Raw genomic sequence first — 71855 nt, 5'->3', positions numbered from 1 at the left:
AGGCTCAGAGGAGACCTTATTGCACTCTACCACTTCCTGAAGGGAGGTTGTGGTGAGGAGGGGGTGGGCCTCTTCTCCCTGATAAATAATGACAGGACGAGAGGGAATGGCCACAAGTTGCGCCGGGGAAGATTTAGATTAGACCTGAGGAAACATTTTTTTTCTGAAAGAGTGGTCAGGCACTGGAATGGCCTGCCTAGGGAGGTGGTTGAGGCACCATCCCTAGCACTGTTCAAGAAGTGTTTAGATGAGGTGCTAAGGGATTTGATTTCGTAGTAGTTGGGTAGGGATAGTGATAGGAGGATGGTTGCACTAGATGACCTTGTAGGTCCTTTCCAACCTTATGAACCTATGAATGTACTAAAAAATAGCACTCTGCACTTCCCTGTTGGTTACTGAGGTACAGCTGATATGTTTTGCACTCAGGATAAGAACCATATCTATTTTTTCTTACTATCAGATTGAGTAATGTTGGTTCTTGAACTTGAGAGAACTGTCTTAAGTGCTTTTGATTACAATAGATGTGTTATTTTGTTCCACTTGTGTTCCTTGTTTTAACAAAAGCATTCCCTTTTCTCTGTTTAAATCCTTTCACTGTTTGCGTTAATGTTTCTAGTGTTATTTTAATGCACAGGAGGTTATTGTTTGGCTTTCTGCCAGCTGTTTCAGTTCTGATACTGTGAATATTTCTGCTGATTAAGTGATAAAGTTTTACCAACGTTTAAGCTGGAAAACAGTGCACTTTACATTGTTGTGTCACTTTTACACACCTTGGGTCTAAAAGTACTGTGAGTGTGTAGCCATGCCAAGAAAGCTTTAATGTGATCTCTTTGACATGTTTGATTTGGTATCCATGTGTCACGCTCCAATATAAAGGAGGGCGACGAAGGTTCTTAGATTATGTATATACCCAGCGTGAGATTAAGAAACAACGGTTCAGATGTTTGTCCGACCAGTTCATTACCAATATTGACTTGGGAGATGGGGAAGGCGGACGCTGTTAGGGTGATGGGGAAGGGAAGGCGAGCGATAGGAAAGATAGGAAGGAAGCAAGGGTTTGTACAACGCAGGGAAAGTCACCAGCCAGGATCCCAGGGGCGGTCTGGTTGCAAGCGGCTCCGACGGTCCGAGGCAGAAGAGCAGGGGTGGCAGAAGCGGGGAGAACAGCAGCAGCGACGGGCAGCCCTGAGCAGCAAGCAGTTGTCCTGGAGAAGCGGCACCGGGTCAGCACAGGAGAAGCAGCGTGGGGAAAGTCCAGGAACAGCATCAGTCAGCACCGGAGAAGCAGCGAACAGTGATCAGCTCGTGAGGGTTCAGATGGTAGAACACCTCGAAGGAGCGGTGAGGTCCAGGAGAAAGCAGCATGTCTCAGGCAGAAGGCCCAGGTTGGAGTTCAGCAGCAGGGATCAGCTCATGAGGTTTCCGGTGGAAGAACACCAACCAACAGCAATCTCATGGTGGTCGATCCCTCTTTTATGCTCCATTTCTCTTGCCTATGTGGCAAATCCCGTGCTAGCATGCCAGGTAAGCATCTTCAGTAATGGCTATCTCCCCACGGAGATGAGTACCACACAAAAGAGTGTTCAGCTGCCATTGAGCTGCAGCTTATCTCTCTTTCGTTGCCCCAGGACACGCCCATCTGCTTGTCCCTTAGACAAAGGATTTCACAACCCTTGCCCAGGACTTGCTTGGACATGTTCGGACATGTTCATCAGCAAACTTTGAGGCAATGGTATAAAATATTAGTCTCTTGCACCATGTTGGACTTTGTATTAGAATTCGATTCAACTGTAGGCATTCACAGCTGCTAGATCAACTGATGAACCTGAAGGAGTTAATGCTGGGAAGATAGAAAAGCAGTATTTCGACCTTGAGTTCTGTCGGTACTTAACACTGCTGTATGACAGGACGACTTTTTGTTGCTGCCAACAGCTGGCAATGCAGAAACTGCAACTCAGGTGGAAGGTAATGCCAAGAGACTTTGTGTCTCTAAGACTAGCAGTTTTGCTGGGTTCAGGAAGTTATGTGTTACTGAAGATCTGCAGCACTCATTCCTTGTCTACCAAATTTGCTAGAATATTGTACAACAAAAAAAGTCAATGTTACAGAGATGTTAGAATGGTTATACTGAGGCAAATGGAAACTGTAAAAAATATTTGTACCCACTAATTCAGCAACTTGAGTTAACAGCAGTGAGGAGAAGCAGTGAATGTTGCTGCAACTCCTTTTTATTGTGAAATCAATTTTGTGGCACTAATACACTGTATTTAATTTCAGATTTTCTGTTGCAAGTTGGCATTTAATAAACTTTGATACCTATATGTCTTTGTTTTATTCTGCTGACCTTCTTGACTTCTTGCTTCCCACTGCATTCCTTCATTCCTTGCCACTGTGACTTGCAGACTCTGGGCAGATTGTGCCAGGGCCTCACTACCTTGTGAGTAAAGAATTTCTTCCAGATGAACTAAATTCCCCCTTATGTACTTTAAAGCCATTCTCCCTTGTCCTACCACTATCAAACTGTAAAAAGTTGGTCCCCCTCCTGTTTACAAGCTCTTCTCCACTACTGACAGGCTGCACTGAGGTCTGCCCGGAGCTCTACCTGTGGTGAGTGCTGAACAAGCAGAGAGCCTGTGGGTAGGAACGAAGGGGCAGACCACAAGATAGGTGACACTGCTGTGTGTGCGCACTCTACAGACCTGAGGAGGAGGAGGAAGCTGATGAGGCCTTCCACAAACAGCTGGAAGTAGTCCCGCAATGCGCAGTCCTGGTTTTATGGGGGACTTCAATCATTCTGATATTTGTTGAATAAGCAACACAGCCAGGCACACGTGGTCCAGGAGGTTCCTGCAACACATTCAAGATAGGTTTCTGACCCAGGTGGTGGAGGAGACAATGAGGAGAGGTGTGCTATTTCACCTTGTTCTTACTAACAAGGAAGGGCTGCTTGGGGATGTGAAGGTTGGAGGCAGTTTGAGATGCAGTGATCTTGAGTTGGTGGAGTTCCAGATCTTGTGCGGAAGAAGAAAAGTAGGACTGCTACTCTGGCCTTCACAAGAACCAGCTTTGACCTCTTCAAAGACTTACTTGAAGGCATCTCATGGGCTAAGAGTGTTAGAAGGTAGGGGGGCCCATGAGAGCTGGGCCACTTCTGAGCTCAAGGTCGGTGCACCCCTAAGAGTAAGAAATCTGGGAAAGTTGGCAGGAGGCCTGTGAGGCTGAGCAAGGACCTCGTAGATGATTAAAAAGGAAAGGAGAAGGTCCATGAAATGTGGAAAATGGCCTGTCCGCTTTGGAAGAATACAGGAATGTTGTCAAGGTCTGTGACGATGCAACAGAGAATGCTAAAACCCTCTGGAACTTGCAAGGGAGGGAGAGGATAACAAGAAAGGTTTTTTTAGGTATGTCAACAGTAAAAGAAAGAATCAGGAAAATGTGGGTCCCCTACTAAATGAGATGGGCATTCTGGTAACAGGGATGCTGAGAAGGTGGAGATACTGAATGCCTTCTTTGCTTCCAAGTGTAGTGTCTTGCAACTGGAGAGGAATAACCACATGCACCAGTACAGGCTGGGGGATGACCTGCTGGAAAGGAGCTCTGCAGAGAAGGAAAAGGAGGCTCTGGAAGACAACAGGCTGGCCATGAGCCAGCAGTGTGCCCTGGTAGACAAGAAGGCCAGTGGCACCTTGGGATGCCCCCTCTCCTCTGCTCTGCTGTGGCCACGTTTAGAATTCTGTGTCCAGTTCTGGGCTTCCCAGTTCAAAAAAGACAGGGATCTCCTAGGAGTCCAGCGGAGGGCCATGAAGATGATAAAGGGCCTGGAGCATCTCCAGTGTGAGAAAAGGCTGAGTAACCGAAGTCTGTTCAGCCTTGGGAAAAGAGGACTGAGGAGGAATCAGATTAATGTTTATAAATATCTAAAGGGAGATGGAAGGCAAACGGATGAGGCCAGGCTCACCCTTTTGTGTGCAGTGAGGAGATTGTAGACAAAGAGCAATGGTCTAAAACTTGAACACAGAAAGCTCCGTAAAAACATGTGGAAGATCTTTGTGGTAAGGGTGACAAGAGTCCTGGAACAGGTTGCCCAGAGAGGTTGTAGAATCTCCTTCTATGGAAGCATTCAAGACCCTAAGTACACCTACCCATGTGATCCATTGTAGGGTACCTGCTTTAGCAATGGGCTTGGACTCAGGGATCTCTTGAGGTCCCTTCCAAATCCTGTAGTGCTGCGATTGGCTCTTGCACCTTTTCTGTACTTTATGCCCAGATTATCTTCACTGAACAAGTCTTTCTTGGTACTGCAGAAGAGTCATCTTAGAACTTCCTGGCTTCCTCAGTTACTAAGGGTCAGGAGGCCCATGGCAGAACGCAACAGAGACTTTTATAAATGTTGGAAGTTGGAGCATAAAATTCAAATGACTTGACCAATGTTGTGAACTATGTGGGATGTTAAACAGTCTCTGGACAAAACAGGAAGCTGTCCCCTGTAGCCACACGACAAACAACACTTAAATCATAACAGTAGTGGACTCCTTCAACCATTTTATTTCATTTCACATGGAAGACTGTTTCCACTCTCATCCTAACAATTTGAATCGAAAGAATCATATAGCTGCCTTTTCAAAGCCCTTGAGCAATTCCAGCTCCTGAGCTTAATCATGGAATCATAGAATCACCAAGGTTGGAAAAGACCTACAAGATCATCTAGTCCAACCGTCCACCTATCACCGATAGTTCTCACTAAACCATGTTCCTCAACACAGTGTCTACATGTTCTTTAAATACCTCCAGGGTAGGTGACTCCACCACCTCACCGAGTGCCCATTCCAGTGCCTGACCATTCTTTCAGAGAAGTATTTCCTGACATCCAGTCTGAATTTCCCCTGGAGCAACTTGAGGCCATTCCCTCTCATCCTATCACTAATTACAAGAGTGAAGTGAAAAGTGAAGAGTGCATGTGTACCTGACATGCATGCAGGATGAGGAGGAACAAGCTGTAGAAGAAACATGGTGAGAAGCAAGAAGGCAGTTTCTATGTATTTGATGAGTCCATGCTTTGCACTTGCGGTTTAATCATGGGAATCATTCGCTGTGCTTCTGGCACTAATGAGCTGATTGTTAGCAGCAAGGCAGGACCCGCTCCTATTGACTGTTCATATCTTCGTGTGCCCGTGTATTTGAAATCCAGTTCCAAACTAAATGAGGTTCCATCGTGCGACATTTCCTCCGTAGCATCACACGTTTTCAATCAGCATCAGCTCCTCAGCCATAATCACTTCCTCCTTGGCTTCTGCTCAGCGCCGCAGTGTGCCTGGCTGCAGAACAGTGCTCCCATGGGCTGTGTGTCAGAGCAGCAGGATAGATAAAATGGTGTTTGTGTTGCAGTGGGTTAGAAGAGATTTTAATTACAAGAAACAGAAATGGGAACTACATGTAGGTGCGCGTTTTTGCTGGTCTTTCGCCCTCATATTGCTTTTAAAGCAATTCTGGGCACCTGTTGCTGAGGACATTACGTCATCCACACGTTGCATCAGTGCAGAAGCTCACCATAACCCTGCAGAATCTCTGGTTGGTTTGTTAGCAGAAACGTTGCAGTGTTTATCTGCATGCACGTTTCTATCCGCATCATAAGCTGAGCTGAAGTTTGAAATTATACAGAACTTCTGTTTTTGTTTTTCCCACCTGTACAATTTCCATTGCAGTTTCCACGTCATGCACTGCAATCATCACTACTGGCAAAATGTACACTGATGTCAGAAAAAGATAAACCAAGAGTAGAAAACAAAATGACAATGAGGAGGAGGTGGGGGAAGTAACAAACAGGGTTTATGTCAAAGTGCAAGCGGCGGGCGAGGAGTTCAGTGTGGAGTGACACTTCTTGGCAGCCATTCAGGAGCAGCATTACTGATGTCAGAGTAACAGCAGCCACACGTTGTTCAGCACAAGTCCCCGAGTTCCTGGAACGTGCTGCGAGCTCCAGGAAGGAAGATATCACCGCCTGGATAAGGTCAGGCTTGCAGTGCAGGCAAGTGGCTGTGGGCAGAAGTCTGAATGCTATTGTTTTCACCTTTGCTCACTACCTTCGTCAACGGAGCTTTGATTTTCTTCAGGGAAGATGCTACTACTGGAAGGAATATCACCATTTATAGGTTCATAGGTTCATAAGGTTGGAAAGGACCTACAAGATCATCTAGTGCAACCATCCTCCTATCACTATCCCTACCCAACTACTACGAAATCAAATCCCTTAGCACCTCATCTAAACGCTTCTTGAACAGCGCTAGGGACGGTGCCTCAACCACCTCCCTAGGCAGGCCATTCCAGTGCCTGACCACTCTTTCAGAAAAAAAATGTTTCCTCAGGTCTAATCTAAATCTTCCCTGGCGCAACTTGTGGCCATTCCCTCTCGTCCTGTCATTATTTATCAGGGAGAAGAGGCCCACCCCCTCCTCACCACAACCTCCCTTCAGGAAGTGGTAGAGTGCAATAAGGTCTCCTCTGAGCCTCCTCTTCTCCAGACTAAACAATCCCAGCTCCCTCAGCCGCTCCTCATAAGACTTGTGCTCCAGACCCCTCACCAGTTTTGTTGCCCTTCTCTGAACACGCTCCAGGGCCTCAATGTCCTTCTTGTAGTGAGGGGCCCAAAACTGAACACAGTACTCGAGGTGCGGCCGTACCAGAGCTGAGTACCGGGGGATGATCACCTCCCTGCTCCTGCTGGCTACACTATTTCTAATACAGGCCAGGATGCTGTTGGCCTTTAATTTTTGTCATTACTTTAAAAATTACTGAAAAAAAAATTGTATCTCATGCAGGTACGGGATTTTCAAGGCAAACACCTGACTTACTACTGCCTCCTGACACATGGAGTTAAACTAAACCAGGTGTAAGTTCCCCGTACCTCAGCTCTTGGTCCGTACAGATACCGCCTTCTGACACATACAGCTCTCATGGATGCATTGCCTGTGAATACCCAGTACACAAAGTGTGCCTTTAAGCAAGGGACAGCTGAGGCTGATGGATGTGACAGCAACTGAAACTGAGGAACCCTCTTCCACTCAAAATAAGCTCATGCATTTTTATTTTCCCATGGTTGTATGCACACAACTGGAAAGCAGGAATGAAAACGATGCAAACAGGTTGCACACACTGCTGTCTGACACGGAGGCAGAGCTACTGCTGTGTGGCTCCTCGGCTCACGCTTCCTTTGGTTGGCACTGTGGCTCCTTAAACCCACAGCCTGAACGATGCACAACAGGCAAATGTTTCCAGGAATAGGCATTACTCATATCTGGAGTTTCCCAGTCTCTTCTGAAAGGCTTTTCCCGTGCTGAGAAGCACCTTCACGGTCACTGCCATTTAATTCCTAAAGGAACACGACACACACCAACTGTCAGCTGTGCAATTGCCTAAGCCCTCTTTCTGCAAGGCACTGAAAATGCCCACCGGGTATTTAGGATCATTTCCACGTGAACATGCAAAGTAAAGCTCTCAGTGGAGCACAGCTTCACCCAGCAGAGGCTTTTCACACCTACAGAACTGGTATGTTCACTGGGAAAGCAGCACGCTGATGGAATTGTACCAGGTACATCACACAACCCGTCCTATCTCCAGATCTAGCTCAGTGTGTCTGATATACGTCTTAGTTACTTTATTTACAGAATGCACAAAGTCCAAGGCCTAAGGATAACGGGCCATAGTTGATAGCAAGGAGCTGGACAGAAAGCCTCCCTCAGCAGTGAGGCCTCAAAACAGAATCCATGCTCTTTGAACCCAGGAATCTGCCAATACACCATGGAATGTTTGAAGAATGTTGCAGGTACGTGGACATGGAGGCACCACACACGGATTGCAGGTAGGGAAGGTGCTCCTTGACCACAAAGACAGCTACTGTTTTGCTCCATACACACCAAATGAATTCAACACACCTTTTTATAAGCCAGCTCAGTCACTTCATGGGAGACATCCTTTCCCAGATTTGTCCTTTAACTCCAAGATGTCTTTTAAATAAACAAAAGGCGGAAGTGACCAACGTCAGGCAACGCAGGAAACCTAACGGATTATGACAATTACCTCCAATTCAGTGTTACTTCCTTTTATCCTCAGCATCACCTTTCTCTGCCCTGCTCATTTTTGTAAAATCAGTTTGCTAATCTGCAAGGACACACTGATTTTTACTCAAGTACTTGGTATTTATCATTCTGATTTCAGCTCTTGGCAGGAAAAGCCAGCTTTCAAGAACACCGTGAACTGACACCTTTGTATTTCGGTAGGGCTCTCCACGTACCCTGAGGAACCACGTGACACCCTAAGACTCACTGAGAGCACCTTCAAGCCTGAGAAGGGAATTGTTCTTCTTTGCTGAGGACTTTTCCCTCCAGCAAGAAAGAGACTTCTGGGAAACATCTCTTGTAACCAGTCATCAACTGGATTTATATCCAATAGCAGTGACCATTTGGGACTAACCATCCAGCCAGTTTTCTATCCAGCACTATTTTAGCTCTGTACTTTATGGCTGAGATTTTATAATAGAGTTGTACCATTTAATAGTGTCTCTTATGAAGCCTGCTCACAAACTCACCATGTGAAACTATTAACTTATTTCCGTAAACAAATTACCTTAATCTCAAATTTTACATCCTCTGGTCTCTTGGTATGTGGATGGCATAGACAATGGAAGCTTTTGTCATACTTAAGTCATTTTAATTGGAAACCTTCCTGAGTCATGAAACTACAACGTTCTTCTCATGTTTGCATTGGCCCCGGTAGCTGATATGAGCCATAAACTTAGAAGAGCTAACTCTAGGGGAACAAACTAAATCTGTCAGATTTAGCAGGCACATGTGATTATACAATAATTTAAAACCTTATTTATTATTTTTCTCCTCTAAATCCTAGGTCTTATGGTATGGTAGCAACAGGAACACGCTAAAAAGACTAAAAAACTTTCCAAAATAATATGCATTTATTATATTTAATATAATAAAAATATTTATTTTTTGGAATTTCAATTATGTTTGTTTTCTATATAGTGTTAGAAGTATTAAACTCATTTAAAATAATCGGAAGCTTGATAGTGCATAGATTTTCTTTAACAAGAACAGTTCCAGGATCAAAGTACATACAGAGTACATTATCCTTTAATAAATAAATGCCTGAGCAGTCAGAACTCTCATTTGCTCATAAGGATGTATAGGGCAAGAAAAAAATCTCGGCTTTCTAAATTCACCATTCATTGTTAATTCAAGAACAATAGCTTACTAGCCCCCCAAAACATATTTTCTTTTCTACTCTCTATTGATTAGTTTCTGCTACCTTTTGCTAAATACGTCAGGATTTACCGTATAGAGTAGTCAATAGTTTTTCAACTTCATTCTTTGCCTAGAAGAATGGGGAAGACCAAAATATCGGATGAGAACTGTAATTTGGGCAAGAGAATGCAAATTTAAAGAAACATTATCAAACTTCGTAGGAACACTTAATTAAAAAGATGTAAAGCTTACATGTGAATTCCAGGTTTTGCTGTTTCCTCTAGGACACAGAATACAAGTTAAAAAAATAAAAAGGAAACAGAAACGTGTACCTCAGGAAAGTATTAGCCAAATTTGAAACTATAAGCAGTCATATAAAGTGAGTAACCATGCAAGAGAACCTATTTGTATGAAAGCAAGTTGAATTCATGAAGTAAATAAGTATGTAAGTAAACAATTAAATAATTAGCAAGCACTTGATGCCTCCAAATCTTTGGTTTCCAGGAAAAAAAAAAAAGATAGATAGATAGATGATAGGTAGATAGATAGGTGCCAAGATGTCATTAATAGTTATCCAGCTGGGCTGGTTTTTAAAGAATAAAATTTAAACCTCCTTCATAATGCAAAACTCACAAAGACTATTTCAACAGTCTCTAAAGTTATGATCAAACAACCACCACGAGAAAACACATACCTTCTGGAAAAGTATTTCCTGCCTGCTACAGCTACAAGGATGTGAGTTTTCTTCCAGACTGGCTTTCCAATTGGTAGCTTTCAGTAACTTCCCTAGTCAGTCAATCTTTTTTGTCTACTTGAATGGACTACATCATTTATTTCCTTAACTAACAAGGGCAATCTGTAAACCTGACCTTTGCTGCCTTACCAACCAAGCAAACAGTCTCTCCCCAAAAGGGCCTGATTAGCTCATTACAGCAGGGTAAAACCAGCCTTGTCTTCAACTGCCCCCAGTTTTTCTGAAATGACATAATAAATAGGAAACTGCATATTAGCAAGTTAAACATCTCTATTTTTATTCAGTCTTTCCCTGGGTTCCATCTACAGTAAATGACAAGAGATGAATTTTGCAAGATGTCTCAGAACATTTATGATAGACACTTGCCCTGAAACTTTTCCTGAAAGGATCCAGCCTTATTTGCCGACTATGGAGGCATCTAGGCAAAACTCCCTTAGCTGGTAAACGTTAGCTTACCAGGCTCTGCCTATGGAGCTAAGAGCAAATTCCTTCTGTACTGGTCTTATACTGGGGGTGGGTCTGTAGGCTGAAAAGCTGACTGCTATATTGAGAAATCCGAAGACTTTACAAATACCACATTAAGTATTTAAATAAAATTTAGTATAGAACAAACATTGTTCTTTTCAAAGTCCAAATCTCACTGTACACGGAAAACTTCACTACTGTCATTGCATCTATAATGTAGAAAAATATGATAAAGCGTGATTAAAAACTTTAATTAGTTATAAACAAAAGGACTAAAACAAATGGTCACATCCAGAGGATTGTGGTCCATAGTTATATGTCCAGGTGGAATACAGTACCGAGGGCTGTCTTTCAGGGGTCTGTCTTGGGACTGGTCTTCAAGATCTTTACCAATGACATCGACAGTGGGATTGAGTGTTCCCTCAACAAGTGGTGGCACCAAGCAGAGTGGTGTAGTTGACACAACAGAAGGAAGGGATGAAATCCAGAGGGACCTGGATGCATTTGAAAAGTGGGCCCACAAGAACCTAATGACATTCAGCAAGGTCAAGTGCTTAGTTCTGCATTCGGGATGGGGCAATCTGAGGTATGTGTATGCAGACAGGGAGAAGAAATCATTGGGAACAGCCCTGTAGAGAAGGACTTGAGGATGTTGATAGACAAAAAAGCTGGCCATGAGCAAGAATTGTGTGCTTGCAGCCCAAAAGTCCAACTTACGCTGCTTCAAAAGAGGAGTGACCAACAGGGAGAGGAAAGAGATCATTCTCTACACTGCTCTCATGAGGCCCCAGGTGGAACACGGCATCAAGCCTTGGGCCCAAAACACTGGAAATACCAGAGCAGTTGGACTGGGTCTAGAGGAGGGACATAAAATTGATCAGAGGTCTGGAACATCTCTCCTCTGAAGAAAGGCTGAGGGAGCTGGGCTTGTTCAGCCTGGAGAAGAAAAATTTTATACCTCATTGTATCCTTCAAGTACTTGAAGGGAGCTTACAAGCCAGAGAATGAATGACATTTTATGTGTTCCGGTAGAGATTGAACAAGGGGGAATGGTTGTAAACTAAAAGAGGGTAGATATAGGTTAGATGTTAGGTGGAAATTCTTTGCTCAGAGGGTGGTGAGGTACTGGAACAGGCTGCCCGGAGAAGCTGAGGATGCCCCACCCCTGGAGGTATTACAGGTCAGGTTGATGGGACCCTGGGAAACTTGATCTGGTGGGTGGCAACCCTACCTATAGTAGGGGTGTTGCATCTTAAAACCAAGCAGCAAAACCAGGACAGAAACATCCACTCAGCTCCTGACGCGACTGAGTCTGCGCATGCGCATACACTCCTGCTATCTGAGGGCGCGCGCCCACTGGCATCGCATAGCTCCGCCTCCCGCCTCTATTTCATGCTCACAGCGTTGCCATGGGGATCAAGGGTCGCCCGGACGACCAACCGCTCATTTGGCTGCGGGTTGATGTTCATGCACCAGGGTTTCGCGTTGTGCTCTGGGATCCTCATCCCGGTAGCCTCCTGAGACGACATGAAGAAGATATTCAACTTCAGAAAGAAGAAGAAACGGGAGTCGCCGCTGTCCTACAGCGCCGCTTCTCCCTGCCCTGCCGGTGCGTACGAGCGCCGGCCGAAGGAGCTGAGCAAGCTGCACCGAGCGGCCGCTGCAGGAGTGCTGGTCCAGGTGCGGCAGGCGCTGAAGAAGTACAGCATCGATGGACGCAACAAGGAGCAGCGGTGAAAGCGGCGGGACGGGATGGGACAAGCGCGGCTGTAGCAAGGAGCTTTTGGGTGATCTGCCTTGGAGGAACTGATCTTGTGGAGGAGGCTCATCAGCCTGCCCGTGATGGGATCTGTTAAGGCGGGAGGGAACGGCCTCAGATTGTGCCAGGGGAGGTTCAGGTTGGATGCTGAAGTCAACTTTTTGTTCAGAAGAGCGGTTGTGCACTGGCACGTGCTGACCAGGGGGGCGGTGAAGTCACCGTCCCTAAGAAATGTGTAGGAGTGATACTAAGGGACACGGTTTAATGCGCAGCGTTGGTGATAGGTGGACAGGTGGACTGGATATCTTGGAGGCCTTTTCCAACCTTTAATGATTGTGTGAAAAAGAAAAACACTCCCTATAAATTCTTGACGAGTTGCAGGATTTTACGTGACCTTGGAGGGAGAAAGATGCTGACTGCTTTCTAGCTCATCTGCTGCTCTGCTGGAGCAGGTGTCCCATGCAGGAGGAACTGTGCCTTCTGTTTGTGCTGCCTTGCCCTGTGTTTTTAGGGGGGAAAATGCATCTGTTCAGCCTTCATAAAAGAAGCTTCAGGGGGGATCTGAGCCATGTCTATAAGTATCTAAGGAATGGGAGGCAAAGGGATGAGGCTGTACTCTTCTCTGCAGTGTGTGTGGCCATTACCCCTATTCCTATCACCAAACTGAAGCATAGGAAGTTCTGCGCAAATGTGTGTGGGATATTCTTCACAGTGCAGTGCTGGAGCACTGGCACAGGCTGCACAGAGAGGCGGTGGAGTCTCCTTCTCTGGAGACGTTCAAAACCCACCTGGACACCCACGTGTGCAACCTAGGCTAGGGAGCTGCTTTAGCAGGGGGTTGGACTCAAAGAAGTCTCTTCCAGCCCCTACAGTTCTGTGATTCGGTGAAACTCCTGCAGGTACTGTTCGGATGACTGCAGCTTTGGATACAAGCACACTGAGTAGTTGTCGTCAGACCCTTAGCAGTTTGAAAAAGCCCCTTTCTTTCTGTCTTTAACCTGAAGAAAAGAAGTTTAATTTTCTCATGCGTATTGGAAACACAGCTTTCCCTCTCAGAAGGGGACTTCCTCTGTGATATCCCATTTATATCATAGCTGTAAGCACCAGGAAGGTCAGGTATTATTTGTTTTAGTCAGGATACCAGTGTTCTGCCATCTGCTCTGCCAGACGTTGTCAGATGTAGAACACTTTTGCACCAAACTGGTTGCAGTAATAACCAAGCTAGTGCATGAATATTTTTCCTATAAAACCCATCTCCTGCATCTATGATATGAGTCTGGTGTGTGAATGATCCTGGGAGAACCTAGAATTTTACATGCCACCACAGCTCTCAGATTCCCAAGCTTTAGTTTCCCTTACTGTACCACAAGCACCTTTCTGTCAAAGGCAGAAGCCAGTGCCTTGACACAGGAATCTTTGTGAAAGTTCAGTTTTCCAGTGGAGGAAATGTTGTCTCATTCAGCAGATGCTATGGAAGGTTGTTCCTAGCCCTCCTCAGGCTTTGGGTGTACAACTTCTGTTACTCGTAATGGAACGAGCTTGGGATTTTTAATTTTATTGTGTTTAACATTTTGGGAGGTGATTGGGATGGAGAAATTAAATTTGCCCTATTTGTGTACCACAGACTGAAATGATTTATTGAGCTATCAGTTTCAATTTACACATTTAATTTTCAGGACAGCACTGCATCTTGCTTGTGCAAATGGACATGCGGATGTCGTTACGTTTCTAGTAGAAAACAACTGTGAGCTCAATCTTCCTGACACAGATAACAGATCACCGCTGATGAAGGTAGGTAGAACATGTTATGCTCCGTATGCAAGTAGGAATTATTGATTGTGTTTTAAAAGATGGATGTCCTACCAGATTCTTTATGTAAGTCTGTTTAGAAACATGCAAGCTGTAATTGGCGTGGGATAGCTCATCTTGGAAAATGATTTTATATTCCAGGATTGAGAAGTTGTAGTAGTCGTGACACGGTGAAATATGACTGCTGGAAATTTTACCTTTTTTTGTGTGTTGTTTCCAGGCAGTACAATGCCAGCAAGAAAAATGTGCGACAGTCCTGCTGGAGCACGGTGCTGATCCAAACCTGGCCGATGCTAGCGGCAACACTGCCCTTCACATGGCTGCTGTAGCTCCTAACACATCTCTAGCAAGGATGTTAATTGAGCACAGTGCCCATATTGATGCTAAAAATAAGGTACATTTTGAGATTCGGTAGGGAAGATCTTTCAAAAAGTTGCATCAGGATTTTTATTGAAGCTTCTTCGTTTGTTTCTTTTGATTTTTAACTTGAGTTATTTCTGTCCTCTCAGGAGGGATGTACTCCCCTTATTCTCGCTGTCTCTGAACATCATGAAGAGATGGTAGAGCTCCTCCTTAAAAAAGGAGCTGATGTTCACGCTCGAGATAAAGGTGAAAGGTGAGGAGGTGATCTAAACTCTGTGGGTCACCTAAATTGTCTTCAAGTTGGACTGATGAGAAGTATGGGATTGAGTGTTGAAGCAGAAAGGCACACAGAGAAGAAGTTCCCTGAGTGACTGGTGAAAGCAGGTCTGAAAGCTGGTGTCATGCATTACTGCATGTTTTCTGCATTGAGAACTGCAAGAAAAGTTGCAGTAGCCACTGTGGCAGGAAAGTGCTGTCGTGCCAGCAGCATTGCATTTATGCCCTAGAGGGTTTTTCAGATTGTCACATAGCTTGTACTCAAGCGTTGTCAATGTAGAAGCTCTTCTGTTCATAAAGTGATTTTATTTTTCTTTGAAGGTGAGCAAATGGGGATTAAAATAATTACAATGTCTGAGTAAAGTTATATACTTTGTCTTTTTGATGCTTCAGAACCCCTCTTATGTCTGCTGCGGCTGGTGGGGAGCTTAAGTTGATAAAACTTCTTCTTTGCTATGGTGCTGATCTTTCCCATAAAGACACTAATGGATGGACAGCTGAGGATTATGCTATTATTCACGGACATTCTAGGTAAGCCTTAAATTTATTGCTAAGTTTTCAGTTATCGGTGTTGGATTTGGACCTATGTAATAACAGGACCAAGGTTTAATTGTGTGTTGAGTCCCCTCTTGAAGATGTATTCAGTGACATCTTCTGACATGTACTGTTCATGTGTCTGGTGTTGATTTGAAAGTTGAAGAGGGCTTCTGCTCAAAATTCTCTAGAAGATTTCATGTGTTTGTTGCTAAGCTCATATCTGCCTAGTATTCACTCTTTATTAAAGTGTCTGTAGCCCGCAGTTATTGAGATGGAACTTGAAAAACTGAAATGTTTTGAGAAGAGTTTACAAACAGAACCATTGCTATTACCGTCTTCACTTCCCCTGCTCAGTAACCATCTACCTTCTGTTTCAGAAAAGATCTAGCTGTTATTTCTTTTGTTAAATTACTGAGCAGTTTTACTTACTTTTATGCGTGAGCGTTTAACCCATGGCGTTCGTTCCTAAGAGTGTGGTTGTATTTGTAAAAACTGGACTGCAAAAATGTGCCAAGCAGAAGTAAATAACTTCATAGATATGGATGTGCATGTAAAGAATGGTCATGTCTGGAATACTTTAGCATGTTGCAGTCAGGCAATAGTAGACTGTGTTACCCTGACTGAATATATCAATCATTTTGGCTATGGATGTGTCTAGAGTGGATAGTAGGAGGCTCTTACTATTCCATTAAGTGTTGTGTGCAGGCATGGGATTATTTTTCTCAAATGCATTTCCTCTCTTTCTATAGTCTTAGTAAACAACTGGCAGACGGGGAGAACACAGGGGAAGCTTCTGCACGTGATAGCCAAGACATCGCAGTACCTATGACTCCTGACAAGTCTAGTGCTACTGGCTTTACCTTGGGTGCACCTGCTATGGACCGAGGTAGGATTTTTAACTGTGGTAGAGCTAATGAGAAAATCATGATGGTTTCTTCCTTAGGTTGGTTTGTATCTTTTTAGTTTACTGCGCTTAGTATTGATTTTGGTGGAAGCATCAGTTCGACTGTTGCAAGAAGTTTTATGAATGTGCTTGCTTGCGGCTACTTTGAAATGCATCTCAACAGATTGTGAGGACAGTTGTGATTTGTGTTCATTACATCTATCCACTCATACAGTTGTCACCTTCAGCCCATCAAATTGCTCCTTTATTTGAGTTTTCCTTTTGGCAAGGAGAAGGGAAGACGGGGAACAAACTAGGTTAGAGTGACCTTGTTTATTCAGGTGTGCAGTTTTACTTAGAGATGCTCTTTCAGATCCTTGCTCAGAAGATCAGATTGCAACAGCTGTAGTTTTGTCCTGAATTGTTTTATCTTTTGTAGCAGTGAAGCAGCAGATGACTTGCAAGAAGATGCATGTTTTGTTGAGTTCCACAGGATTTCTGTCACTTTGTTTTAATTGTGATAGTTTCACCCGTACTAAGCTCCTTGTAGAAAGTCACATAACTTCTCACCTTCAATTACAGTTGTTTTTGTGCTGTGGAGACATTAACAAAAATTGTCTTGGACAGGCAAGTTCATCAGCAACAATGGTACAGTGTTTGTGTATACTGCATCTTTTTGGGCATGGTTTGGTTTATGATAAAAGTGATGCTTTTCTTCAGCTCCAATCGGTTTTATTTAAGGAAGACCACAGGACTTTGTGATCCAGAAATACTATAGCCTTGCCTCGTTGCTTTGTAATTAAAGGAAGGGAACTCCTTTAAAATCCAGGCAGCGTTTATATGCTCATATAAGTTCATAAAGTTGGAAAGGACCTATAAGATCATCTAGTGCAACCATCCTCCTATCACTATCTCTACCCAACTACTAAATTAAATCCTTTAGCACCTCATCTAAACGCTTCTTGTACAGCGCTAGGGATGGTGCCTCAACCACCTCCCTAGGCTGGCCATTCCAGTGCCTGACCACTCTTTCAGAAAAAAAATATTTCCTCAGGTCTAATCTAAATCTTCCCTGGCGCAACTTGTGTCCATTCCCTCTCGTCCTGTCGTTATTTATCAGGGAGAAGAGGCCCACCCCCTCCTCACCACAACCTCCCTTCAGGAAGTGGTAGAGTGCAATAAGGTCTCCTCTGAGCCTCCTCTTCTCCAGACTGAACAATCCCAGCTCCCTCAGCCGCTCCTCATAAGACTTGTGCTCCAGACCCCTCACCAGTTTTGTTGCCCTTCTCTGAACACGCTCCAGGGCCTCAATGTCCTTCTTGTAGTGAGGGGCCCAAAACTGAACACAGTACTCGAGGTGCGGCCGTACCAGAGCTGAGTACAGGGGGATGATCACCTCCCTGCTCCTGCTGGCTACACTATTTCTAATACAGGCCAGGATGCTGTTGGCCTTCTTGGCCACCTGGGCACACTGCCGGCTCATGTTGAGCCGAGCATCAACCAACACCCCCAGGTCCTTTTCCTCTCTACATTCTTCAAGCCATTCTGCCCCAAGCCTATAGCATTGCATGGGGTTATTGTGGCCAAAGTGCAGGACCCGGCACTTGGCCTTATTGAACCTCATCCCATTGAGCTCAGCCCAGCTGTTCAGCCTATCCAAATCCCTCTGAAGGTCCTCCCTACCCTCAGGCAGTTTGACACATCCTCCCAACTTTGTGTCATCTGCAAACTTACTGAGGGTACACTCAATTCCCTCGTCTAGGTCATCAATAAAGATATTAAACAAGATGTGCCCCAAAACTGACCCTTGGGGGACACCACTCGTAAAAGGACGCCAGCTGGACTTAACTCCATTAACCACTACCCTCTGGGCACGGCCCTCCAGCCAGTTCTCCACCCAGAGAAGAGTGAACCTGTCCACACCACGGGCTGCCAGTTTCCTTAGGAGAATACTGTGGGAGACCGTGTCAAAGGCCTTGCTGAAGTCCAGGTAGACTACATCAACAGCCTTTCTCTCATCTACCTGTCTGGTCATCCAGTCATAGAAGGAGATGACGTTGGACAAGCACGACCTGCCCCTGGTGAACCTGTGCTGGCTGGGTCTGATCCCTTTATTGCCATGCACGTGTTGTGTGATTTCCCTCAAGATCATCTGTTCCATAACTTTCCCTGGTACCGAGGTCAGGCTGACAGGCCTGTAGTTCCCTGGGTCTTCCTTACGGCCTTTCTTGTAGATGGGAGTCACATCGGCAAGCCTCCAATCTTGTGGGACCTCTCCAGATAACCAGGAATGCTGATAGATTGCAGAAAGTGGCTCGGCAATCACCTCTGCTAGCTCCCTCAGCACCCTTGGGTGGATCCCATCTGGCCCCATGGACTTGTGGCAGTTCAGATGGAGGAGTAGATCTCTGACCATCTCTGCTTGGATCACAGGGGGTGCATTATGCACCCCGTCCCGGACTTTCAGGTCAGGGCAAGTACCATGTGGACAACTGTCCTGTCTATTAAAGACAGATGTGAAGAAGGCATTGAGAACCTCAGCCTTTTCCTTATCATCTGTGGTTATATTGCCTGCCTTGTTGAGTAAAGGAGGGAAATTTTCCTTAGTTTTTCTCCTGCTGTTAATATATTTGTAAAAGGGTTTCCTGTTCTCCTTTACAGCAGTAGCCAGCCTAATTTCAAGCTGGGCTTTAGCATTTCTAATTTTCTGCCTGCAGATCTTGGCCAGTTCTCTGTAGTCACCCCAAGTATCCTGACCCATCTTCCAGAGGACATAGACTCTCTTTTTCTCTCGGAGTCTCAACAAAAGATCCTGGTTCATCCATACTGGTCTTTTTCTCCTCCGGCTTGACTTACGGGACTCCGGGACAGCCTGCTCCTGTGCCTTTAAGATTTCCATCTTGAGGAGCATCCAGGCTTCCTGGACCCCTTTACCCCTCAGGAGCAAGTCCCAAGGGACCCTTGCAACAAGTGTCCTGAACAAGTCAAAGTCTGCCCTCCGGAAGTCCAAGGTAATAGTTTTGCTAGTCACCCTCTTGACGTCACCCAGAATAGCAAACTCCACCATTTCATGGTCACTCTGGCCAAGACAATCTCCAACCTTCACATCCCCTACTAGTCCTTCCCTGTTAGTGAAAAGTAGGTCAAGCAAGGCATCTCCCCTGGTAGGCTCTTGCACCAGCTGTGTCAGGAAGCAATCATCCACACATTCTAGAAATCTCAAGGACTGCTTCCTCTGCGCAGTATTGTATTTCCAGCATATATCAGGGAAGTTGAAGTCCCCCATGAGAACGAGTGCTGGCCATCGTGCAACATCTACGAGTTGTTTATAGAATACCTCGTCTATTTCTTCATCCTGACTAGGTGGTCTATATCAGACCCCCACCACGATGTCACTCCTAGAGACTATCCCCCTGATCCTTATCCATAGACACTCTACTTTGTCATTTCCAACCACTAGCTCTTCAACATCAAAACACTCTCTGATATAGAGAGCTATGCCACCACCCTTTCTTCCCTGTCTATCCCTTCTGAAGAGCTTGTAGCCATCAATCCCAGTATTCCAGTCATGGGAGAGGTCCCACCATGTTTCTGTAATAGCCACAAGGTCATAGTTAGCCTGCCTCACAATGGCTTCAAGCTCTTCTTGTTTATTGCCCATGCTGCGTGCATTGGTATAGATGCACTTCAGCTGAGATATCTGCCTCGCCCCTTTTTCCAGCACAGCCTCCTTAGGCTCTTTACTGGTGAGCCCTGTTTTATCCCCTTCCCCCGTCACAGCTAGTTTAAAGCTCTCTCAATGAGTCCAGCTAGCTCCTGTGCTAGGATTCGTTTCCCCCTTTGGGATAGGTGCGTCCCATCAACAGATAACAGGCCAGGAGCCGAGTAAACTGCCCCATGGTCAAAAAACCCAAAGTGTCTATCTCTACACCAACCTCTCAGCCAGTTATTCATCACCTGTGTTTTCCTAGCCCATTCTGTGTCCTTCACCGCCCCAGAAGGTATGGAAGCAAACACCACTTGTGCTCCCACCCCTTGAACTAATCGCCCTAATCCCCTGAAATCTCTTTTCATAGTTCACAGACTTCTCTGAGATATTTCATTGCAGTCTGCCTGAACTACGAGTAATGGGTAGTAGTCGGTGGGGCGTATCAAGTCCGGGAGTCTTCTAGTAATGTCCCTGATCCGAGCCCCAGGGAGACAGCACACTTCCCTGCGGTTTGGGTCCGGTCTGCAAATGGGGCCCTCAGTTCTCTTTAGAAGGGAGCCACCCACTACGATCACCTTCCTTTCTTTCTTAGTAGCAGCAGTCTCAATGCACGGAGGTGACTGCCTTGCCATTGGTGACCTCCTGCGGGAATCTTCCTGCACTTCACCCCTTATCACCTCTTCAACTTCCAATGCTGCAAATCTATTGCTTAGGGGTATCTGGGGACACTGGGGAGGCAGAGGGGAAGATCGCCCACGGTACCGAGCAGGGACTCCCTGCCAGCCCTCCCTATCCCTCAGATATCCCCCTTCTGCCCTACGGGGACAGATCAGGGAGTCCACCACCAACTGTGGGGGATCTCCCTGGTACCTTTCTCTCTGGCACACTAGGGAGTTACTCCACTAGTCAATCTCCCGCTCACAGCCCCTGATGGCCCTCAGTCTCTCAACCTCCTCCTTCAATTCAACCACCATGTTAAGCAGATCTTCCACCTGCTCACACCTTGCACAGGAGAACTGCTTAGCACCCTCATCTAGTAGTAGCAGGCTCTGGCACTCCTTGCAACCAGAGACCTGCGTAGCCACACTTCTAGGCAGACCTTCTGTCTGGGTCGCCACAGCCTTCTTAAGGCAAGCCCTCTGTCTTGTAGAGACCATGGCACAAAAAAATAATAAACAAAGAAATGAAAAAAAATTGAAAGTAAATAAATAAATAATAGTTTATAATAATATATATATATATATATGAATTGTAATGTGATAATTCGCTGCCCTCCCTGAGCCCTTCAGGGATATACCCCTTCAGCCCTAATCAGCTGAGGGGTGTGGGTGAGGGCGCTGAAACGCTGGCAACGCCTATGCCTCATTAACACCTACCTCGTTAACACCTGTGCCTAGTTAACGCTTCATTAACCTCTCGCGAGAACAGCCGTTTGGACTGCCTGCTCTCACTCGGTTCCCGAGAGACTGGAACCTCCCGAAAACCCACCCTGTACCTCAATCAGCCACTGCAGCTCCGGCTGTGCCGACTTCAAAGCAGCTGATCACGAGGACTGAGCGGTACTTCCGGGTTCTGATCGTTTTAAATCCCCCGCCGTTTCCCTGGCAACGCCTACGCCACGTCAGCCTCTCGCGAGAGAGAGCTGCCGGGGTCTGCCGGGACTAGCTGCTCTCACTCGGTTCCCGAGAGACTGGAACCTCCCGAAAACCCACCCTGTACCTCAATCAGCCACTGCAGCTCCGGCTGTGCCGACTTCAAAGCAGTTGATCACGAGGACAAATTGCCCCAAAGGAATCTTAGAAAACCACTGTTTTAGTATAAAGGAAATGTTTACCTTGCCATTTACATTTCAGGCCCCCCTAACATAGGAGATTTTATTTATTCCTTATTTTTAAGGGCTTTGTGTCAGAATTATGTCAAACGCAATTCATTATCTATTACACTTGCTCAAAATTTATTACTATTATTATTGTAAGGTGTTGGGAAGTATAAACAAAGAATACACGGCATATTTTTCTTCCCAGACTCTTCACAGATATAATAGATTTTAGACCCAAGTGATGTTGTCTTTGACTTAGGAGCAGTTGCTTTGAAATCGACATTGGTTGGAAAAGTTTCTCGTAGGTTGGTTTTGCAGATTTGTTTGCTCGCTTTTCGGTGGGGCTTGATACAGTTGGTTTAATCATCAAAATCCTGTTTTCACCCCAGACCCACTCAGTTGCTACCTTCTGTGCATGTAGATAGTTTCTCTTTTTCTCCACAGTAAGGGCTGACAGGCCTGGATCACTTTACAATATGAAGGATTCTTATTCTGAGTAGAAGGTAGACTAAATATTAGGATGGAATTGTTTACTGTGAGGGTGGTGAGACGCTGGTCCAGGTTGCCCAGTGAGGCTGTGGATGCCTTGACCCTTGAATGCCCCAGAGGCATTCAAGGCCAGGCTGGATGGCGCTTTGAGCAGCCTGGTCTAGAGGGAGGTGCCTGTGCCTAAAGCAGGGGGGTTGGAACTCAGTTTAAATCTTAACGGTCTTTTCCAACAGACTCTTAGAGGTGACCCAGCAGGTGAACTGGAGGGCACAGAGGGAAACTTCAGTAGCATAGTAGGAACAATATTGGAATTAATTTTGCTGTCTCTGGCTTGCATCCACACTCTGCATCATGCGATTCCTTTTAATATGCCACAGTTACAGTCCTCAAAGTGTTCGTTAGAGGAGAAGCTGGGATTCCAAGGCAGAGACCAGAGAAATGCCCACTTTGGAATTATTTTCTTTTTTTTTTTGCTTTTCTCTGTTATTTTTCTGCCATTTAAAATGTTGACCTTATTCTTTCTGCTACATTTGTACTTTCTAGTTAGAAGACTGTGAAGAATGTTGAACAGGTCAGCATCTTTGAGAAGTTCGCTCATGATTATTTGAATATCAGAACATGAACCTTTTTATTAATCACAGGCAAATTGATTTCCAGAACTAACGTATTGAATGACCGACCTCTTGGATTTTAAGTAGGAGTTTATTTTTAAGAAAAATAATAATGGTGAAGTTCTTATTTTGAGTTATGTCTTCAGTGACTGTTTTTAGCCACTGTAGCACGTACTAGTGTGCCGTTCCTTCACTGTTTCCCCAAGTTGTTAGAGAATTAGTCTCGGCATTGTAAAGCTCTTAGAAAAGTACATCAGCACTCCTGTGTGATTTATATCTCCTGAGGTCAGATAAAACTTTTCCTATATTCCCCCGTTGAGGAAACAGAGGAAAACAGAAAGGATGAGAAACCATCTTGAGATCTTTTCAACCCAAGCCCATTCTGTGATCCTTTTTATCTGTTTCATAAATGTATGTTTCTGATAATAGCTGTTTTTCCACATTATTGCATGTATTGTGATAAAATCAATATAAACAGGACGACCTTCTGCTCCAGAGAAAAGTGACAGCTTTGTTGTGAAAGAATTTGATGAAGGGATACGGTTCCATTACTTCTCTTTTGAAACACGGATGTATATATGCACACAAATGCACATCATAGTCACAGTGCTTTCTCCCAGTGCTGTAGCTTTGTCTGTGTGCTTTTTGTGTTTTCCAGTCTTCTAAGATTTTAAATTTATTCTGATGTCACTGTTTCGTCTGTGCTTTCCATGCCTTTCCCTTAGTGGATATAGGAATGCAACAATCTCCTAAGCAGACATCAAGAAAAGGAGAATGAAGGAAAGGTATTATGCACAGCAGTATTTTAAATATGAAACATGTCTTGTGATGCACAAACACATCGTAGGTTTATTATCTTGCAGATCCATATCTTGGTGGTTTAAGATCTATAAGTTAGAGTGAATTTGGGGCAGATTTATTTGTTTGCATGTTTTGCATGAGTTCATTATTACTGAATTCAGCGTTTGCTTTTGTCGCTTGTGATAGCGTTTTGTTTTTTGGGTTGTATGTTTGTTTGCTTGGTAGTCTGTTCTTCTGTTGCTCAGAAATGGGGACGGGATTCAAATAAAGTGGAAACAGGCAATCCCTAGGGACTAGATCTCATTTCTGTGTCAATGCATCATGGCTGTGACTTTGGTCTAGCTGAAAGCTATCTCATGAAATTCTTGTCCTGCCTTGAAAAGGATAGTGTGACCTGGTTTTGATCATTGGTTCTATGTATTATATGTTGAAAGCAAAAGTTCAGATAAGTTAATGAGCTGTTTTGATTAATTCTAGCGATACTTAATGAAGTTGTAACTGAAGTCACCTGTCCAGTGTTTAACTGTTCTACACAGCAGCAATTTTCTGTTGTGTGTGTAAAGTTAGCAGATAGAGTCTTAGTACTGAGTTAGTTAGTTATATGTACTGCAGTATTCTGTTAGCGTTTAAGAATGTTCTGTGTTTGTCTGTAGAGGAAAACATCAAAAATCAGACTGTACGCATTTAACCCATTTAACGTTAGAACATTAACATTGGAAGTTTCAGCCTCTTGGTGAATCTCTCTACATGAGATTTCACTGATTGTGTATACTGTATTGCATCTTCAGAAAGCTGTGTTCAGATCAGGGAATATTCTCAGCTAATCTCTGTGTTTAGGAAATACAGAATTTGTACTCTCATTTGCCCTTCATTTTGTTAATGATCGTTAACAATTAGTTCAAGAACTTTGGGAATGCTGACTTCTATGTGGAGGTCAGATACGTTTGTTTTTCCTTGTTTGCTGGGAATCAAAGTCCTTCTATTTTGTCTTGGTTGTTAAGAGGACAAAAGTTGTTTTCCTACCGTGCAGTTTTCATCAGTACATCAATGACCCGAAGGATATATCTACTTAAAGGCACTTTCATAAAGTTTGCAAATGATCTGATATTAGGGAGATGGTTGGATATGCTTCAGCACAGAGCTGGCATGCAGAGGGACTTTGGCCAATTGGTGAAGTGGATTTGGCAGACACTGTAAGAAATCCATCAAAGGCAAATACCAAGACCCTCATGGTGAGGAACAATCCCTTCCTACAAAACATGGTGGGACTGTGTGACAGGGTGGCAGAAAGGACAGAGACCTGGCAGAGGGCGAGCTGAGCATGAGCCAGCAGGGTGCTGTGGCAGCTAAGAGCTGCAGCCTGGGCTGTTTTAAGAGCAGGAAAGCCAGGAGACGAGAAACGTGATTGTCTGCCCCTATTTGGCACTCACTAGACTGTGCCTTGATCCTTGGTTGTAGTTCTGAGTTCCTGCTACAGGAGAGGTTGATGGTTCAGCAGTGAGCTAATTGTCTAGGGAGCCATCATTTTTGTGAAGGAGTATTTGCCCCGTGAGAGGGGGCTGAGAAAATGGGCTTACTCAGCCTGAAGAAGAGGGAGCTTTGAAAGGTCCTAACAGTGGCTTCTAATGCGGATCAAAAGACACAGCCAGGTGCTTCCCTGTGATACCTGGCAGGAGGTGGAAGTGCAAGAGCCACGTGGAAATGGAAGCAAGAAAGTTTCTAACTGGAAATGAAAAGTGTTGCCATGATAAGGATGGCAAAAGAGAGAGGTTGGACCGTTTCTCTTCTTGGAGGTGCTCAAGACTACACTGAATAAAGCCCTAACCAACTTTTCCTGACCTGAAAGCTGAGCTGGCTTTAAGTAGTTGGCTGATAGACTTCTGGAGATCCCTTCTGACGCGACTTACCGTATGATCTTAGGTGTGAATTACTACCTCCACTGGACTGATGAAAACTTGCAGTGTAGTATAGCATGCCTGGGTAATGCTCCTTTTGTCTCTTGTATATCCTTTGATGATTCACTGTGGAGAACTGCTGGTGATTCTTCTATCTAAGGACAGCCTTTAGCTCTCAAGTATGCTTTTTGATTTTCTTTACATTTTTCAGAATAATCCATAGCTTGGAAGAGCAGCAAATAAAATGCAAATATCTCTCATCTGTTTTTATCATTTTATTTTTACAATATAGTTTGAAAAAGCACTGTTTTGTAGATGCTTTCCTTCGTGGTGTTTTTATTGAATTGGCCACTCCAGCTTCCATACTATTATGAACCGTTTTTCCGTGTTCAGTGTAGGTACTGATTAATTTTTACTATGCAAAATCTAATTTCCACTTTTCCATTTATATTTGAACAGCAATAGATGACATTTCCGGAGGAGGTTCAATAAGGTGAGACTTCTAAAAATACCAAACACTTACTTGAGAAATGATTTGAGAGAACCAGTATTTATTTTGCTTTGTTTTCTAAGAAGTTCTGAAAAAGAGGACGATAATGACCGTCGGCATACTTCTGACGAAGAAGAACTGGATTTTACCCCCAAGGTACAGTGCCTTTGTAGGAAAATGGCTATGTCAAGTAAGTTATTTTAAGGCAGTTCTCTATTAGATTGCAGTAAACTGCTTTTCCAGACAATTCATTTTTTTCTCCTTAAAAGGAGTCTCTGGTCTGTCAACCTTTCTTCAGCTCTGAGTTTTTCCAAAAAGAGATGTACCTTTGGCAGAACATGCAGTAGATTTATGGTCTGGGGCAAAAACGCAGTAGATACCAAGATAAAAAAACAGATTTTTGTAGCTGTTCATTGAGTCAGATTTGCAGACTTTAGGGGTTGGTAAGTTAATAACCTATTTTGTTCTCTTTCAAACTTTGCTATGGTTTCCCCTAGTTTACATGGTAGAATGCTAACTGATAATCAAAAAGAATATTTATTTATCAAAATCTAGTCAAACTGTTCATCACCTGGTTCTCTTTTCTTTCTCACTAGGTTCCTTGAGTGCTTAATGCTTGAGCTGCTCAAATAAGGATTTTTTTCTTTTTTCCTTTCTCTGTGGGATGACATTCCGTGCTTGTACATAATCTCACGCTGCATTATTTTCTTTGGTTTTGGATACTTTGATTTTACTCTTTTTATAAGCTACATCTGCTCACTCCTACTGTTCTTATTGATGTTCTGAAGGATTGACGTTTTTTTCAGTGATGTCTGGAGTATGTAGTCAGTTGCACTGGGATTCTGCAATGATTAGGATTTGGTAGTTCAACACACTCTGCAATGCTGGAGATGGAAGCATGTGTACTTTAAACATCATTCCATTTGCTTACATTGATTTAAATTGAAGTGATGCATATTTCAAGCGTTGTTTTGAAATTTACAGATCTGTCACTGACTGTCAGTTTTTTTTTTTTAAAAAAAACATTTTTCTTGGGATTGTTATGCATCTACAGATAGTTTTGAAGTAAAATAGTCACTAACTTGTATACATGAAGAATGTTTGTGTAATTAAAATTGAAGGATCTAGAAAGCATATAAGTACTTTCAAAAGGAGTCAGCCCTTTATTTACTGTTCAAGATTTGATGTAGGTAAAAGATTTGTTTACAAACAAACAAGCTAATAAAAATAGATCAAATAATTATTTTAAAATGTATTTTCATTTGTAGAAGCCACAGAAGCCAAACTTGGCAGTGTGCATTATTTTCTTTGTTTTTGAATACTTTGATTTTACACTTTATATAAACTACATCTGCTCACTCCTACTGTTCTTATTAATGTTCTTATTAACAAAACTTAAGTACTGAAAGAAGGTAGTAGACGTGCAAAAAGAGTGGAGCCTGGAAGCAGAATGGCTGGTACAAGCGTTGGCTGACTGAGATGCTCCTCTCCATTGTGAAAGATTTTTGCAGAGTTAAGATGTGGAGAGAGAAAAGGGCCTGTATAACCAGTGTGAGAAGATCAATGGTCTTGGCCTCTTGGGACACCAAGGCTGCAGGCCTAATTCTGAAGGGAACACAAACCAAGGAGCATGTTGCAGGGACTGTGACACGTGATATGAGCAGTCAGCACCATTGAGGAATAGAGTGTGAAGTCAGAGCTACGAGGAGACTGCAGAGAGGATGCAGTTGGTGGGTTTGAGGCGTGGTACAGCTTTGGTAGACGTTATGCTTTTTGATTTTTGGGCTGAGGGCAGGAACCAACAGGCTTTCCTAGTAAATATTTTTCTTGGAAGCTTGGAATGGAATTTAATAATTCTGACTCCGGGGAGCACAAATGATTGTAATGTAGCCAGTTCTCCTTGTGGTGGGTAGTAAAAAGCTTGTTAATCACTCACACTGTGTTAACACAGCTCGCAGGGTGTTGTAGAGTGCCAGATAGTAGAAAGTGATGGAGAATGGGGAATTTAAGGCAGTTGTGTTCTACATTGTTGTTGATAGTTTTGTTGGTTTCTGTTTGGTCGGGTTTTTTTGTTGTTGTTGTTTTGTTTTCTTAAGTAGTGTACTAAAACATAAAGTCCTTTTAGCCTGCCTTCTCTCTATAACTGGTAAAAGCAATGCTCGTGATCAGAGAAATCTAAAGGAAGAAAAACCATTGTTTCTAAACTACATCCTTCTATTTCCTTCTTAAAATAAATAAATAAATAAGGTGGTGTTTTTATTTTTGTGGCATGATCAGATAAGTCTGCAACATCATCACTTGGCTTAACCGTAATTTCCTTTTTCTTGGTAATTTGTCTGTCTCTATCTGCTTATTTAAGGTTAAATGTATTTTAGAAACTACCAACTTGGTAGAAAGGACAGCACATGAAAAGCAGACTGACAGAGCAGAAATTTCTCCTCAGGAAGCCCTAGCAAAAAACAAGGAATCCCACAGTGCTGACAAGCTAAAATCGTGGGAAGAAAGATATGAAAGAATGTGGGTTGAAAATGAGAAAAGGGAATTGAAAGCAAATTTTAAAAAGGTTACAGCAGAGCTGAAGCAGCTGTTTGGTGAAATTGATGAATCTGAAAAAACTACGTCCCTTGCGGCAGAAGTGGCAGAAGATGACTTCAAGGAAGAACTGGAGAATTTTTGTGTTTCATCTTGGGTGACAGAATCAAGTAATAAGTTAGAAAGTAAAGGTGAATTTGGAGATACGAAACTTAACGCAGACCTAGAAGAACCCAAATTGGAAATTGTCATTTCAAATTGTGCCGTCCTTCCTGATCACAGTAATTTAAATGCAAACATGGACAATATCTGGAGTGCAGACGAAGAAGACTGTGCTAAGTGCACAGATAATACAGAAGTACCTCTAGCAAAAGGAGAGGAAATGGAAGAGAATGAGAATGGGATTAGTAGGAATGTAGAGGTAAGTCCTGAATATTCCCTGAGACATTGTCTAGAAACAAATATTTTGGATGGCATTTCTAATATTCCTCCTAAAATAAGACGGATTTCCACAAATGATGAAAGTACACTTGGTTTGATAAGAGAGAGGAAATTTGACAAGGATTTCCAGAGACTGCCTTAGTGAAATCAAGGAAATGGGAGGAATGGAAATAAAAAACTAGAGACTAGAGTGGTACTTTTCTCAAAACCTTCTAATTACGTTGTGGGGAAAACAAAATGTAGTGTTTCAGTTTAACAATAGGTGGCAGTCAGTTCCAGTGTAAGTAGTGATCACCTCACTGCTGTAAAAAGAAATGCATACAAGTACACCAATTTTGATTCTCAGTCAAGGAATGAAAATAGCTTCTGAACAGGGTCTTGACTAATCTCTTCGTTTGCTGTGATTTGTGCATGGTGTGCCTTCATTGCCTTTCACTAAAACTCCTGATTGCTGTGAAACTTTCTGCTTGTGAGTTTGGGGTTTCTTTTTCCTCGTCATTAAGGAAGTGCTCCGTCATACATCCGCTCTTTATTTTGTGTTTCTACAAGTAATGGTGTGTAGTCCATCTAATTCCTTATCCATCAGTCATGACTTATTGTTTCTGTCCTAAGGGCTGTGTTTTTTTGTGATACTTTAAATCATGAGTGAAATCAGAGTATTTTCAATGACTTCATACATTTTGTGGAGCAATTTTTTGTTTTTTGTTTTATTTTTTCATTATTTCAGAAGTCAGCCTTGGATTCTTTGGTCTTACATACAGTTTTTATCACCTTTAGGAACAAAAAAATACATGAAGCTTAACTTTCTCTTCGTAGGTTGAGAAGGAAGAAAGGAAGCAGAAACATTTCAAAATGCAAACAATGGAGAAACAAGATCTTGATAAATTCAGTACACCAGCAGGCGATATTACCAGTCAACCAGTGAAAGAAAAGCTTGTTCTAAGGAAGAATGAAGAAAAAACTGAGAGTGAAAAAATGATAGAAGAAGAAATGCACACAGAGAATTCTTCATCTGAAGAGAGATTAAAATTAATAGAAATGCCGCTAAAAAGGTAAACTAATAAAATAATCTGTAATTTTTATTTGTAATATTTAGGGGTTTTAGCTTCAGGGTTTTTCTGGTCTTGTGTTTGAAGCACTTTCCTCAGTGAAAGCTATGCCGAGTTGTCCCATGATTCTCAAGCTTTTAAAAATATGTTTTTCTAAGAACTGAGTGCACATTGGACGTTCAATTTTATTTCACTGGAGGAGATAGAGATCTTGTGAATTTCTTCCTTAAAACGGACACTAATGGGGTCTTCAGAATCTTAGCTGGAGATTGAGAAGAAGCTATTTTCCTAATAAATAGCCACTCAGAACAGAAAAGCAGAAACTTAATTTATTTTCTCCCTTTTCTAGGAGATGCTAGTGTTCCTCGTGTACTTGTTTTCATTAAACTCAGATCCCCTTTGTCAGGAAAAAGGGAAAGATAATATTACCAAACAGGTCTAAAAAGTTTGAAGAAGACACAGATGCTTTTGCATAACTCTAGGCAGGATTTTTTTATCTGTGTCTTCTTGAGGAAAATCTGTGCTCTATGTGCATCCCCTGATTGGGACAGAGAAGCGTTACAGCTTGAATGTTTTCCAAGATCTTGGGAATCAAGTCTGTGTTTTATCGCAGACATCTTTAGTCTTGTTTTTGTTGTGTTGTTTTTTTTCCTAGAGTGTTTCTTTTTTTATGTAATGTACGCAATTGGTGATTTTTTTTTCTTTCTGTTCAATGCTGTAAATCTGTTCTGAATGCAAAAAGGAAGAAGAAAAAGAAGAAGAAAAGGCAGTCTTCAAAGAAGAAGGCTAAGCAGAAGATTCAAGGATTAATGGATGATAGCACTGTCAGTGAAACATCTCAAGATGAAGAAAGGTACTAAATATAAGGAATATTATAAATAATTTAATAATTACAAAAATTGGCCTGAAAACGAAAGGTAAGATTTATAAACTGAATGCATAGGGATTGTTCTATGCCAAAGAAGACCTGGGGGTACAGGTGGTTGGCGAGCTGGATGTCAGCCATGTGGAGAAAACAAGGTACAGTGGGTACAGGCTGCCCTGGGAGAAGTATCATCTTGGTATAAAAGATGTTTTTGAAGGAGAACAGTCAATTCCTGGAACAGTCTTCCCAGTGACATGATAGAATTTCCTGTGATTGGAGATCTTCAGGGCACAGTTGGACTGGGTGCAAGATAGTCTCCTTTAGGCTCCCTTTCCCCACGTGGACCTAATGACCCTTTAAGGTCCCTTTCAACCTGAACTGTTCTATAATTCCTAATACCATGCAGAAAACATAGCCATTCAGTACACATAAAGAGGTGTTTTTGTTGTTTCTTTTTTTTTTTTTTTGCCTTCGACTACATGTAAAAAAGTTTTGTTATTAAACTGTAGTTTAATTTTCTTCTGAAACTAAGTTTTCAGAGCAATTTCAGTTATTGTTTGTAATGCAGTATAAGCATTCCAGTACTGAAGTGTCTTTCTGTTTTCCAGACGTGCAACAAGAACAGGGAGCAAGAAGAAAAAGGTACTGTAAAATTACGTTTTTATCAGCTTTTAATCACTTAAAGGGTAATAGCTTTTACATCAAGTTCAAGATGCAAACGATTTCTGCTAGTATGCAACTTTGTACTGTTTTAGCCAAATCTCTGAGTGAGAAGATGAATTGTTCTTGCATTTATAATGATCTGCAATAATATAGTGTTGTATACTTACCACACTGTATTGTCTGTAGGTCAGCACACAGATGGCTGTTACTGATGACCTTGATTTAACACAGTCCTCTGACACAACTACATGGGATGCTGAGTGGACAACTTCAAACTGCAAAAAAGCTATGTTGCTGTTAGAACAGCTTAGTGCGGTTTATGCAGGTAAACTTGTAAATCACTTTGTTTTCTGTTACAAGTTCCTCTCTTTTTTCCTGCTTGTACCTCTTAGTAAGTCATGACAAATTGCTCCCCAAAATATCTTTGCCAAAAAAAAAATATACATAATCAAATATGCTTGCATGTATACACATAGCTTGATATAAATATAAGCAGCACTAATTTTCTTAATCTTTTCTAATAATTCAAAATGCACATATGGATTACCTGCCCTCTCACTTCTATTCTTCAGCAGGACAGGAGGTGAAAATAGAATTTAAAAAGTTCAAGAACTGACACAAAGGCAGGGCCATCACTAATTGCTGTCATGGGCAAAACAGGCTCCACTTGGGGAAAATTGATTTCATTGTTTGCCAATTAAATTTGGTAGTGGGAAAGATAAAAAGAAATAAATGAAACACCTTCCACCCACCACTTTCACACACTTAATTTTGCTCCTTCAGCCTCTTCATGCTTTTCCCCTGCTCTAGCATAAGTCCCTCTACAGGCTGTAGTGCGGGCTGCAGGAAAACACCTGCTCCATTATGGTCCTCTCCACAGGTTGATTAGGAATCTGCTTCCACACCTGGAGTGCATCCTCCTTCCTCTCTCTCCTTCATCTTACCTTTACGTTACCACTGCTATTATTTACGCTTTTTTTTTTCCTCCTTCTCTGTCTATGTGGTATTTTTTGCCCTTTCCAATACATGCTTTCTGGGAGGTACCATGAGCTTGGCTGATAGGCTAAACTGTGTCCTGCAGTGGGTCTGTTGGACTCGTCTGTATTTGGCACGGTCTTCTCTGTCTGTCTTACAGAGACTTGCTGAAAACCTTGCCACCTAGCCCCAGTACAGCAATGAATTAAATAGATTGTACGTGCAATCTCGTGTATTTTTTTCCTCCATATAGGTTCTGCTGTGCCGCTGAAAATTCAAAACATACTCCTTGAATATGAACAGATGATAGGTCGTGAAAAAAACCACCATACAGCTGTCCAGAGCAAAGCCTGGAAATTGGAAAATGAAAAAGAGGAGTTGCAATTAATAGCAGAAGAGACTAAAGATTTGAAATCCATGTTGGCTCACCAAGAAGTTGAATTCAAAAGTGACATCCAAAGCCTTAAGTATGCAATCTTGTATTTGATCATGTGTGTTATCCTGATCACGTTTTAGAAGATGCTGACGGTCTAGCCACCAACAACGTGCCATGTCCCCTAGTGCTACATCCATGTATCTCTGAAGTACCTCTATGGATAGGGAAGTACAAGTATTTTTAAGAGTCGCGCTTCACAGATTTTGTCTTTGTACCTTCCGTTTTTATATAAAATTAGGAACTGTGGCAACTCCACAGACTGCCAATTGAAGCAGTTTAGTGGGTGTGTTTGACTGAAGGTCAAATTTGAGATCATTCCCTTGTCCTCATCTGCTAGATGCAGATGGTTTATAATTACTGTTTACACTATTTCAGGGGAGTGGCCAGCAGGCATTATACAAAATACATCAAGAACAAATTCCAAGCCCTGCACATGGGATGGAGGGATCCCTTGTGAGGATAGCCAGGGAAATGCTCGGGTTTGTGAACTGCTTTGCTGAGAAGGCCCTGGGGGCTTTGGCAGATTTAAGTGCCACAAAAGCCAGAATGATCTCACAGCCCTGTAGGCCGAGAGTATCCTGGCTTCTGTTAAGAGGAGCAGAGCGTCAAGAAGCTGAGGGGAGTGATAGCTCTTGTTGGTCTTTTTTGCTGCACCGAGTCCAACTTTTGGACTCTCCATACATGAGATCATAATCAGCATGTGTGAGTGCAGCGGAGGCATTCTAGGCCGATCACAGAGCATGGAGCACTTCTCTCTGTGAGAAGAAGTCGAGGAGGTGTGTCAGAAGTCTCCCAGTGTCTGGAAGGGGATTATGAGTAAGACAGAGCAGTTCCTAATTTGGCCTGGATTTGATTCTGAATGTTTTTCAAAATTCCCAAACATCTATAAATTGCAAGGAATTAATTTTTTTTCTATATGAAATCTCAAAACTACTAGCTATACATTTGTAAAAGCTGTACTTTTTGAGAAATTAAAGCAATAATTATAAGCCATTTAAATTCTAATGTTACAGCCAATCTTTTGAGCTATTTATTAGTGGTCACTACTAATGAAGCAGATTCATTTTCCAGACTTAGTAAAGCGGATTTTTTGGGGCACCTCTTTATGTTCATAGTTGCTTTCTTATTTGTTGACAAAGATATTGGAAAAATATCTGAGATCTGAGATCTGAGAAAATATATGGGATCTGAGCCATGTCTATAAGTATCTAAGGAATGGGAGGCAAAGGGATGTGGCTGTACTCTTCTCTGCAGTGTGTGTGGCCATTACCCCTATTCCTATCACCAAACTGAAGCATAGGAAGTTCTGCGCAAATGTGTGTGGGATATTCTTCGCAGTGCAATGCCGGAGCACTGGCACAGGCTGCACAGAGAGGCGGTGGAGTCTCCTTCTCTGGAGACGTTCAAAACCCACCTGGACACCCACGTGTGCAACCTAGGCTAGGGAGCTGCTTTGGCAGGGGGTTGAACTCAAAGAGGTCTCTTCCAGCCCCTACAGTTCTGTGATTCGGTGAAACTCCTGCAGGTACTCTTCGGATGACTGCAGCTTTGGATACAAGCACACTGAGTAGTTATCGTCAGACCCTTAGCAGTTTGAAAAAGCCCCTTTCTTTCTGTCTTTAACCTGAAGAAAAGAAGTTTAATTTTCTCATGCGTATTGGAAACACAGCTTTCCCTCTCAGAAGGGGACTTCCTCTGTGATATCCCATTTATATCATAGCTGTAAGCACCAGGAAGGTCAGGTATTATTTGTTTTAGTCAGGATAAAGGATACCAGTGTTCTGCCATCTGCTCTGCCAGACGTTGTCAGATGTAGAACACTTCTGCACCAAACTGGTTGCAGTAATAACCAAGCTAGTGCATGAATATTTTTCCTATAAAACCCATCTCCTGCATCTATGATATGAGTCTGGTGTGTGAATGATCCTGGGAGAACCTAGAATTTTACATGCCACCACAGCTCTCAGATTCCCAAGCTTTAGTTTCCCTTACTGTACCACAAGCACCTTTCTGTCAAAGGCAGAAGCCAGTGCCTTGACACAGGAATCTTTGTGAAAGTTCAGTTTCCCAGTGGAGAAAATGTTGTCTCATTCAGCAGATGCTATGGAAGGTTGTTCCTAGCCCTCCTCAGGCTTTGGGTGTACAACTTCTGTTACTCGTAATGGAACGAGCTTGGGATTTTTAATTTTATTGTGTTTAACATTTTGGGAGGTGATTGGGATGGAGAAATTAAATTTGCCCTATTTGTGTACCACAGACTGAAATGATTTATTTAGCTATCAGTTTCAATTTACACATTTAATTTTCAGGACAGCACTGCATCTTGCTTGTGCAAATGGACATGCGGATGTCGTTACGTTTCTAGTAGAAAACAACTGTGAGCTCAATCTTCCTGACACAGATAACAGATCACCGCTGATTGATGTAGGTAGAACATGTTATGCTCCGTATGCAAGTAGGAATTATTGATTGTGTTTTAAAAGATGGATGTCCTACCAGATTCTTTATGTAAGTCTGTTTAGAAACATGCAAGCTGTAATTGGTGTGGGATAGCTCATCTTGGAAAGTGATTTTATATTCCAGGATTGAGAAGTTGTAGTAGTCGTGACACGGTGAAATATGACTGCTGGAAATTTTACCTTTTTTTGTGTGTTGTTTCCAGGCAGTACAATGCCAGCAAGAAAAATGTGCGACAGTCCTGCTGGAGCACGGTGCTGATCCAAACCTGGCCGATGCTAGCGGCAACACTGCCCTTCACATGGCTGCTGTAGCTCCTAACACATCTCTAGCAAGGATGTTAATTGAGCACAGTGCCCATATTGATGCTAAAAATAAGGTACATTTTGAGATTCGGTAGGGAAGATCTTTCAAAAAGTTGCATCAGTATTTTTATTGAAGCTTCTTCGTTTGTTTCTTTTGATTTTTAACTTGAGTTATTTCTGTCCTCTCAGGAGGGATGTACTCCCCTTATTCTCGCTGTCTCTGAACATCATGAAGAGATGGTAGCGATCCTCCTTAAAAAAGGAGCTGATGTTCATGCTCGAGATGAAGGTGAAAGGTGAGGAGGTGATCTAAACTCTGTGGGTCACCTAAATTGTCTTCAAGTTGGACTGATGAGAAGTATGGGATTGAGTGTTGAAGCAGAAAGGCACACAGAGAAGAAGTTCCCTGAGTGACTGGTGAAAGCAGGTCTGAAAGCTGGTGTCATGCATTACTGCATGTTTTCTGCATTGAGAACTGCAAGAAAAGTTGCAGTAGCCACTGTGGCAGGAAAGTGCTGTCGTGCCAGCAGCATTGCATTTATGCCCTAGAGGGTTTTTCAGATTGTCACATAGCTTGTACTCAAGCGTTGTCAATGTAGAAGCTCTTCTGTTCATAAAGTGATTTTATTTTTCTTTGAAGGTGAGCAAATGGGGATTAAAATAATTACAATGTCTGAGTAAAGTTATATACTTTGTCTTTTTGATGCTTCAGAACCCCTCTTATGACTGCTGCGGCTGGTGGGGAGCTTAAGTTGATAAAACTTCTTCTTTGCTATGGTGCTGATCTTTCCCATAAAGACACTAATGGATGGACAGCTGAGGATTATGCTATTATTCACGGACATTCTAGGTAAGCCTTAAATTTATTGCTAAGTTTTCAGTTATCGGTGTTGGATTTGGACCTATTTAATAACAGGACCAAGGTTTAATTGTGTGTTGAGACCCCTCTTGAAGATGTATTCAGTGACATCTTCTGACATGTACTGTTCATGTGTCTGGTGTTGATTTGAAAGTTGAAGAGGGCTTCTGCTCAAAATTCTCTAGAAGATTTCATGTGTTTGTTGCTAAGCTCATATCTGCCTAGTATTCACTCTTTATTAAAGTGTCTGTAGCCCGCAGTTATTGAGATGGAACTTGAAAAACTGAAATGTTTTGAGAAGAGTTTACAAACAGAACCATTGCTATCACTGTCTCCACTTCCCCTGCCCAGTAACCATCTACCTTCTGTTTCAGAAAAGATCTAGCTGTTATTTCTTTTGTTAAATTACTGAGCAGTTTTACTTACTCTTATGCGTGAGCGTTTAACCCATGGCGTTCGTTCCTAAGAGTGTGGTTGTATTTGTAAAAACTGGACTGCAAAAATGTGCCAAGCAGAAGTAAATAACTTCATAGATATGGATGTGCATGTAAAGAATGGTCATGTCTGGAATACTTTAGCATGTTGCAGTCAGGCAATAGTAGACTGTGTTACCCTGACTGAATATATCAATAATTTTGGTTATGGATGTGTCTAGAGTGGATAGTAGGAGGCTCTTACTATTCCATTAAGTGTTGTGTGCAGGCATGGGATTATTTTTCTCAAATGCATTTCCTCTCTTTCTATAGTCTTAGTAAACAACTGGCAGACGGGGAGAACACAGGGGAAGCTTCTGCACGTGATAGCCAAGACATCGCAGTACCTATGACTCCTGACAAGTCTAGTGCTACTGGCTTTACCTTGGGTGCACCTGCTATGGACCGAGGTAGGATTTTTAACTGTGGTAGAGCTAATGAGAAAATCATGATGGTTTCTTCCTTAGGTTGGTTTGTATCTTTTTAGTTTACTGCGCTTAGTATTGATTTTGGTGGAAGCATCAGTTCGACTGTTGCAAGAAGTTTTATGAATGTGCTTGCTTGCGGCTACTTTGAAATGCATCTCAACAGATTGTGAGGACAGTTGTGATTTGTGTTCATTACATCTATCCACTCATACAGTTGTCACCTTCAGCCCATCAAATTGCTCCTTTATTTGAGTTTTCCTTTTGGCAAGGAGAAGGGAAGACGGGGAACAAACTAGGTTAGAGTGACCTTGTTTATTCAGGTGTGCAGTTTTACTTAGAGATGCTCTTTCAGATCCTTGCTCAGAAGATCAGATTGCAACAGCTGTAGTTTTGTCCTGAATTGTTTTATCTTTTGTAGCAGTGAAGCAGCAGATGACTTGCAAGAAGATGCATGTTTTGTTGAGTTCCACAGGATTTCTGTCACTTTGTTTTAATTGTGATAGTTTCACCCGTACTAAGCTCCTTGTAGAAAGTCACATAACTTCTCACCTTCAATTACAGTTGTTTTTGTGCTGTGGAGACATTAACAAAAATTGTCTTGGACAGGCAAGTTCATCAGCAACAATGGCACAGTGTTTGTGTATACTGCATCTTTTTGGACATGGTTTGGTTTATGATAAAAGTGATGCTTTTCTTCAGCTCCAATCGGTTTTATTTAAGGAAGACCACAGGACTTTGTGATCCAGAAATACTGTAGCCTTGCCTCGTTGCTTTGTAATTAAAGGAAGGGAACTCCTTTAAAATCCAGGCAGCGTTTATATGCTCATATTGCCCCAAAGGAATCTTAGAAAACCACTGTTTTAGTATAAAGGAAATGTTTACCTTGCCATTTACATTTCAGGCCCCCCTAACATAGGAGATTTTATTTATTCCTTATTTTTAAGGGCTTTGTGTCAGAATTATGTCAAACGCAATTCATTATCTATTACACTTGCTCATCATTTATTATTGTTATTGTAAGGCGTTGGGAAGTATAAACAAAGAATACACGGCATATTTTTTCTTCCCAGACTCTTCACAGATATAATAGATTTTAGACCCAAGTGATGTTGTCTTTGACTTAGGAGCAGTTGCTTTGAAATCGACATTGGTTGGAAAAGTTTCTCGTAGGTTGGTTTTGCAGATTTGTTTGCTTGCTCTTCGGTGGGGCTTGATACAGTTGGTTTAATCATCAAAATCCTGTTTTCATCCCAAACCCACTCAGTTGCTACCTTCTGTGCATGTAGATAGTTTCTCTTTTTCTCCACAGTAAGGGCTGACAGGCCTGGATCACTTTAAAATATGAAGGATTCTTATTCTGAGAAGAAGGTAGACTAAATATTAGGATGGAATTGTTTACTGTGAGGGTGGTGAGACGCTGGTCCAGGTTGCCCAGTGAGGCTGTGGATGCCTTGAACCTTGAATGCCCCAGAGGCATTCAAGGCCAGGCTGGATGGAGCAGCCTGGTCTAGAGGGAGGTGCCTGTGCCTAAAGCAGGGGGGTTGGAACTCAGTTTAAATCTTAACGGTCTTTTCCAACAGACTCTTAGAGGTGACCCAGCAGGTGAACTGGAGGGCACAGAGGGAAACTTCAGTAGCATAGTAGGAACAATATTGGAATTAATTTTGCAGTCTCTGGCTTGCATCCACACTCTGCATCATGCGATTCCTTTTAATATGCCACAGTAACAGTCCTCAAAGTGTTCGTTAGAGGAGAAGCTGGGATTCCAAGGCAGAGACCAGAGAAATGCCCACTTTGGAATTATTTTCTTTTCTTTTGCTTTTCTCTGTTATTTTTCTGCCATTTAAAACGTTGACCTTATTCTTTCTGCTACATTTGTACTTTCTAGTTAGACGACTGTGAAGAATGTTGAACAGGTCAGCATCTTTAAGAAGTTCGCTCATGATTATTTGAATATCAGAACATGAACCTTTTTATTAATCACAGGCAAATTGATTTCCAGAACTAACGTATTGAATGACCGACCTCTTGGATTTTAAGTAGGAGTTTATTTTTAAGAAAAATAATAATGGTGAAGTTCTTATTTTGAGTTACGTCTTCAGTGACTGTTTTTAGCCACTGTAGCACGTACTAGTGTGCCGTTCCTTCACTGTTTCCCCAAGTTGTTAGAGAATTAGTCTCGGCATTGTAAAGCTCTTAGAAAAGTACATCAGCACTCCTGTGTGATTTATATCTCCTGAGGTCAGATAAAACTTTTCCTATATTCCCCCGCTGAGGAAACAGAGGAAAACAGAAAGGATGAGAAACCATCTTGAGATCTTTTCAACCCAAGCCCATTCTGTGATCCTTTTTATCTGTTTCATAAATGTATGTTTCTGATAATAGCTGTTTTTCCACATTATTGCATGTATTGTGATAAAATCAATATAAACAGGACGACCTTCTGCTCCAGAGAAAAGTGACAGCTTTGTTGTGAAAGAATTTGATGAAGGGATACGGTTCCATTACTTCTCTTTTGAAACACGGATGTATATATGCACACAAATGCACATCATAGTCACAGTGCTTTCTCCCAGTGCTGTAGCTTTGTCTGTGTGCTTTTTGTGTTTTCCAGTCTTCTAAGATTTTAAATTTATTCTGATGTCATTGTTTCGTCTGTGCTTTCCATGCCTTTCCCTTAGTGGATATAGGAATGCAACCATCTCCTAAGCAGACATCAAGAAAAGGAGAATGAAGGAAAGGTATTATGCACAGCAGTATTTTAAATATGAAACATGTCTTGTGATGCACAAACACATCGTAGGTTTATTATCTTGCAGATCCATATCTTGGTGGTTTAAGATCTATAAGTTAGAGTGAATTTGGGGCAGATTTATTTGTTTGCATGTTTTGCATGAGTTCATTATTACTGAATTCAGCAATTGCTTTTGTCGCTTGTGATAGCGTTTTGTTTTTTAGGTTGTATGTTTGTTTGCTTGGTAGTCTGTTCTTCTGTTGCTCAGAAATGGGGACGGGATTCAAATAAAGTGGAAACAGGCAATCCCTAGGGACTAGATCTCATTTCTGTGTCAATGCATCATGGCTGTGACTTTGGTCTAGCTGAAAGCTATCTCGTGAAATTCTTGTCCTGCCTTGAAAAGGATAGTGCGACCTGGTTTTGATCATTGGTTCTATGTATTATATGTTGAAAGCAAAAGTTCAGATAAGTTAATGAGCTGTTTTGATTAATTCTAGCGATACTTAATGAAGTTGTAACTGAAGTCACCTGTCCAGTGTTTAACTGTTCTACACAGCAGCAATTTTCTGTTGTGTGTGTAAAGTTAGCAGATAGAGTCTTAGTACTGAGTTAGTTAGTTATATGTACTGCAGTATTCTGTTAGCGTTTAAGAATGTTCTGTGTTTGTCTGTAGAGGAAAACATCAAAAATCAGACTGTAAGCATTTAATCCATTTAACGTTAGAACATTAACATTGGAAGTTTCAGCCTCTTGGTGAATCTCTCTACATGAGATTTCACTGAATGTGTATACTGTATTGCATCTTCAGAAAGCTGTGTTCAGATCAGGGAATATTCTCAGCTAATCTCTGTGTTTAGGAAATACAGAATTTGTACTCTCATTTGCCCTTCATTTTGTTAATTATCGTTAACAGTTAGTTCAAGAACTTTGGGAATGCTGACTTCTATGTGGAGGTCAGATACGTTTGTTTTTCCTTGTTTGCTGGGAATCAAAGTCCTTCTATTTTGTCTTGGTTGTTAAGAGGACAAAAGTTGTTTTCCTACCGTGCAGTTTTCATCAGTACATCAATGACCCGAAGGATATATCTACTTAAAGGCACTTTCATAAAGTTTGCAAATGATCTGATATTAGGGAGATGGTTGGATATGCTTCAGCACAGAGCTGGCATGCAGAGGGACTTTGGCCAATTGGTGAAGTGGATTTGGCAGACACTGTAAGAAATCCATCAAAGGCAAATACCAAGACCCTCATGGTGAGGAACAATCCCTTCCTACAAAACATGGTGGGACTGTGTGACAGGGTGGCAGAAAGGACAGAGACCTGGCAGAGGGCGAGCTGAGCATGAGCCAGCAGGGTGCTGTGGCAGCTAAGAGCTGCAGCCTGGGCTGTTTTAAGAGCAGGAAAGCCAGGAGACGAGAAACGTGATTGTCTGCCCCTGTTTGGCACTCACTAGACTGTGCCTTGATCCTTGGTTGTAGTTCTGAGTTCCTGCTACAGGAGAGGTTGATGGTTCAGCAGTGAGCTAATTGTCTAGGGAGCCATCATTTTTGTGAAGGAGTATTTGCCCCGTGAGAGGGGGCTGAGAAAATGGGCTTACTCAGCCTGAAGAAGAGGGAGCTTTGAAAGGTCCTAACAGTGGCTTCTAATGCGGATCAAAAGACACAGCCAGGTGCTTCCCTGTGATACCTGGCAGGAGGTGGAAGTGCAAGAGCCACGTGGAAATGGAAGCAAGAAAGTTTCTAACTGGAAATGAAAAGTGTTGCCATGATAAGGATGGCAAAAGAGAGAGGTTGGACCGTTTCTCTTCTTGGAGGTGCTCAAGACTACACTGAATAAAGCCCTAACCAACTTTTCCTGACCTGAAAGCTGAGCTGGCTTTAAGTAGTTGGCTGATAGACTTCTGGAGATCCCTTCTGACGCGACTTACCGTATGATCTTAGGTGTGAATTACTACCTCCACTGGACTGATGAAAACTTGCAGTGTAGTATAGCATGCCTGGGTAATGCTCCTTTTGTCTCTTGTATATCCTTTGATGATTCACTGTGGAGAACTGCTGGTGATTCTTCTATCTAAGGACAGCCTTTAGCTCTCAAGTATGCTTTTTGATTTTCTTTACATTTTTCAGAATAATCCATAGCTTGGAAGAGCAGCAAATAAAATGCAAATATCTCTCATCTGTTTTTATCATTTTATTTTTACAATATAGTTTGAAAAAGCACTGTTTTGTAGATGCTTTCCTTCGTGGTGTTTTTATTGAATTGGCCACTCCAGCTTCCATACTATTATGAACCGTTTTTCCGTGTTCAGTGTAGGTACTGATTAATTTTTACTATGCAAAATCTAATTTCCACTTTTCCATTTATATTTGAACAGCAATAGATGACATTTCCGGAGGAGGTTCAATAAGGTGAGACTTCTAAAAATACCAAACACTTACTTGAGAAATGATTTGAGAGAACCAGTATTTATTTTGCTTTGTTTTCTAAGAAGTTCTGAAAAAGAGGATGATAGTGACAGTTGGCATACTTCTGACGAAGAAGAACTGGATTTTACCCCCAAGGTACAGTGCCTTTGTAGGAAAATGGCTATGTCAAGTAAGTTATTTTAAGGCAGTTCTCTATTAGATTGCAGTAAACTGCTTTTCCAGACAATTCATTTTTTTCTCCTTAAAAGGAGTCTCTGGTCTGTCAACCTTTCTTCAGCTCTGAGTTTTTCCAAAAAGAGATGTACCTTTGGCAGAACATGCAGTAGATTTATGGTCTGGGGCAAAAACGCAGTAGATACCAAGATAAAAAAACAGATTTTTGTAGCTGTTCATTGAGTCAGATTTGCAGACTTTAGGGGTTGGTAAGTTAATAACCTATTTTGTTCTCTTTCAAACTTTGCTATGGTTTCCCCTAGTTTACATGGTAGAATGCTAACTGATAATCAAAAAGAATATTTATTTATCAAAATCTAGTCAAACTGTTCATCACCTGGTTCTCTTTTCTTTCTCACTAGGTTCCTTGAGTGCTTAATGCTTGAGCTGCTCAAATAAGGATTTTTTTCTTTTTTCCTTTCTCTGTGGGATGACATTCCGTGCTTGTACATAATCTCACGCTGCATTATTTTCTTTGGTTTTGGATACTTTGATTTTACTCTTTTTATAAGCTACATCTGCTCACTCCTACTGTTCTTATTGATGTTCTGAAGGATTGACGTTTTTTTCAGTGATGTCTGGAGTATGTAGTCAGTTGCACTGGGATTCTGCAATGATTAGGATTTGGTAGTTCAACACACTCTGCAATGCTGGAGATGGAAGCATGTGTACTTTAAACATCATTCCATTTGCTTACATTGATTTAAATTGAAGTGATGCATATTTCAAGCGTTGTTTTGAAATTTACAGATCTGTCACTGACTGTCAGTTTTTTTTTTTAAAAAAAAACATTTTTCTTGGGATTGTTATGCATCTACAGATAGTTTTGAAGTAAAATAGTCACTAACTTGTATACATGAAGAATGTTTGTGTAATTAAAATTGAAGGATCTAGAAAGCATATAAGTACTTTCAAAAGGAGTCAGCCCTTTATTTACTGTTCAAGATTTGATGTAGGTAAAAGATTTGTTTACAAACAAACAAGCTAATAAAAATAGATCAAATAATTATTTTAAAATGTATTTTCATTTGTAGAAGCCACAGAAGCCAAACTTGGCAGTGTGCATTATTTTCTTTGTTTTTGAATACTTTGATTTTACACTTTATATAAACTACATCTGCTCACTCCTACTGTTCTTATTAATGTTCTTATTAACAAAACTTAAGTACTGAAAGAAGGTAGTAGACGTGCAAAAAGAGTGGAGCCTGGAAGCAGAATGGCTGGTACAAGCGTTGGCTGACTGAGATGCTCCTCTCCATTGTGAAAGATTTTTGCAGAGTTAAGATGTGGAGAGAGAAAAGGGCCTGTATAACCAGTGTGAGAAGATCAATGGTCTTGGCCTCTTGGGACACCAAGGCTGCAGGCCTAATTCTGAAGGGAACACAAACCAAGGAGCATGTTGCAGGGACTGTGACACGTGATATGAGCAGTCAGCACCATTGAGGAATAGAGTGTGAAGTCAGAGCTACGAGGAGACTGCAGAGAGGATGCAGTTGGTGGGTTTGAGGCGTGGTACAGCTTTGGTAGACGTTATGCTTTTTGATTTTTGGGCTGAGGGCAGGAACCAACAGGCTTTCCTAGTAAATATTTTTCTTGGAAGCTTGGAATGGAATTTAATAATTCTGACTCCGGGGAGCACAAATGATTGTAATGTAGCCAGTTCTCCTTGTGGTGGGTAGTAAAAAGCTTGTTAATCACTCACACTGTGTTAACACAGCTCGCAGGGTGTTGTAGAGTGCCAGATAGTAGAAAGTGATGGAGAATGGGGAATTTAAGGCAGTTGTGTTCTACATTGTTGTTGATAGTTTTGTTGGTTTCTGTTTGGTCGGGTTTTTTTGTTGTTGTTGTTTTGTTTTCTTAAGTAGTGTACTAAAACATAAAGTCCTTTTAGCCTGCCTTCTCTCTATAACTGGTAAAAGCAATGCTCGTGATCAGAGAAATCTAAAGGAAGAAAAACCATTGTTTCTAAACTACATCCTTCTATTTCCTTCTTAAAATAAATAAATAAATAAGGTGATTCCCTTTGAATTGAGCCCTGCCCCTGATGAGGCTTGTTTACCTCGTGTTGTTGCTGCTCTATGTCTGTAACTGGGGGTCTTTGAAGTTCTTACACGGTAGATTGTGCGTTCAGTTAGTGGTGGGACAAAGTTAGGTCAAACTGCTTACGTGGGCCTCCTAGCTACTGGCTTTGGAGTTGGTTTTCTAGCATGATGTTGATACAGCATGGTTTACTGCACATAAAAACTTGTTAGCTGCTCAGGGGAGCTTGTGTGAGGATTGTTTTTCTCACTGTCCAGCTCTATTCTGCCGATGCAGTTGGAATTAAATGGTTGTCTCCCGAGTGAGCAGCACAGACATTTAGATTTTTCTGTATAGAACTTCTATCTTTTGTAGATACACTTAATCCATTTTTCAAAAGTGTTCAACAAATACCGAGTGTGTTGGCTGTTTTTATCCGTTCTGTCTGAGATAAGTAACAAGACAAAAGTGAGCAGGGTCTGTAGCTAGCCCTCCTCTTGGTTGTTCTTTTCTTGTTGTTGTTTTTGCTTTTTTGTGAGGAAAAACAAACTCATCCCCTACCCCTTTCTTAAAAATACAAGACTAAGATTTTCAAGGTAGCCTTAATCTCTGTTAGCTTTGCCTTGTTAGCCTTTAATAGCCTTTAATCAACACAAATCACACTTGTTTTCTTTTTGCAATGGAGTGATTGGTGCATTCTCTCACCACTGTGGGGTACAAGCCCCTCGAGCATAAGCTCCTTGTTTATTATCAACATCTTGATTTCCCATGTTAATTTCTTTTGTGGCTGTCTGGTTTGCCAAGCTTGATCAACATGAGAGAATAGTTCAGATGAGACGTGAGGATGTTTTTTCCCTTTTATTAGAGATATAAAAACCTTTGATACAAAGGTTAAATTAAAGATTGAAGATTAAATTACATTACAGAAAAAACAAGTTTGTACCAATTCTCATGCATGTGTTTTACATTGTACAGTCGGATTCCGAAAGCCTGAGAAAAGTATCACCTGGTGTGTTGCTCCCAGCTGCAGCTGAACATGGAGCGTGCTTGCTGAATATTTCAGGGGAGCACAACAATGGTAACTTTCTCATAGATTGGATTTGTCTGTGTTTATAGACAAGTGAACTTTTTCTAGTGTTTTCCATAGGAGCCCTGTTGTGTTCTGGGTGTGTGCTTTAGCAGTGAAGAAATGCTGGGCTCTTGTTAATTAACACCAGTTAACACTGCTCTTGCTGGCCTGGAAGTTCTCGCGTGTGTTGTGTGTGTTGTCTGGACATGTATGTATTTTTTTTGCTTTAATTTGCTGCTCAACGTGGTAAGAGTGGTGTCTGGTTGAGTTAAACTTGAGGATAAATTCAGGTTTTGTTGCTAAGGGTTTCTGCCTGCAGCTTGTGGCATTTACCTCATGACCATCCTGATTGAGCATGAGAGAGCAGGAAAGTTTTGTTGTCGGAATAAAACTTGTCTCTTTTTAAAAATGATTTGGCAGTCCAGCTTATAACATGGGTACAACAACATAACTGAAAAGGCTAATCCAATTTTAGCTTAGTAGGCTGGAACCAGATCTTTGCAAGCTTCTGGGAGCTCTAAATCAGCTTTTCAATTGTCTTGAAAGTCTGCTTCATATGATTCAGCTAAGTTAAGTTTGAAATCAGTATGGAAAGGGGGAAGAGGTGATTATGGTGATCTTTCTATGGTACATCTGTGTTACTTGACCACCAAGTGAACTAAAATCAAATCTTGATGTATTTTTGTTGTTGTAGTAAGTTGTAATAAGTCATGTTCATTACAAAAATGTGATTTCTTCACTGTAGATGAGTGCTCCAATTCTGTCTTTCATGCGCCATCATCATCTGAAGAAGAGATTGTCATGGAAGCCATTGAAAGCTGTGGGGAGCAGGTATGTGAAAACAGATAATATGAGTTATAGTCTGAATTAGTGAACTGTGTTATGCCTTTAGGTAAAAGAAAGCTTACCTCTCAGTAAATAGTTCTGAAAAGAGAGTCTTGTACGTGAGGATTTTATCATCTGAAGTTAGATACTATCTTCTTAGAGTTGTGTAAAATGCTTGCTGCTGCGATGGATACTTGACATTGTCCTGATATGTTTCCAGCCGGTTTGCTTAAACACTGCAGTGTTTTTCTTTGTGTGCAGTGCTGAGAAACAGTGCAGTTGTGATTTTTTTTCCTATCCAAAATATGTATTCAATTGGGAGCAAGATTTTTCTATTGTCTGATTGTTTCTTTGATAAAATATGCCATATTTTCCTCTTTGTAAGAGAAAGATCAAGCAAAAACCTGAAATATGATGATCTGTCAATGCTTTCTCTGCTTCTGCAAAAGGTAGCCTTGTGTGATCAAGTTAAAAAGTGTTTGAAAATAATTTTTGGAGGCCGTTATGGAGGAATATAAAGCAGGCATTCCGTTTGTATTGGGCATACAGGACAGGACTGGGTAGGGATCTCCAGTGAGTGTCTAGAGTCTTCTGTAATACCTCAAGGGACAGTGGAGCAAGTATTTTCAACCACATGCCCAGGCACCGTGGAAGAGGGATGTGAATTTCAAGAGGTAGAGAACAGAACTTAAGTACTGAAAGAAGGTAGTAGACGTGCAAAAAGAGTGAAGCCTGGGAGCAGAATGGCTGGTACAAGCGTTGGCTGACTGAGATGCTCCTCTCCATTGTGAAAGATTTTTGCAGAATTAAGATGTGGAGGGAGAAAAGGGCCTGTATAACCAGTGTGACAAGATCGCAGGGTGTTGTAGAGTGCCAGATAGTAGAAAGTGATGGAGGATGGGAAATTTAAGGCAGTTGTGTTCTACATTGTTGTTGATAGTTCTGTTGGTATCTGTTTGGTCGTTTTTTTCTTTGTTGTTGTTGTTTTGTTTTCTTAAGTAGTGTACTAGAACATAAAGTACTTTTAGCCTGCCTTCTCTCTATAACTGGTAAAAGCAATGCTCGTGATCAGAGAAATCTAAAGGAAGAAAAACCATTGTTTCTAAACTACATCCTTCTATTTCCTTCTTTGTCAGCGGTTTGCGGGACAGTTTGACCCGGTACCGTGACAATTGAGGCAGGGGACCCTCGGGCCCACACCCCGGGGAAGGGGAAGGGGGAAAGGGAAAAAGGAGAAGGGAGATGGGCCCAGGAACAGAACAGCGGCAACGATCTGAGGAGGAAAGCTAATTTACTAAATAAGATATCAGAAAGCAAAATAACACAATATAATATAATTGGAATTGAGGCAAATGAATCAAATAAAATGAGCAAGAGAGAGAGTGTCCGATAAACCGAAGGCCTTACGCTAATGCTGAAGGCGGACGGCTGCAACAAACACCCACTGCCGAGCTCGGTCCCGAAGGGAAGAGAGAGTCCCGTGACTGCAGACAGTTTTTATCTTTCCCTCTGAGCGTAAACACGTAAGAACGCAAAGCATCGCAAAGTCCTCTGGGGAATGGAGTTCTTCTCTTCTGAGACAGGCAAACCTGGAACTATCGATGGTCCACGGAGCTGGAATATTAACTCCTTAACTCCAAATGCACTGCATGATGTTATGATGTGGAATACCAGTACCAAAATCATAAAAACATAACATTCTTAAAATAAATAAATAAATAAGGTAGTGTTTTTATTTTTGTGGCATGATCGGATAAGTCTGCAACATCATCACTTGGCTTAACCGTAATTTCCTTTTTCTTGGTAATTTGTCTGTCTCTATCTGCTTATTTAAGGTTAAATGTATTTTAGAAACTACCAACTTGGTAGAAAGGACAGCACATGAAAAGCAGACTGACAGAGCAGAAATTTCTCCTCAGGAAGCCCTAGCAAAAAACAAGGAATCCCACAGTGCTGACAAGCAGTTAAATCTAAAATCGTGGGAAGAAAGATATGAAAGAATGTGGGTTGAAAATGAGAAAAGGGAATTGAAAGCAAATTTTAAAAAGGTTACAGCAGAGCTGAAGCAGCTGTTTGGTGAAATTGATGAATCTGAAAAAACTACGTCCCTTGCGGCAGAAGTGGCAGAAGATGACTTCAAGGAAGAACTGGAGAATTTTTGTGTTTCATCTTGGGTGACAGAATCAAGTAATAAGTTAGAAAGTAAAGGTGAATTTGGAGATACGAAACTTAACGCAGACCTAGAAGAACCCAAATTGGAAATTGTCATTTCAAATTGTGCCGTCCTTCCTGATCACAGTAATTTAAATGCAAACATGGACAATATCTGGAGTGCAGACGAAGAAGACTGTGCTAAGTGCACAGATAATACAGAAGTACCTCTAGCAAAAGGAGAGGAAATGGAAGAGAATGAGAATGGGATTAGTAGGAATGTAGAGGTAAGTCCTGAATATTCCCTGAGACATTGTCTAGAAACAAATATTTTGGATGGCATTTCTAATATTCCTCCTAAAATAAGACGGATTTCCACAAATGATGAAAGTACACTTGGTTTGATAAGAGAGAGGAAATTTGACAAGGATTTCCAGAGACTGCCTTAGTGAAATCAAGGAAATGGGAGGAATGGAAATAAAAAACTAGAGACTAGAGTGGTACTTTTCTCAAAACCTTCTAATTACGTTGTGGGGAAAACAAAATGTAGTGTTTCAGTTTAACAATAGGTGGCAGTCAGTTCCAGTGTAAGTAGTGATCACCTCACTGCTGTAAAAAGAAATGCATACAAGTACACCAATTTTGATTCTCAGTCAAGGAATGAAAATAGCTTCTGAACAGGGTCTTGACTAATCTCTTCGTTTGCTGTGATTTGTGCATGGTGTGCCTTCATTGCCTTTCACTAAAACTCCTGATTGCTGTGAAACTTTCTGCTTGTGAGTTTGGGGTTTCTTTTTCCTCGTCATTAAGGAAGTGCTCCGTCATACATCCGCTCTTTATTTTGTGTTTCTACAAGTAATGGTGTGTAGTCCATCTAATTCCTTATCCATCAGTCATGACTTATTGTTTCTGTCCTAAGGGCTGTGTTTTTTTGTGATACTTTAAATCATGAGTGAAATCAGAGTATTTTCAATGACTTCATACATTTTGTGGAGCAATTTTTTGTTTTTTGTTTTATTTTTTCATTATTTCAGAAGTCAGCCTTGGATTCTTTGGTCTTACATACAGTTTTTATCACCTTTAGGAACAAAAAAATACATGAAGCTTAACTTTCTCTTCGTAGGTTGAGAAGGAAGAAAGGAAGCAGAAACATTTCAAAATGCAAACAATGGAGAAACAAGATCTTGATAAATTCAGTACACCAGCAGGCGATATTACCAGTCAACCAGTGAAAGAAAAGCTTGCTCTAAGGAAGAATGAAGAAAAAACTGAGAGTGAAAAAATGATAGAAGAAGAAATGCACACAGAGAATTCTTCATCTGAAGAGAGATTAAAATTAATAGAAATGCCGCTAAAAAGGTAAACTAATAAAATAATCTGTAATTTTTATTTGTAATATTTAGGGGTTTTAGCTTCAGGGTTTTTCTGGTCTTGTGTTTGAAGCACTTTCCTCAGTGAAAGCTATGCCGAGTTGTCCCATGATTCTCAAGCTTTTAAAAATATGTTTTTCTAAGAACTGAGTGCACATTGGACGTTCAATTTTATTTCACTGGAGGAGATAGAGATCTTGTGAATTTCTTCCTTAAAACGGACACTAATGGGGTCTTCAGAATCTTAGCTGGAGATTGAGAAGAAGCTATTTTCCTAATAAATAGCCACTCAGAACAGAAAAGCAGAAACTTAATTTATTTTCTCCCTTTTCTAGGAGATGCTAGTGTTCCTCGTGTACTTGTTTTCATTAAACTCAGATCCCCTTTGTCAGGAAAAAGGGAAAGATAATATTACCAAACAGGTCTAAAAAGTTTGAAGAAGACACAGATGCTTTTGCATAACTCTAGGCAGGATTTTTTTATCTGTGTCTTCTTGAGGAAAATCTGTGCTCTATGTGCATCCCCTGATTGGGACAGAGAAGCGTTACAGCTTGAATGTTTTCCAAGATCTTGGGAATCAAGTCTGTGTTTTATCGCAGACATCTTTAGTCTTGTTTTTGTTGTGTTGTTTTTTTTCCTAGAGTGTTTCTTTTTTTATGTAATGTACGCAATTGGTGATTTTTTTTTCTTTCTGTTCAATGCTGTAAATCTGTTCTGAATGCAAAAAGGAAGAAGAAAAAGAAGAAGAAAAGGCAGTCTTCAAAGAAGAAGGCTAAGCAGAAGATTCAAGGATTAATGGATGATAGCACTGTCAGTGAAACATCTCAAGATGAAGAAAGGTACTAAATATAAGGAATATTATAAATAATTTAATAATTACAAAAATTGGCCTGAAAACGAAAGTTAAGATTTATAAACTGAATGCATAGGGATTGTTCTATGCCAAAGAAGACCTGGGGGTACAGGTGGTTGGCGAACTGGATGTCAGCCATGTGGAGAAAACAAGGTACAGTGGGTACAGGCTGCCCTGGGAGAAGTATCATCTTGGTATAAAAGATGTTTTTGAAGGAGAACAGTCAATTCCTGGAACAGTCTTCCCAGTGACATGATAGAATTTCCTGTGATTGGAGATCTTCAGGGCACAGTTGGACTGGGTGCAAGATAGTCTCCTTTAGGCTCCCTTTCCCCACGTGGACCTAATGACCCTTTAAGGTCCCTTTCAACCTGAACTGTTCTATAATTCCTAATACCATGCAGAAAACATAGCCATTCAGTACACATAAAGAGGTGTTTTTGTTGTTTCTTTTTTTTTTTTTTTGCCTTCGACTACATGTAAAAAAGTTTTGTTATTAAACTGTAGTTTAATTTTCTTCTGAAACTAAGTTTTCAGAGCAATTTCAGTTATTGTTTGTAATGCAGTATAAGCATTCCAGTACTGAAGTGTCTTTCTGTTTTCCAGACGTGCAACAAGAACAGGGAGCAAGAAGAAAAAGGTACTGTAAAATTACGTTTTTATCAGCTTTTAATCACTTAAAGGGTAATAGCTTTTACATCAAGTTCAAGATGCAAACGATTTCTGCTAGTATGCAACTTTGTACTGTTTTAGCCAAATCTCTGAGTGAGAAGATGAATTGTTCTTGCATTTATAATGATCTGCAATAATATAGTGTTGTATACTTACCACACTGTATTGTCCGTAGGTCAGCACACAGATGGCTGTTACTGATGACCTTGATTTAACACAGTCCTCTGACACAACTACATGGGATGCTGAGTGGACAACTTCAAACTGCAAAAAAGCTATGTTGCTGTTAGAACAGCTTAGTGCGGTTTATGCAGGTAAACTTGTAAATCACTTTGTTTTCTGTTACAAGTTCCTCTCTTTTTTCCTGCTTGTACCTCTTAGTAAGTCATGACAAATTGCTCCCCAAAATATCTTTGCCAAAAAAAAAATATACATAATCAAATATGCTTGCATGTATACACATAGCTTGATATAAATATAAGCAGCACTAATTTTCTTAATCTTTTCTAATAATTCAAAATGCACATATGGATTACCTGCCCTCTCACTTCTATTCTTCAGCAGGACAGGAGGTGAAAATAGAATTTAAAAAGTTCAAGAACTGACACAAAGGCAGGGCCATCACTAATTGCTGTCATGGGCAAAACAGGCTCCACTTGGGGAAAATTGATTTCATTGTTTGCCAATTAAATTTGGTAGTGGGAAAGATAAAAAGAAATAAATGAAACACCTTCCACCCACCACTTTCACACACTTAATTTTGCTCCTTCAGCCTCTTCATGCTTTTCCCCTGCTCTAGCATAAGTCCCTCTACAGGCTGTAGTGCGGGCTGCAGGAAAACACCTGCTCCATTATGGTCCTCTCCACAGGTTGATTAGGAATCTGCTTCCACACCTGGAGTGCATCCTCCTTCCTCTCTCTCCTTCATCTTACCTTTACGTTACCACTGCTATTATTTACGCTTTTTTTTTTCCTCCTTCTCTGTCTATGTGGTATTTTTTGCCCTTTCCAATACATGCTTTCTGGGAGGTACCATGAGCTTGGCTGATAGGCTAAACTGTGTCCTGCAGTGGGTCTGTTGGACTCGTCTGTATTTGGCACGGTCTTCTCTGTCTGTCTTACAGAGACTTGCTGAAAACCTTGCCACCTAGCCCCAGTACAGCAATGAATTAAATAGATTGTACGTGCAATCTCGTGTATTTTTTTCCTCCATATAGGTTCTGCTGTGCCGCTGAAAATTCAAAACATACTCCTTGAATATGAACAGATGATAGGTCGTGAAAAAAACCACCATACAGCTGTCCAGAGCAAAGCCTGGAAATTGGAAAATGAAAAAGAGGAGTTGCAATTAATAGCAGAAGAGACTAAAGATTTGAAATCCATGTTGGCTCACCAAGAAGTTGAATTCAAAAGTGACATCCAAAGCCTTAAGTATGCAATCTTGTATTTGATCATGTGTGTTATCCTGATCACGTTTTAGAAGATGCTGACGGTCTAGCCACCAACAACGTGCCATGTCCCCTAGTGCTACATCCATGTATCTCTGAAGTACCTCTATGGATAGGGAAGTACAAGTATTTTTAAGAGTCGCGCTTCACAGATTTTGTCTTTGTACCTTCCGTTTTTATATAAAATTAGGAACTGTGGCAACTCCACAGACTGCCAATTGAAGCAGTTTAGTGGGTGTGTTTGACTGAAGGTCAAATTTGAGATCATTCCCTTGTCCTCATCTGCTAGATGCAGATGGTTTATAATTACTGTTTACACTATTTCAGGGGAGTGGCCAGCAGGCATTATACAAAATACATCAAGAACAAATTCCAAGCCCTGCACATGGGATGGAGGGATCCCTTGTGAGGATAGCCAGGGAAATGCTCGGGTTTGTGAACTGCTTTGCTGAGAAGGCCCTGGGGGCTTTGGCAGATTTAAGTGCCACAAAAGCCAGAATGATCTCACAGCCCTGTAGGCCGAGAGTATCCTGGCTTCTGTTAAGAGGAGCAGAGCGTCAAGAAGCTGAGGGGAGTGATAGCTCTTGTTGGTCTTTTTTGCTGCACCGAGTCCAACTTTTGGACTCTCCATACATGAGATCATAATCAGCATGTGTGAGTGCAGCGGAGGCATTCTAGGCCGATCACAGAGCATGGAGCACTTCTCTCTGTGAGAAGAAGTCGAGGAGGTGTGTCAGAAGTCTCCCAGTGTCTGGAAGGGGATTATGAGTAAGACAGAGCAGTTCCTAATTTGGCCTGGATTTGATTCTGAATGTTTTTCAAAATTCCCAAACATCTATAAATTGCAAGGAATTAATTTTTTTTCTATATGAAATCTCAAAACTACTAGCTATACATTTGTAAAAGCTGTACTTTTTGAGAAATTAAAGCAATAATTATAAGCCATTTAAATTCTAATGTTACAGCCAATCTTTTGAGCTATTTATTAGTGGTCACTACTAATGAAGCAGATTCATTTTCCAGACTTAGTAAAGCGGATTTTTTGGGGCACCTCTTTATGTTCATAGTTGCTTTCTTATTTGTTGACAAAGATATTGGAAAAATATTCAAAATAACTACCAAATACGAACATACTTTCTTGTTTACTTACTGTGGACACGCAGTGAACAGTTTTAACCACATCAGTGAAGAGTTTTAGCCAATCAAACTGCTGATGGTTTCAGTTATTAAAAAAAATAAAGCCTCACATTCTCCAAGGCTTTTTTTATCAGATTGAAAATCAAGTTGCTGATATTCCTCCTACATGTAGATCCAGTGACTTTTAGAACTGTGCTTTTCAATCATTCTGAGCTTAACATTTCTAAATCTGTTTTTGGAATACTGTCCTTACTCTTTCAGAATAAAAATAAAAAGGTTACTCTACACGTGGTGAACAGTTGTTGTAGTCTTAGAGGAGGCTTGCTTAAAAGTTTTTGGATCTGTCTTAGGTTAAGTGATGTGCTCTTTTGTTAGCACTACTTGCAGTCTCCATGAGTTCTCACTATGTAGATGATGTTCACTACATTAAGAGCAGTTTATTTTGATACTAAAAGTTTATGGTATTTTGATCTGGTGAGACAGTGAGCTAATTTTGAATGAAGTGTGCACCTGTAATGTGAAGTTTTGGGGTTTTTTTTAGAAATTTTAGAAGTGTACATTCTTCATATCTGCCTACATGATGAATTTTATACGTCACTTAATGGCTTATTTGTCAGTCTTGTACAGCTCACGTACAAGATGTCTTCCACCACTAATGGGTTGAAATTGGATTTTAAAAGTTTAAAATTACAGCAAAAATATTGCATTTGAAAAGATGTGGCATTTTTACAGTTTGTTTCTGCGAGCTCATAATGTGGCATATTTACTTTTTTGTCCGTGCTTTAATTCCTCAAATATTCTCTTTAAAATCCCAGATTTTCTTTGAAACAAGAAGAGGAAAGGAGGCTTAAAGCTGAAATGCAAAATGAAACAATGAAAGAACAACTGAGGAAGAAAGAAGATCAGTATTATAGAGAGACAGAGAAGAAACAACAACTTGAATTGCATGCAAGGAATTTAGAAACAGAGTTAATATCGCTGAGAAAACTCTTGAAGCAGGTATATTAAACATTCAGTTTTTCTGTTTCTTTTTAATTGATACTGTATTCTGGGATGTCCACTGAAAATGTACCTTGTTTGTGCAACAGGCATTAGGTAATTATCTTGGTACATTTTGAGGACATATTACAAACATAGTAAGAGCACATGAAAATGGTCCTTAGGGATCTTCAGTGGCCACACTGTTCTGGCAGGAGCAATAAATAGTTAGCATCACCTCTTTCAGTTTGCCTGAATGTAATGGCAGTGTGGTCTGCATTAGTTTGCCTCCTGGTCTGTTTGTTCAGTTGGCCAGTCCTCTTCTGGGTCTCACCTCATTAGTAGTCTTCGTAAATCTCGTACAGCTCAATTTGTACAGCAGTATTGCTAGCTTTTGGTAAACTGAAAATATAATGACATGTTCTGAAGCATTTCTAAATGTTAGCACTGAGTTACAGATGTAGGCTTAAACCCTTGCAGTAGCATATAGTTAATGGAATTAGTGTGCTTTTGGAAATGTTACTTGTTGGCTTTATGCTGTTCTTACAGGCAGATCTTTGCCTGTAAGCATATAAGTGTACATCTCTATTTTCAGTGTGTATATATAGTATGTTAGAAAGATAACTTGGGTTTCTGCTTAAACTCTGTACATTTCCAAGAAAGGTAGTTTTACCTTTTTCTTTTGTTACAGAGTGTGATTCGTTAAGTATAAAACTTTAGAGCGCTAATTTTTTGCAACAGGTTGGAAAAGACCTCCAAGATCATCAAGTCCAACAGCAACCAAACCATACTACCCTAACTCTAACAACCCACTGCTAAATCATGTCCCTGAGCACCACATCCAGATGGGTTTTAAACACATTCCGGGATGGTGACTCAACCACCTCCCGGAGGAGCCTATTCCAGTGCTTAACCAGTTAACATGCAGTGCTTAAACATGTTTATTTGCAAACATGGAAGATTGATGTTCAGGCCGTTCTATGATTTTATGATAAACAGCTCTTATTAGAATTAATAGAACGTAAGAATGCAAAGAATGAAACAGGAAGGTATTGCTAATTGTGATTTTGCTCAGGATTCACAAGTTTCATTATATTGCTGTAGACTGAAGAAGAGCGTGATGAAATACAGATGCAGCTCACTCAGGAAAAGAGTGCTAGAGCCCTACAAGAAGGAATTTTGAACAGCCACCTGCAGAGGCAGAAGGATCTGGAAGTACAGTCAAGGAAGACTATGGAAAAAAATTCAGAGGTAAGCAGTTCCATTTCTAATGCATGTGATTATATTTCACTGTGCTCATTCTAAAGTCATAAGAAAAATAACTCTTTGTGCCTGTTGGTGGATTATCTACAGTTTATCACTATGACCTGGTTTTGTTACTGCTTTCTTTAAAAAACTCTGGATAGCAGCATCAATCCCATATATACCTGAATTGCATGTGGAAGTAGGAAGCCACTGGAAAATAAGATGCTGTTTACCCAGTTTCTTAAGCTATCTGCTGTTCCTCATTGTGTAGTTGTTACCATCATTTTTAAGGTTTTTAGTTGTGAAACACACAGATATTTTGGGATTAACTAGGAAAGAACTTGGTTGAGGCTGTTTGTGATCCCATTGCTTGGGTTTTGAAATGATTATTATACTACCACCACATTTTTGTTTCCATTTTTTTTCATCATTTGCCTGTATCCATTATTTTTATCTCAACCCATGAGTTCAATTTTCTTTCCAGATCTCTCCCTCATCCCACTTAGAGGTGAGGAGTGAGCAAATGACTGTGTGGTGCCTGGCTGCCTGCCAGGTTAAACCACAAGTGACTATTTATTCATGTCCTTTATCACTCAGGAATCTGACACTAGTGAAAGAGAAAAGGATCTGTTGTACAAAAATCAGTTACTGCAGGAAGAGATTGCTATGCTAAGACTAGAGTTTGATCAAGTAAAACTAAGGCACCAGGAGGATGAAGGAAAATATGTAGTGGACAATGAGACTATGAAAGAAAAAAATGAAGATCTTAAGAAGGAACTTAAACTGAATGAGGAAGCCTTAACACAGACAGTACTTCAGTACAGCGGTCAGCTGAATTTCCTCAGAATGGAATCTGCAGTGCTAACTTCCAAGCTTGAACAGACAAAAGAAATCAAAGACAGACTGGCAATAGAGATTGAATCATTCCGTTCTTGCTTGAACACTGCTGTCCAGGATCTTGAACGTCATCAGTCATTGAAAAGTGATGTCGAACGAACATTTCAGAGAGAACGTGAAGAGTGGCTTCGTTTACAAGACAAGCTCCATCATGAGCTCTGTGATATGCGAGAAGCCACCAAGGGCTTGACTCAGCAGCTGAGTAAAATGGAAAGCAAAGCTAGTAGCCTAGAAAATGAGCTTCACCGTTTGAAACAGACACTTCAAGAAGAAACACTGCTTCTAGAATTGACACAAAAAGAATTAAATCAAGCCCAGTGGCAGGCAAAGGAAAGTCATCATGCTTGGCAACTTGAGAAAGATCAAGTCAGCAAATTTATGATAAAGCAGGAATCTATGCAGGAGCGATTGGCTCAGTTCCAAAGTGAAAATATTTTACTCCATCAGCAGCTGGAAGATTTGCAGAACAAGGGGATTATGAAAGAAAAGGCTGTGAACGATGTCCAGGACAGATGTAATGATACTTTCAACAAACTCAGGGCTGATACTGAAAAGCAAGTTTACCTCGTGGAAGAGAGAAACAAGGAATTAAATACCGAGTGTACTGATTTAAGGGAACAAGTCTTTAAACACGAGACTGACAAAGTAGAAAGAGAGGTAAGCTATACAACTAGAATAAATTAAAATGCTTCAGTTCATAAAATGACTTTGTATTTCTAAAACGCATCAGGTATGTTATATGCATAGGACTGAATTTTGTAGTTTTGTTCTGGTTCATTGTTTTTCTCTTGGAGTTAAGGAAGACTTTGGTAAATGGTCACTGCTCAGATCTGAGCAGAAATTAGAGAAATGCAGGGCTTGGTCAAGAAGATGATCCTTCAGAATTTTTTCATCCTTTCTCCTTAGTCCCCTGTAGAGTGCTGCTTTTCTACACATATTGCACTGTCAACACACAAAAAAAAAAAGTATTAGAAGAACCATCCAATATTCAAAGGTTGAGAGGTGAACATGCAGATAAGTGAAGTGATGAGGGATGGATTTATAGTATGTTCATGCAGAAGAAAGAGTAGAAAAAAACACTTCTTCTTAAGATGATAGAAAATTGAAGTGTTAGTGTTATGCAGTTATTAATTTATGTGTGTGTTTTAGGAGTTCTGAGGCATGTGCCAATCCTCCAAGAAGTTGATTTCAGACACTGATTGAAGTCTTACGTATTTTCTGATGTGTAGACTTATGTAAATGTGTTCATTCTTTATGATTCTGCAAAAATCTGTTTAGCCAGACGGAAGAAAGACTAATTAGGAAATAAGTAAATCTCCTCCTGAAAATTGATAGAGTGCATGAATATGAAATGTGCTGCCATGCAGATTACTAGCATTCTTGGTGTCTTGAATGTGCAAGGAACAAGTATTGCTCCCATATCTGCGTGTAGATTACAGAAAATGAGAAAGACTGGAACATAACAGGGATGGTAGGAGCAAGGATTTCCTTGTACCTTCTTCAGCAAAGGGGTTGGACTCAGATGATCTCTTGAAGTCCCTTCCAATGCCTGCAATTCTGTGACTGTGAGCAGTTATACAGCTGTAGGTAATGGGAGAATACATTATGAATGTTCTTAGAAGTAAAGTATTCTCGATTCCAGGTAGGGTAATGATTAAGAAGTTGGCTTAACCATTTTGGTTAATCTTTCTTTCCTTTCTAGAGAATAGGAAATGATCACATTCAGTTTTTAGATGCCTTGATAATAAAGTTTGTGTCCCCCAACGATTTGAGTAGTGAGCTGAAATTACTCTTCTGTCAGATAGACGCCTTATTTTTGTTTATTTTTAAGGGCAACATTGGAAAATAACTCTTAGAGAGTTGTCAGTTGTCTTAACTTGTGAATTGCTTTATATTCTTCCTCCCTCCTTTTGAAGTTCCTAGATACAGAACATATTAATCCACAGTGAACTCAGTAAGAAGGCTCTAAGAGGATGTGATTCAGCATCTTCTTAAAGCTTCACAGGAGATTCAGGAACACATGTGGATTTAATTATGCCTGCATAGCGAAAGAAAAGCACAATGAATGGTCTAATATAAGGTCACACCTTTGATCATTGGAGTTACATCTGCAGTCAAACATTGCAGCAGAGTTCTTTGTGTTTTCTTAGGGGAAAAAGAATACGTGATGGCAGTGTGCTTGTGTGATAAAGGTTACTGTGTGCAAGTGCCTGCTGGTGGAGACAAAATTTCTTACCTTTCAATTCACTCTGAAGACTGAATTATATCATCTAGACAGTTTAAAGAAGTAAAGTGATATGTCATGCATTTCCTCCTGTTCTTCTGTTTCTTCAGTGTACGGTCAGACAGCTGCAGCAGGAGCTTGCTGAAGCTCTTAAGAAGCAGTCTATGTCAGAAGCATCACTTGAAGTTACTACACGGTGCCGCAGTGATCTTGAGGAAGACAATTTGCGCTTGCAAAAGGAATTGGACAGGGTGAAAACCAAGGTACAGATAAACTGTAACTCATACCTATAAATCCGAGGGTGTTTTTCCCTGTTTCTGGTGTAGAAGAGAAAAATTATGTTCTGAATGTGAGTAGCAGAGAGGTTAAGAGGTTAGCAGTGATACCCTGTCATAATTCATGAAGCCATTGAAATCTTTGCCAGCTGGCCTCCTTCCTTTGTAGTGCAAGAAAAGAGTTGCTGGAATCATGAAAAAAACCCCAACTATTTTCTTTTGCAAGTAGGGGACATTCTTCAGCCCCAAAGCTGAAGCTCTTCTTCAGGCTGCAGGGTATTGCAGCAGCGTTCTTTCTTCTCCCTACTTGCTCCCCCCTCCTGGTGTCAAACACAACTTAACAATTTGTTTGTGGGTGGGATGTTCCCACTATTTCAAGCAACATCTCACACAGCTGCTCTAAATTTACCAATTATTGCTCTGTATCTTATAAGCTTGGTTGTAAACACTGTAAGCAGGTCCTTAGAAATTAATATTTTCTACAGAATAGCAGGCAAGTAGCTACAGAGTGTCACATGTCACTGAGAAGACAGGATTGACAGTGTCAGCGCTCATAACGGTGTCACACAAGATCCTTTGGATGGATGTTAGAGGCCAGTGTAACAGATGATGAAATATCTCTACAACCATCTGTTGTTGATTGTTTGCTATGAGAAATGAAAGTTTGACTGACTTGTAAATGATTACAGTACTTTGGGTAGGGGGTGTATGTAGGTATGTGCAATATTCAAATTCTGCAGCACCCTCTGAGTTCTCTGTAGAGAAACTAACCTGGCTGCTGCAGATTCTCAGTGTTACTTTACAGTTACAGGAGTCCGAAGAACAGCGTATTCAATCTGAGCATTGTGTTCATGACTTGAAGGCTGTCTTAGACTATCAGGAAAGAGAAATATCAGCTTCTTCCCAGAAACTGCAAGACCTTCTGTTAGCAAATTCTGGAACTAATATTACTATAAAGCAACTGGAAGAACATGTGCAGAGGTAAGAAAATAACCTAGCGAAGCAAGGTTTTGCTTTCTGGGAGTCTGAAAACATCAGGATTGCCTTGTTGCATTGCCATGGTAATACGTGCTTTTGAAGGAAGCTCTTGCTTTAGATTGCATTCTTTCACATTGTTCTTTCACAATTTGTGCTATTATGGATCTCTCTAATATGATCTCTATTTCTCTTTAAGACTTGAAATTGAAAATGCCAGACTGGAAGCCACAAGCAAACAACAAACCAATAGAATTGAAGCTCTTCAGAAGGATCTGCAAGCCTCAGCCTCAGTAAGCCAGTCATAAAGTTGCTTTTTTTTTTTTAGGGGGTGGTGGGGAGCCTCTGAGCCTAGCTGGATATTTTTCATGGGAAAGTTATATGATTTTCCTGGACAGTGCAGAGGAGGTGAGTCACCTGAGCTCTGCTGACTGTAGGGTACTCTGAAAATCCTGCTGGTCCATTCCCCAGCTTTCTGGTTTTAAGAGTTTTCCTGTAATAATATATCAAGTCTACTGAACGCTGAGGTTTTGACATTAATTTGCTGGTTTAAATATTTTATTCTTTATACCATTCATGACATTACATGACAGACACGTATTGGAATGTGCATCTTGAAAGGAATTCTGCAGGTTTCTTTAGGGAAATTTCACATGTGTGTTGGTTCCAAGAGCTTCATGCTCGAGGCCTGACTGACATCATCAAGCTGGGACAAGGATTTTGCTGTGTGGAATTGCTTTTCCATTGGCTGCTTGATGTGTATTTGTTTTCATGAAGCAGTAGAGAGAAATCCCTGTGGAATTATTTTCTGAACTTGGTGAAAGGTTTGGAATTTCCCCCTGTTCAGTGGCAGCAGCATAAATAAGGTGATTGATATTAGCATAAATAAGGTGATGTCACCTGTGGTTTATATAAAGCAAATTATTTATGTATTCTAAGCAGTGAACTGTAGGCCTTGTTATACCTGTGGTTGTCAATTAATGTGGAAGTGGTTCTGAAAATAGCTATGTGTGGAAGTTGAACTTTGTGCTACTGACTCAAGAAGACACGTGTGCCTGCTCTTTCCCCCTTGGTTAAGACGGCATTGTTTTCAAATGTATGGTGGATGAGAGAAGCTCTTTTGCGTGTTCATTGTTAAGAGTTAGAGTAGTATGGTTAGGTTGTGGTTGGATTTGATGATCTTGAAGGTCTTTTCCAACCTGAGCAATACTATGATTCTGTATTTGAAGTTTCTTTGTATTCTTCATAGTTTTCTTCCAGAAGCCAAATGGCAGAGGTGATAATTGCTAACAATTTTATATGTTTTTTTAAACAATTTTTTAAAAAAACAGATGATCTTGAGTTCTCACATACTCAGCTTTTTGTATCCCTGCCACTCAGGCCCTGAGTACTTTTGTGATTTGGGAATCGTGAAGGAATTGAATAGAAGCCAACAGGGTACATCTCTGTAAATGCTAGAGTTGTCCTGTCAGGAAGATGGTGTGGTTTGATACCAGTAGAGCACACGGAGCAAGGCTGCAGTTCCTCAGTTCTTTATTTGGTTTCCTTCTGGTTGTTGTCTGACCCCTTGATTTCTGGGCAGGGTTAAAACCCCTTATTTTCAGTGCAGTTTTTGGAGGAACTGCTGCAAGTTTTCAGAACAGCAGGAGCTTAAAACCCTTGCAGAATAAATAAGGTGCGAGTGCAAAGTACTAAACTAGTTGCCACCTCTCCTCTGGTTTGTCTGAGAAAACACCACGAGGAACAAAACCAGAATTAGTAAACAGCCACACACAAGATGTGGAGGTCGTGACAGAGGAGACACTGATGAATTTCAGAAGAGCTGACTCTTCCACAAGAGCCTGCTGGTCGTTGGAAAATCCATGAATGCTCTAGACTGCGAGGTGTTCTCCTGGGCTGTGGCTACCTATGTGAGCTGACCTATTAGCAGAGGGACTGCAGAAGCTGTTCTTCTACATCTTTTTCCAGCTCTCTGGGATGAAACCCATTAAGAGGAGGGCATTTGCTTCAGTGGGGGCATCTGTTAGTATCCACAGGTATCAGCCTGTTTGTGTGGCATCTGAACTGATTAAATGTTCACAAGAATCATGTGCCCCAGTGTTGTGCTGAACTTGGCAGAGGGACAGATATGTGCTGTCTGCACTTGCAACATGTACTGGCCTGTGCTGAGGCTCCCCATGAGCCAGCAGTATGCTCTGGTGGCGATGAAGGCCAATGAGATCCTGGGGTGCATTAAAGAGTGTGGCCAGCAGGTCAAGGGAGGTGATCCTCCCACTCTACTCTGCCCTGGTGAGGCCTCACCTGCAGTACTGTGTCCAGTTCTGGGCTCCTTGGTACAAAAAGACAGGGATCACCTCAAAAGGGTCCAGTGGAGGGCTACAAAGATGATAAAGTGCACGGAACACCTCCCTTATGAGGAGAGGCTGAGAGACCTGGGTCTGTTCAGCCTTGAAAAGAGTCAGAGGGGATCTCATCCCTGTCTATAAGTATCTAAGGAGCGGGAGGCAAAGGGACGTAATTTCCAAGAACAAATGAAGCAAAGGTATTCTGAAATGGTGAATGAAGTTGACAGATTAAGAACAAAGGCAAGTTCTGGTTGTTTCTTTGTTTTGTTTTTTTGTTTGTTTGTTTGCTTGTTTGAGTTGTGATAATTTCTGGAAACTTGTAATATGCTTTTCAGGAGGTACAGAAAAGTTATATTTCTGGGGGAGGAGGGGAAATTGGCTTCACAGTTGACCTTGGAAACTTCTGGAACTTCTCATATTTCCTAACGTATTCTAGCAACCAGACAGCGGATTTGACCTAGAGAGGAAGTAACCTCCTTTACCACTGCTGTGGAAGCTGCTTTCTGAAGCTCTGTTTACAAAGCTTTCAAGAGCAATGGCAGGAGGAGCACTTGTTTCCCGTGCCCACTTAGCTCTGTACTGAAGCGCTTCCCTGAAGCACAATGGACATTCTTTCTGATATCTGGGTTGAGTTTGATTTCCATTGAGCAGAAGAGCAGCCCTAGCACCTTTCAGCCTATTCCCACAAGTTAAATTCTGCTAGTTTGGTATTTGTATTTGGAATTTGGTGCAGAATTTGGAATACTTGCTGCAGAAGAGCTGAGGAAGGCTGGAACTCGAGGAATCCTATTGGCAACAGTTTAAAAGCTGTTCTTCCTTTAAAAGATGAGCTTGACTTTCCTTCGGCTTTGATACTGAGTCAGCAGATGACAGTTCCAGTCCTGAAGGTATTCCCCTTTATGAATTTTTAAAGAATAATTTTACACCCCTCTGAGTTCATTTTATTACTGTCTGTAGGTTACTGAACTTTCTCAGAAGCTGGAGTTAGAGTCTAAAAAATGCATCCATCTGGAAGCACAAAACCAGGATTTGAAAGAAGCGCTGCATACTCTGCATGAGAGCCATGAAAAACTGGAGAAGAACAAACGCCAGCTTAAGGAAGAAGTGGCAAAACTCAGACATCACTTGGAGACTAATACAGTGAATCTCATCCAAATAGAACAGTATAAGAAAGAGATAGATGAACGAGCCGCACAAGAAGTCAGACAAAAACTACAAGAAGTCAATGTTTTTTTGCAGGTAAATGAATTTCTTGAGTCTGTCTGTCATTTTTATTAAGCATATATATATTTTTCATTTTTTTATTTGATGCTTAGTGCTGTGCGTGTGTCTTTCCTGTACAGGAGAATGAAAAATTGTTGGGTGAACGTGCTTTTGTGTGTGCAGTGTGCCTGTAGGTTTCCAACATAATAGCATTCCTGTGACAGACGTCTGTTTTGCAGTTCTTAAAGGATATTGCAGACTGGTGATCTTGATATTGCTGCTCATCAGCACGGGAATATTGCAACCTAGAGATGGTTTGGCCATAGATACAGGTCACTGTACAGGATAAAATGCTCAGGGAATGAGTCACTGAAGTTGCCATGGGGCAGGAAGAGAGGGGAGGGCAATTCTCATCATTTCTTTGTAGAATCCTTTTTGTGTGCCCTGTCCTACAGAGATATCAGAGCAGCTTCTAAAAGAAGGCTAAGTAATATTGCTAAGAGCAGATCTCTGTTTAGATGAAAACAGTTATGTAATGTGTTGGTTCTGGGCTTCTGCCTTGATTTCCTGATGGTAGTGAGTAGGTACAGTTGCCTCAGCTCTGTAAAACTGTGCTCTGGGGCGGGAAAGATAGTTCACTTTTTCTTTGCAGTGCTTGAAACTGTGTTATCTGCTTCAGGCCCAGGCAGCCTCCCAGGACCGTTTAGAACAAATTAGAGCCAGTCATCGTGCCTCACTGACAAACCAACTAAAGCACAGAATTGAAAGTCTCGAATATGAGTTGGACAGAATAAAGAACACTCAACAAGACAATGTTTTTCAACAAGAATCCACAAAGGCAGAAGCAGAAAGATACAAAGAAAGGTACCTGGAAGAAATGAAAGCTAGAATATGCCTAGGAAATAAGCTGGAAAGGTAAGTCCGTGCCTTTTTGTAGTGGTAATGAAATGTGAATTAGTAGTAGCTTGCATGAAAAACCTTGTTCAGTTTCCTCGTAAAATCCCTCTTCAATGTCTTGTCAGTATTACAGACATAAACCTAAGATGATGTCTTTATGAATGAGCCCTCTGAAACCTTCCCCTTTATTTTTGCAACTGCTGTGATGTCACTTCAGTGTTCTAGCAGTAACACCACTAGCTGTGGCATCACTAGAGTGTGTTTGAAGTTGATAGCATTTTAATAGGCTGCCTTTTGGCCCCTCTCATTTTGGACTCTGAATGCTTTCTGTTTTCTGAAGATGGATAACAGTCAAGGACCTGGAAAAAGTGACATTGCAAAAACATTACCAAAGATGATTCTTTATGTGTTTTTGAATGTTTCAGGGCTAATGAGAAACTATCAGAAGCCAACACTAAGCTCCTTCAGGCGTGCCAGAGAAGCAAATCTTTAATTGCAAGCAGCTTCGTCGGTGGAGGTCTGCCCACAAGCCCAGTTCTGTATTCGGCTGAACTGGGACATCTTGACAACCACGTGGCCCTGAACAGAAGTCTTGGCCTAGGAGGAAGCTTCCTAGGCACAGCTGGGAATGTGTTATCACCGCAAAGAAAGGTTGAAGCCTACATGGCTAAGGTAAGCATTGTGAAATACTCTTAAGTGGTGAAGAGTTTTGGGCATCAAGATTGTAAAAAAAATTCCAGGAGTGCTCAGACACCAGAAATACTGGCATCTAACTAATGAACTATATAACTATACACATACAGAACTATATACATATAAGGTTTTCATGTTTTTTCTTTTAACAAGAGAAAATTTAATAAGCAGTGCTGTGGCATCGGAAGTTCTCAGCTATTTACTAAACTGATGTATAGTATGAAGATAAGTGTCTGACATACTTAAAATGGGCAACTTGATATCTTAGTGATGCCTATCAGACATCCCTGGTCAAGCCACTTCTTCTTTCCTTGCTGATCTGCATCTTGATACTTTCTTTTTGTACGTTAATACTAACGAAGACATGCTTCAAAACTAGGACGGTATAAGTATGATTGCTTTGCTTCTTCCTACACTACTGTGGGATGCATGCTGTGCCTAGGCAACACTGCTTTTTGTGCTTCCTGCTGTAGGGTAGATAACCCAAAAGAATAGTATACACAGAAAATAACAGAGGTGGATGGTATATTTTGTGTGATTTATCTGGATAGCATACAGACAAGCAGTAAATAAAGAAAAGCTGATGGTCAAGACGCGCCCAGGACTCCACATGGGAGGGATCTCCAGCAAGAGATCCTTCCCCAGTGGTGGTCAGCCCTTAAATGGGGTCTGGGAGAGGTGGAGCCAGACTCCACCCCTTCTGGTCACACAGATACATTGCCTTCCCCTGTGGTCCTGTGGCTGACTCAGTGCTCTCCTCAGGTGATCAATCAGTGGTTCAGGCCCTGATTCGACAGTTCCCATACATCTGCTATGTACTGTTACCTGAAGAAAGAGTGGCCTACTCTTCAGGAAGTCTTCACAGCTTTCTAGTATTTTGCAGCAATTTATATATGATTGCAACACAGCAGTAACTCTGAAGTACTCTACCAGTTGTGCTACTTAGTACTTGGCCTGTTCACCAGACTACTTAGAAAGACAGGAGTTTATACGACACTCAGCCTTTTCTTTCCTTCAGTGTTAGCTTCAGTTAATACCTCAGATTTTTCCAGTAATCTGTTCCCTTCCATTGAAAAAAAAAAAAAAAAAAAAACCAGCAGCAAACAACACCTCTGTATTGCCATTAAATTCAAGCTAAGTGCTGCCTTCTTGGCCGAAGGAGATCACAAGTACTCCTGACAGTAAAGCTCATAATGACAGGGAGTTAAGGAGCTTAAATTGCATCGTGCCTTATGTAGTCGTCTTGCACGTGGGTTTTTATTTAAAGCTCTCTGTGCGCATTTGGAGTTTTTCAAAGTAAGGGAGGTTATCTGAAGAAGAGTGTATGCATCTCCTGGGAGAAGGAAGCTTGTTTAGATTTTGACTTTGATTTGTGCAAAAGCTTTGAAATAGCTTCAAGGACAAGAGGTTGAAAATATTTCACACTGCCATCCTCCAAATTGCTGGTATTGATTCCTCTGTCCATGCAGCTATTAGAAAAAACAAACTGTGCTGATTACAAACAAAAGGAAGAAAGGAGCACAGGAAACAAAGGTGAACTCTACTAGCTGCAACCAGTGTGAGTGCATGGATTCATGCTACCAGTTTTCCTACTGGTAGCGTAAGAGGGAACACCTTCTTCCCATTCCATCTCTGTTTCTGTTCCCCTTCTGATTTTATTCCATCTGCACTCTGCTTTTGTAGCAGTCTTAAGAATTTCCTCTCTTTTGACTTCTGCCTATTCCTCTTGTTCTTTCTCTGGGCACCAAAAAGAGCCCAGCTTTGTTATTCTTTACACTCCATCCCACAGGCAGATGGTTGCACCCATGGGTGAAACCCCCTGAGCCTTCTCTTCCCCAGGCTGACCAGGCCTGGTGCTCTCAGCCCCTCTGCGTAGGCCACGTGCTCCAAGCACGTCGTGTATTTGCAGAGGACATAAGCCAGGAAGCTGTATGCTGACGATCACTTCTGTGTGTTACAGACCTGGTGGAAAATAATGCAAGAGTCACAAATACCATCAAATGCTAATAATAGCATAGAGTGTTTGGACTGTGGCCCTTGAAAAGGTCTGATTTCTCCTTATGAAGACTTTTCATTCAGAATAAATCACAATAAATAACCAGCTCTGGGGGGACAAGGGGTAAATGCTCTTTTCTAGTGATCCAAGCTGGTTTCTGTTACATAATAAAATCTGCAGTACTTGCTTTGTAAGGAAGCTAACAAGAAAGTTAACAAAGGAGTAATGTGTTTTATATGTGTTTGAAGATAGATATTAACCATATCTACATTTTTATAAATCCACTGTGCTTTCTTCCTGTATTTTTATGCCCTGTTATGGTCCAGCTGGTGAATTCTGTATTGTTTTGTGCCAAAGTTAACATTGCTCAGCAGTGAGAAAGCTACAGCCTCACTCACCAAGAGACTGTCTTTGTGAAAACTCAAACTCCAAACCAAGATGTCCCCATTTGGGGCGATATTTTTGGTTTCTAATAGGCCATTTATGTGTGGGTTTTAAAATTGTTTTGTAAGTTTTATGATACAAAAATGTAACTTGAAAATTCAATTATGTGTTATGTATAATTCTAGATATGGAAAGAACTGGATGAAAAAATCACTAAAGAACTTGAACGAGGTAATGTAGTACTCTGCTATCAGTGTTTTTAAGGAAGATTATGACTGTAACTTCTGTGTAAAAAAGAGAAAAAACACAGAGACCAAACCACCTCCCCCACACAGACACACTTGGCTTAAGCTGAAGTCACCTTTCATCCTCAGGCACAAACATCAAACATATAAAACACCCTGAAGTAAGATTTTTATGGACTTCAGTCATCACTTCTCTTTCTGCATACATTCATTGCATTCAGTGTTGTTTGTGGATTCTCTGAAGAGGAGAGTTGCAGTCAGAGACTCAGAGTCCCAGGTGGGGACCAGTGACAAGTGGTGTTCCTCAGGGATCTCTGCTGGCACTGGTGCTGTTTTAACATCTTTTTAAGTGACACGGACAGTGGGATCGAGTGCCCTCTCAGCAAGTTTGCAGATGACACCAAGCTGGGTGGTGCAGTTGAGGTGCTAGAGGGAAGGGATGTCATGCAGAGGGACCTGGACAGGCTCGAGAGGTGGGCCTTTGCCAAACCCGTGAAGTTCACCAAGGCTGAGTGCAGGGTTCTGCTCCTGGCTCGGGGCAATCCCAAGCACAGATGCAGGCTGGGCAGAGAATGGCTTGAGGTCAGCCCCGAGGAGAAAGATCTGGGAGTGTTTGTTGATTAAAGACTCAACGTGAGCCAGCAGCGTGTGCTTGCAGCACAGAAGGATAACCGCATCCTGGGCTGCGTCAAGAGAATTGTGACCAGCAGGTCAAGGGAGGCGATTCTGCCCTTCTACTCTGCTCTCATGAGACCCTACTTGGAGAGCTGCATCCAGTTCTGGATCCCCCAGCACAAGAGGAGGGCCACAAAAATAATTAGTGCTGGAGCACCTCCCCTGTGGGATCAGGCTGAGAGAGCTAGAGCTCTTAAGTCTGAAGAAGAGAAGGCTCCAGCGGGACCTTATAGCAACATTCCAGTAGCTGACGGGGCCAGGAAAGCTGGGCAGGGGCTTTTTATAAGGGCATGAAACAGCAGGATGAGGAGAAATGGCTTTAAACTGGAAGAGGGTAGATTTAAACTAGGTTTTAGGAAGAAATTCTCTACTCCCAAAGTCAGGGTGCTGAAACGCTGGCACAGGTTGCTTGGAGAGGTTGTGCGTGCTCCCACCCTGCAGGCGTTCAAGGCCAGGCTGGGATGGGGTTTGAGCAGCCCGGTCTAGAGGGAGGTGTCCCTGCCTATAGCAGGGGGGTTGGTACTAGGTGATCTTGAAAGGTCCCTTCCAGCCCAAACCATTCTATGATTCTAAGACCTCTGGAATTTCTTTCTGTAGTTTTAGAAGTTGTGTTGATTGATTACTGAATGTGAAAAAATGTTTCTTCCTTTGTGCCTGTCCCTTTTGCTTTTTGTTTCTCTTGGAAGTTGTTAAATCTGTCTCCAGAGCGTAGCCTGTTCAGCTACCAGTAATGTTTTTACAGTGACTTATTTCACTCAGTCTACTGTAAAAGTAACATCATGAATCTTGCTTCTTTTCTCTCCAGCCACTGCTGATCTTGGAACTAGATCTCCTCAAGGTTCTCCAATGGTCTCTATTAATGGATCTTCAAAAAATCTCAGTGTTGACCAGGATCCCCATTGCAGAGCAATACAGGAGTACCGTGATGTCTTAACCAAAAATTACCTGATCTAAATAAAAATGCAAAGGGAAAAGTACTGGGAATTATTTTGTTTACACGGCATGTCTGTGGTTTCCCATCCTGTAGCTTAGATATGGAAACATCTTTATTGCGTTTTGAGTATAAGTTCTAAATGTACTAAAAAAAATAGCACTCTGCACTTCCCTGTTGGTTACTGAGGTACAGCTGATATGTTTTGCACTCAGGAAAAGAACCATATCTATTTTTTCTTACTATCAGATTGAGTAATGTTGGTTCTTAACTTGACAGAACTGTCTTAAGTGCCTTTGATTACAATAGATGTGTTATTTTGTTCCACTTGTGTTCCTTGTTTTAACAAAAGCATTCCCTTTTCTCTGTTTAAATCCTTTCATTGTTCGTGTTAATGTTTCTAGTGTTATTGTAATGCACAGGAGGTTATTGTTTGGCTTTCTGCCAGCTGTTTCAGTTCTGATACTGTGAATATTTGTGCTGATTAAGTGATAAAGTTTTACCAACGTTTAAGCTGGAAAATACTGCACTTTACATTGTTGTGTCACTTTTACACACCTTGGGTCTAAAAGTACTGTGAGCGTGTAGCCGTGCCAAGAAAGCTTTAATGTGATCTCTTTGACATGTTTGATTTGGTATCCATGTTGGACTTTGTATTAGAATTCGATTCAGCTGTAGGCATTCACAGCTGCTAGATCAACTGATGAACCTGAAGCAGTTAATGCTGGGAAGATGGAAAAGCAGTATTTCGACCTTAAGTCCTGTCGGTACTTAATACTGCTGTGTGACAGGATGACTTTTTGTTGCTGCCAACAGCTGGCAATGCAGTAACTGCAGCTCAGGTGGAAGGTAATGCCATGGGACTTTGTGTCTATAAGACTGGGTGTCCTGGTTAGAGGGATGCTGAGAAGGTGGAGATAATGAATGCCTTCTTTGCTTCCAAGTGTAGTGTCTTGCAGCTGGAGAGGAATAACCACATGCACCAGTACAGGTTGGGGGACGACCTGCTGGAAAGGAGCTCTGCAGAGAAGGAAAAGGAGGTTCTGGAAGACAACAGGCTGGCCATGAGCCAGCAGTGTGCCCTGGTAGACAAGAAGGCCAGTGGCACCTTGGGATGCCCCCTCTCCTCTGCTCTGCTGTGGCCACGTTTAGAATTCTGTGTCCAGTTCTGGGCTTCCCAGTTCAAAAAAGACAGGGATCTCCTAGGAGTCCAGCGGAGGGCCATGAAGATGATAAAGGGCCTGGAGCATCTCCAGTGTGAGAAAAGGCTGAGTAACCGAAGTCTGTTCAGCCTTGGGAAAAGAGGACTGAGGAGGAATCAGATTAATGTTTATAAATATCTAAAGGGAGATGGAAGGCAAACGGATGAGGCCAGGCTCACCCTTTTGTGTGCAGTGAGGAGATTGTAGACAAAGAGCAATGGTCTAAAACTTGAACACAGAAAGCTCCGTAAAAACATGTGGAAGATCTTTGTGGTAAGGGTGACAAGAGTCCTGGAACAGGTTGCCCAGAGAGGTTGTAGAATCTCCTTCTATGGAAGCATTCAAGACCCTAAGTACACCTACCCATGTGATCCAT

At 41.5% G+C, this 71855-nt stretch overlaps 1 protein-coding gene across 1 annotated transcript; it reads left to right on the top strand.

The window, feature by feature from the left end:
• The first annotated feature begins 11997 nt into the window (after positions 1-11997).
• Positions 11998-70411, top strand: LOC136051471 (ankyrin repeat domain-containing protein 26-like). The gene is given in 42 exon segments (XM_065740911.1): positions 11998-12203; positions 13906-14020; positions 14259-14432; positions 14548-14654; positions 15071-15208; positions 15964-16118; positions 23460-23510; positions 25881-25914; positions 25995-26067; positions 27180-27203; positions 28271-28864; positions 29701-29936; positions 30676-30786; positions 31407-31440; positions 31648-31786; positions 32690-32903; positions 35182-35296; positions 35535-35708; positions 35824-35930; positions 36347-36484; positions 37240-37376; positions 46604-46689; positions 48519-49282; positions 49788-49797; positions 49958-50192; positions 50908-51043; positions 51664-51697; positions 51905-52043; positions 52947-53160; positions 55130-55313; positions 56397-56543; positions 57135-58091; positions 59769-59921; positions 60739-60914; positions 61108-61201; positions 61307-61316; positions 63396-63493; positions 64211-64492; positions 65136-65371; positions 65779-66025; positions 68612-68657; positions 70152-70411. Coding segments are annotated over 42 exon segments (7473 nt in total). The 3' UTR covers positions 70301-70411.
• The last annotated feature ends 1444 nt before the right edge of the window (positions 70412-71855 follow it).

This window comes from Cyrtonyx montezumae, unplaced genomic scaffold (genome assembly GCF_038088225.1).
Source record: "Cyrtonyx montezumae isolate F1298 unplaced genomic scaffold, pur_monq_1.0 scaffold_3, whole genome shotgun sequence".
In the NCBI taxonomy this organism is placed as follows: domain Eukaryota; kingdom Metazoa; phylum Chordata; class Aves; order Galliformes; family Odontophoridae; genus Cyrtonyx; species Cyrtonyx montezumae.
The sequence above is the reverse complement of the archived record's forward strand: the minus strand, read 5'-3'. Positions and strand labels throughout refer to the sequence as shown.